The sequence below is a fragment of the Solanum lycopersicum genome, chromosome 11 (genome assembly GCF_036512215.1).
Source record: "Solanum lycopersicum chromosome 11, SLM_r2.1".
NCBI classification, from domain to species: domain Eukaryota; kingdom Viridiplantae; phylum Streptophyta; class Magnoliopsida; order Solanales; family Solanaceae; genus Solanum; species Solanum lycopersicum.
Window position 1 is genome coordinate 7,251,350 of NC_090810.1, and position 72,089 is coordinate 7,323,438.

The following is a 72,089-nucleotide window of genomic DNA, read 5'->3' on the forward strand; positions in this document are numbered from 1 at the left end:
AAAACAACTTTATAAATATGTGTTTTTGAATTTTTTAAAAAAGAATGACTATATTGTTTTCTTTACTTTTATTATTATAATTTATATAAATAGTCCATGCAATTTAATTTTATTTTTATCAAAGTTAAAATATTAATTTATAATTTAAATATCTTAACGTTTATCATTTTCTTACCGTTACTTTTATTATTATAATTTATATACATAGTCTATGCAATTTAATTTAATTTTTATCAAAGTTAAAATATTAATTTATAATTTAATTATCTTAATGTTTATCGAAGAATGACGTTTATTCTAATATCTTGTTAATGTAACATTTTACTACTGTTTTTAGAAAAATATATTTAAAATCAACTTATTTTCCTCAAATTGAAGAAAAAATGATTTATCTTTAAAAAGTAAGGAAAATATTTTTCAAAATAATTTTTTTAACCTCACGACTCTCATTTGTTATCCTAACTTAAGTCTAGGATATTGATTCTCAATACTAATTCAAGATCTGACTCCTAATTTGATATTTGACTTATGACCTCGATTCGAGAACTATCTCTCGGGTCATAAATTGAATCAGGGTCAAATCTCAAGTTAAGATTGGAGGTCGAATCCCGAATTAGATATTGAGGTCGGGTCCCAAATCATGTGTCTGAATAGTGTTTCGAGTTGGGTGTCAAAGTCAAATTTTAGTTTGAGAGTCGAGGTTGGGTTACGTTCTACATTAGGTGACGAGTTTCGATTTCCAAATCAATTGTCAATGTTAGGGTCAGTTCTAATTTTAGAAATTGGGTCCTCAATCAGATGTCAGAGCCAGGTTTTGGATCGATAGTCAAGGTCAGATCCTATATCAGGTGTCGAGCTTGGATCCAGTTCAGATGTCAAGGTCAAGCCGTTGTGATGAATCATATTTGACTTGGTGTACTAAGGTTATTAATCTTTATTGTACATATCAACTAAGGGTATCCAATGATTCAAATCGGTCAGTCGAACAAACAAAGACTATAGTTTGTAATTAGTTATTCACTTTTGTAGTCGTTCGAAATTTCATTTTTATCTATAAAGTTGTTTAATTGATCCATTAATAATAAGATAAAACGGGGGTATAAGTAGGGCTTCTCTGATGCGAAAGGTCATCCTAACAATAAGGTCTTCCCTACCTTAGTCCCATTCTTCAACTTTTTCCTGAAGTCGATGATAGAGTTAGTGTGGTCTTGTATTCGGGAATATATATATGATAGAAGGGTTATGTTATAATCAAATGTAAAGGTGACATAACAGATTGGCTTGGGAATCTTTAGTGCGACCTAAAAACTAGGCGTGAAAAACCTTAAAGTGGCAAGAGGGTCGAATGTTTACTTAGAATAGATAACGAACTCAGGTAGAAAGCTGGATCAAAGTGTACTGGTTATGGTTATTATACCTAGGTTGATAAAAAATGTGGAGAAAAGCTTGGATTGGTGTAACTTTCGTATTGCATGTTTTCTTTTAAATATCTACTTCATATTAAATAGTGGATTTTGGTCGATGAACGATGCCTGTCAGTAAGTGTTGCTTGTGTCGATATTACTCTTGTTACACTACTTGACATACTCTTGTTGCAAGAATCAATGGTGTTCCACAGGTGAAGGCCATGCCGATCTCCGACAGCTTCCACACTCCTCTACTTGTAGTAAAAGTTGTTTATTCCTTATAAAAATTATACTCTTAAAAACTCTTCAATTTGTTTAGACTAGTTTTTTTGGGGAGGAATCTATGTACAATTTCACAAATTGTGTATAGTTCAATATATAGATAGGATAAATAGGGTGTTTAGTTATATTGTGTTCATTTCCACATGTTATGATTAAATTTGGAGTTGCAGGTTTTCCTATTTAGGTGTTAAAGTAGGTACCTACACGGTTCGATAGGTTAGATCTTGACAAGTTTAAAATCGTCTTCTTACAAATTATACATATATTCACGCTCTTATTCTGTGCGAAAGAAGAAGAAAATGTTCTCTATATACTGAAGTGCCACAAAAAAGAAAAGAAATGAACCTCAAAATTATTGAGAGGAAGTTTGAAAGATTTCCCACGTCTTTTCTAATACAAAATGCAAAGACATGTATTTATTATAGGAGAAATTGAAGCAAAAATACCAATTTAATTAGCCTAGATAAATTTTCCTATTTTTTAGAAAATAAATCTACAAAATAGAATTATCTACTAAAAAATTCTCATTCAATCAAGTAATCTCAAAAAACACATATTTTTTTTAAATGAAGACAAAAGAAAAGAAAGTAGTAAGGGACCATTTGGTGAATAAATTTAAAATTGGGTGTGAGATCAAATTTATATTATTTTATTTGATCTTTGATATATATTTATTGTCAAATTTAATTTTGAATATTAGCATTCGCAGAGAGTAAAAATTTATAAGATGTGTGGTCATTAAATGATAACACACGGAAGAAGAAAAGGACAATGCAAATATACCAAAATCAAATGTACAATTCACTTTGCACGAATATAATAAAAAAACTTCGAGAGTCCAAAAGTAAAGCCAACGACAAAAAACTAATTATTATAAAATAGCCACAAAACATTGCCACACGTTACCTTTTATCCTTAAATGCTATTTAATTAATCGTAAATTAAGAAAAATCATTATTAGCAATTAGATCCATAAAATTTATCACTATACATACAATCTTATATATATATATATAGGCCCACCTACATGGCGCCATCACAAATCAGGTTTCCCTTTTAATTTATGTATTTTCAGAATTATTCTCTCTTTTCATGAAAAGTTGTAACTTTTATGAGAAGTTTTGACTTTTATGAAAGGTTGCGACTTTTGTGAAAAGTTGTGGCTTTTATGAGAAGTTGTGACTTTTATGAGAGATTGTGCCTTTCCATAGAGTTATGACCTTTCCGATAAGGCACAACATAGATTTATTCACAACCCTTTGATGTCTATAAATAGAAAGATTTCCTCTCATTTTGAAACAACAAAAATTCTGAACTCCTTTTTTTACATCTCCATAATTAAATATTTGTGTAATCTGCTCTTGTTGAGTGGATCACTAACATCACTGTTTTATATCAATACAATGGTGAATAACATCGTTCTATCCTGAAAGGACATATTCCTTTAAACGTCAGTTAATATAGGGGACTAGTTTTTTTAAGGGGACATTGTGCATTTAATGAGCTCGATTTTTCCTTTTTATTTCATTCTTTTGTTAAAAATCCTTTTATATTTTTACTGTTATTAATTTATGTTTATGTTATTAATTGTTATTTTTCAATACATGTTTTAAATTTTGTTGTTTATGCTTATGCTTTTGATCATTATGCTGATGTAGAAAATGTTAATCAAGAGTTTGATGTAATCATTAGACTATTGGTGTCACATAAATTTAAATTCTTGAAATTAAAAAATAAATGAATTTGATCTTTATAATGTTCTCAGTAACTAAAAAATTCATGGGTTGTCCAAGAAGGGATTTTTGAGTGTTCAGAAGTTAAAGGTAACCACTCCACCATGGATTTTTAGTTATTCAACTTTTATTTTATTAAGACATTCAATCGACTAGTGATATCCAATAAATAAAGGAATGTAGTGAGATGGTTAGTATTGTATTGAACCTTAATTAAAAGCTTGAGGTTCAAATGTTAGATTGAAGTCAATGAATTACCCTTCAAAGTAGGATGGATCCATAATAATCAAATATTAAATAAATAATTATCTCTTTATAAAAATTAGATTAAAAGTTGCAAAAAAAAAATACTCCTTCCTTTTCAAAAAGAATGATCTCATTTCTTTTTTAGTCCGTTTAAAAAAGAATGACTCTTTCTTTTTTTGGTAACAACTTTCCACGTGGCTTTAAGAGAACAAGATTAAAGGACAATTTTATATATTTGACATAACTTAAAACATTTTTTTAAACTTCATGCTAAGTCAAACTAGACAATTTTTTATGAAGGAGTAATGCTTTAATCATATTTATAGAAACATAAACAAAAAATTATGCCTTTTGGCTATCAAAGTAATGTCATACACTTGCAATTAATTTTGAATAAGGAACATGCCAAGACATTCTTTATTCAAATTATTTGAGTGTCATACGTTATTTCATTGAACTTAAAGAGATGTTTTTTAAAATCTAAATTAACTTATCAATTATATAAGATGTATAATATTTTGATTTTTTGTATGTAGATGCCTTGATGAATAAAATGTCAGTCCCATTTTGGGGAAATACAAATGTAGAAAATGAAACAATTACCTATCTTTTCTAAATACTTTGGTGATAAATAACTACAGTAGAATGAAGAATTACTAACAAAATTCATAAACACTCAGAATCAAATCTTTTTGATTTTAACACTAAAAAAATAATTCATTTCATCCTTGGATAAAATATTATTGACAATTTATCGTTGGATTGCAACCACTCGAAAACACTTGTATTATCAAATGTTCAAAAGTAAATTATTGACGTAGTTCTCCACCGTGCGAAGCGCGAAAAATTTACCTAGTATAATATATAAATTGTACTGCATCGTATCTTTAACTAATTTCTCATATTTTTCTTTAACAATATTATCTTTATTCGTCAATTTTGAGCATTCATCAAAGTTCGTCCAAGAAAATTTCTACTATGAATTTATTGAATCAAATCAACACATTGCTATTTTCGCTTTAAATTATCATATTCAAATTTTGTCGTAACCTCCTTTTTTATATGAAATTTCACTTTCTTACACATTTTGTAATTCGAATTGATCTAACTCACATAATCTTTATATTAGAGTCTGTTCCCTAAATGGTCACCCAAGTTAAGGGAATTGCCTTGAAATATCATTTATGTTTTAGGATCATAATATCACCAACTATCATTGTTTTCCTCCAAATATACTTGACACTTCAAAAGCATCACTCTCTCTTAGTTGGCATGACATGTCATAAAAGTATTTTTTTTAATAATAGACTAATTTGATACGTTAAACTCATTTAACTAAAATAATGATCATATTATTTTAATTTTTTTTATTAATTTATTAAGAATAAATTTTCATACTTAATTTTTTTTTATCATAATTAAACTTTTTATTTTTTTTTATGTTATGCAGAATACGTTTTTAAAACGTACTATAATCTCATCAATTTTGAATAGTTATAAACACATACATTTAAAAAAATATTGATATACAAATCACTCAAATGCTAATTTACTTCAATTAATCATAAATTGTATAACGAATCAATAAAATTGAAGGTCGATTAATTATTAAAAAGATATCTATTTGAGTGCCTTGAAATCCATATATACTTACAATATTTTTTTTTAAAAGAAAATAGTAAGTGAATAATATTTATAGAAAATAAAATTTTAATCTTTATTTATCAGTATATTAATCTCATATAATATTTATATTATTGAATTAAATTGGGAAATTCAATTAATTATTTGTTTATGTTTAATTGAATGAAAAGTTATAATATAATATAATATAGAATAAAAGAATAAAAACAATAAAAAAAAAGTTAAATAATAGTTTTCTCTTTCTTACCAATTCTTTTGTCAACCTTACAAATTTATTAATACTTTTATAAAACAAATTGCTTAAATTTTTAAAATAATTTAGTTAGAAATTTTAATGCACACATAGATTTTTTCATTGAATTTTGTTTGTTGACAATATATAAAGTAACTAGACTTTTTAAAATTATTTTTCTTATAATCTTCATAAATTCTCATGAAATTTATATATTTATTTTGTAGAGACATAAGTTTGATAAATTAAATAGGTCTATTATTTTTTAAAATGATGATTTAATGACAAATCATATTAGCTAGAATTTGAGGTATTTAGTATTTCTAATGGACAAAAAATATAATATTATTCACTTTTTTTTTTAAAAAAAATAATATCAGAATCATGAATTGAACAATACACAATTAGTATTATTGTGATATTTAATTGATCTTTAATATTATTAATTTATTATACAACTTATGATTAATTAATATAAATTAGCGTTCATAAATGATTTGTATATCAATATTCTTTTGAATGTATGTGCTTATAAATATCCAAAATTGATAAAATTATAGTACATTTTAAAAATTTATTTTTGATAACATGAAAATATAAAAAGTTTAATTATGATAAAATATTTTAAGTATGAAAATTTATTCTTAATAAACTAATAATTTATTTTTTAAAATAATATGACTTTCATTTTAGTTAAATAGGATTAATGAATTAAATTAATCTATTATTAAAAAAAAACTTAAATGACATGTTATGCCCAACTAGGAGAGATTGACGATTTTTAAGTATCAAGTATATTTGGAGGAAAATAGTGATAGTAGATGATATTTTGATACTAAATGAAACATTAATGATATTTCAAGTCAATTCTCTTAATTTGGATCATCATTTAGAGAATTGACTCTTTTAAATTACCTCACCTATAAATTTAACCGTATATTTTTAAAAGTTTAATAATATTATCTCATTAAAATTATAAATTAATATTATAAGAATTTATCATTTCGTGATAATTTAATTTGCGAACCGACCAATAACAAGGCGGTAAATTAAAGAATCCGATACGAATTCTCATGCAAAAAGGTCAAAAAAAAAAAATTCGTCCTCCTACCCACTATATGCCATTTGCCATGTCTCTTTTTCTTATTTAAAAAATAGCCCCAAACTGTATTTATTATTTATAACTACTTTAAAAACCGAAACTAAAATTAAAAACATCACACTTCTCTCTCTCTAACGTTCATCCGAAAATCCCGATTCTTCCAAAAAAAAAAAAAAAACAAAAACAAATCAAAAAAGAAAAGAAACGGATCCAAAAAACATGCCCCGATAAAAATAACAACAAACCCTAACCCTAGCTTTCCTATTTCGCACGAACGAGGGGACTCTCTTCTCTCATCAACAACATCTTTCTCTGTTTCTATCCTCCATAGGAATTACAAATCTCAGAGCGTTTATCTGTATTGTATAGCTGTAGATTTGTTTAAGGTTTTTCAGGTTGTCGGTGGTGATGTATGTTGCAAGGGTGGTTGTGGAAGTGGATGGTGGCGGCGGCGATGACTGGTGGTGATGGTGGAGGGAGATGTCAGCGGCGGAGGAAGATGATGGTAAGGAATAACGAAGGGGAGGAAAAGAAGCCATGTTCAATATCTCTTGTACCTAGGGTTTCGGAAAACGAAATTACGGAAAAGCCCTCAAAGTTGGAGAAAATTACGGAACTGCCACAACAAATTGGGAATGGGATAGACTTTTATACACAGGCAAGAAAAGCTTTGTCTCTGCGTTGTCCTTTTGATTCTGAGGAGTCTAATTCTCAGTCACAGCCATCTTCTTCCTCTACTCTGCACCTTACTTTACCAAATAACTTAGCTCAGTTGTTAAATAAGAATTCTGATAGTAGAAAACGGCATAAGAAGTCTCATGCAGGGACTGAAACTAAGAAGAAGTCGTCTTCCCGGCAAAAAGGGGGTCGCAATAGTGGATTCTGGGATGATGTGGAGGAATACTTTCGTGTCTTAACTGTGGAAGATATTGATAGATGGTATAAACTTCGGTCTTTTGAGTTTTTGGGTAATGATCAGAAATTATTGTACATTCCTACGTTTGAGAATGTGGGCAGTGCAGTGAATGATAGTGGGGTGACGGCTAAAGAAGAGAAGGAGAATGAGCAATTTATGGACGTCGACAGTGAAGGAGGAAAGAAAATTGAATTGTTTAAAGAAGAAAATGATGGAAATGTGAAGCCCTGTTCGTCCCCCTCTTTGCCTTTCAGTGGGTTGGAATGGCTATTAGGTTCTAGGAATAAGATATATATTGCCTCTGAACGACCTTCAAAGAAAAGGAAGCTTTTGGGTGGAGATGCAGGATTGGAGAAGCTTCTAGTTGCTCGCCCTGTAGAAGGGTCAGATTCATTTTGTCACTATTGTAGTTTAGGTGACCATGGTGATGTGCTGAACAGACTGATTGTTTGTAGTTCTTGTAGTATCACTGTTCATCAGAGATGCTATGGTGTGCAGGACGATGTTGATGGCACTTGGTTGTGTTCTTGGTGCAAGCAAAATAATGAGGCGGTAAGTATTGACAAGCCATGCGTTCTTTGCCCAAAAAGCGGTGGTGCTCTGAAACCTTGTAGGAAAAGAGGTCTGGGAAGTGAAGAATCTTCTGGACTGGAGTTTGTTCACTTGTTTTGTTGTCAGTGGATGCCTGAGGTATTTGTTGAGAATACTAGGATCATGGAACCGATATTGAATGTTGATGGCATAAAGGATACACGGAAGAAGTTAATTTGTTATCTGTGCAAGGTGAAACATGGGGCGTGTGTTCGGTGCAGTAATGGTATGTCTTGCTGCTTCCTTTCTTTACCATTCCTGCATTTCTTCGTTTGATGATTTTCTCGAAGATGTTTGGTTTGGTTAATTGGAAGCTACTATTTGACATAGTTAAAAGTCTTTCTATTTATAGTCAGTGACTTCGTTGTTTGCATATTTGACATTCTTGTATGTACTTATATCAGTTTTCTTGGGCTTTCATCTTATTTTGTCAATCATTTGTAATTCTGCAAGAATTAAGAAGAAATAAATCTTATTTGGTTGCAGTGTTCATTCTTTTTTGATTGCCGTGTTCATTCTCCACTTCATCCACTCTGTTCCTACAACTCATGAAAAAGGTTTTAGATCTTTCCTTATGTTCTCTTCTTGAAACACGGCTTTGGAGTTACAATGTAGGATAGCTGGATAGAGCAACACCAATGTGATTCAGTAATGAACTTGATATACCTGTTATTTTTCTGAAATGTACTTGGGGCTGTTGACTTCCATTGGTTAAGAGAAACTGGAAACTTTCTGCAGATTATATTTTTTTTGTTCCTCTTTCCTCCGTTACCCATTTTCTGTCTGGGGGGAGTTGGGGTGCTTTTCACAAAAATATATTTGGGGCATTAGAATATGAGGAGGTCACTGGATCAGAGACTTTGATCAGTAAATATCTAGGTTACAACCCAAAGTTGAAGCTGTAGTTGCTGATAAACTTCTAAGCAGTCCCTAGAATAGCTTTACTGGTTACATCAGTCTTTGTAGAGAACTTTCTTTTCAGTGATGAGAATTCGTTTGGTGTCGACCACTCAAAGGTTTTCTGCAATTTGAAGGGGATCTGTAGTAGTTTCTTTTTGATGAGATGGTTCAGAGATTATAACAATAACATATTCGGTGTAAACCCACTAAGTAGGGTCTGGGGAGGGTAGAGGAGGGTAGAGTGTATGCAGACCTTACCCATTATGCAGACCTTACCCACTACCCTAGAGGTAGAGATGCTGTAGATGGTTGAAGAGAGGCTATAAGTTTAAGGTCTGCGTACTCTTTGTCCTCCTCAGACATCACTTATGGAATTACGCTGGCTATGTTGGTGTTAGATTACACCCAAAAGTCAAAACCAATAAGCAATTGTATTTAAGCTGTTGGACACACTAATGATTTCTCTTAGAGCATCTCACAATTCTTTCATTCCATGTATTACAACATATAGACACAGGGACGCTGCACGAAATCCTTTTTAATGGTTTTATTAATACCCCTGGAGCTTTAGTAGCTCTTTGACTGTGTTTGGAATACCAATAGTGATCTTGAAACAATATAAGAATAATGTCCAAATTTGTCCGACCACTGAGCAATGCAAAAATATGTGGCTGCCAGTTTCCACTCCTCAAGGATTCTCGTTTAACTCAAGACACTTTATAATTGTGAATTTCTAGTCATTAACTGGAGAAATCTTGTCTATTATCCTTGAACAGTAAGGAGTGTAGATCGTTTAGCTTGAGCTTGGGTGGTTTATGATCATGATCAATTTGTTTTGGATATATATAACTCAATACCCCGTTTGAAAAAACTTCCAAGTTTGTGCTTGAATTAAGTGAAATGTTCCAAGTATGCCCCGTGAATAGTTTGGGCCAGCTTTGCGTATTAAATGGCCTACATATTCCCTTAGATGCAAATGGAGCATTAGTTGGGTCTGATTAGCATCTAATCATTTTGATTTGCAACTTGGACTCCACGATTTCTTCACATGGCAAACTATTAATGCAGGGCATATCTACCACTTTGTAGAATCTAGGGACAACCCTTTTTCCTTTATTTTTTCCCTTCAAGTTTTTATCATTCACTCTTTCAGAAAGGTGAACAATCACCTCATCACTTGTCCAAGAGCTCTTCTCCACCGCAAAACCAACACCTTTAAACAACTCCCTTTTATCACCCATGTCTTAACTCAAGTTCTTTCTCGATTTATCTCCAATCTATGTATTCTTAGATGGTGTTCTTAGCATTGTTATTTTTGTGCCTTTTTTTTGGTGGGTCTGGTTGATGAAGGTTGTTTTTGGTGATGAACGATTCCTTTGGAGGGTTCTATGGTAGTAAGAAGGTAGTTGGCGATTTTTTTTCTCTTTGGGAAAGGCTGCTGATGGGGAATGGTGATGATTTATGGTGCTTGTTGTTCAGCTAGTGGTACTTTTCACGCGAGGGGTGTTGTTTTTGGGTTTGGTCTCTAGTGGAGCTTTTTTCGTGGGTCTCACGTGGCCATTTTCTTAGAAGGGTTCTGCACAGGGGGAAGAAAGGAGAGTGGAATAGGGTTTACTGGTGGATTTTTGGCCCTTTTCGAACCAGATCCAAGCACTTCATATTTTGTTTGGGTGTCCGAAGATTCAATCGGGACCAATGGATGAATGAGGTCATGGAGGATCTGTGGAATGGATGTGAGAGACCAAAGCTTTTGTTACATAATGGCAATGGAGTGAGAAAAGAAAGATGGTGAGAGTTTGCTGCCTTCTCTTTTTCTGCTAGTATTGTTTTTAGAAAGGGGGGGGGGTCGAGGAATTATTTTGTAGTGGTTTTCGCATAGAAGGTGGCTCTATGAGGTGTTTTTTTGAAAGATGAAACAATGAGAAAGGAAATAAGGGGGAAAGGTGTCAGGTTTGCCTTTTAACTTTGCAGATGTTATAGATGTACTCTTTATTAGCCATGTGGACCAGTGTTGTCCAAAGTGAGAAGCGCCAAAAAGCTCTGAGTCCAAATCACAAATAAAATGAGGGCTTCTATGGAAAGAAGGGCAAACAGGAAAAAAATACAAATATATATATTTTTAGTCAAGGATAATATATATAAGTATGATTAACAATCTATAGACAAAGAAATTGATTTATCACAGTAAAATGATATACTAATTGTTTAGCGTCACTGCTGCAGAAAACACTCTTTCACAACGAAAAGTTTTTGTCTTAGAGCCTTACTGACGACACTGAAGTGCACATTTTGCAGATGGCGTTTTACACACCTTTTCTGTAAAATTACTATTATGGTTGCATCCTTAGAAGAGTTTTTCATCAAAGATGTAATGTAGTTTCAAACTACCAAGGCAAACTATTTGCACAGCAATGGAATTTCAGCAACTGAGACATTTAGTATTTTCTATCTGGCTTAGTCAGACACTGAATTGTGTGCAATTGCTGATTTTATTTTTCCAGTTTCATGTGACGTTGCTAAATATTTTGATAGTGAGTCTTGTAGAGGTGGAATATTAAAAAAAAACCCTGCATTATGGGTCTACCTTTGCCCCTCTTTTAAAAAACTCCTATCATGTACCTTGCTTGGAGAGAGAAGGAAAACCAAATAAACTTATAGATTCAGTCTGAAAAATGATTCGTTCTACACTATTTCTGTAGACTTCCAGGGCTTGTTCTTTGTTAATTTCTTTTCTTAATGATTGTAGGAGCTTGTAGGACATCTTTCCATCCTATATGTGCCAGGGAAGCAAGCCACAGAATGGAGATATGGGGCAAACTTGGATGTGATGATGTGAGCTCTTGTTTTCTGTTTTTTAAAATTCTTGTTCTTCCTGTCGTGGTTCTTTTTATCTGTAATATTGAACTGATAATCCTTTTCTGATTTCGGTTTTCGAGTTGATGTTATTTTATACTAAGTGTACTTTGATCCTCCCTTTTGTAAAATCATGTTGATTTAAAGTGTCTTCCTTGTTACTCTTTACCTACTTATTTCCAATGCTTTTAGGTTGAATTACGTGCATTCTGCTCGAAGCATTCAGATTTCCAGATCAGCAGTAGCAGTCAACAAGGTAAAGGATCTGCAGTAGACGTTTCTTGCTCCACAGATAACAATCAGTTGGCTGGGTCAGTCACAGCCAAATCACACAAGTTAAAGCTTGGCTTAAGAAATGGAGACAAAATGGTGTTGCACACGGACAGTTCCAGTTCAGGTTTAGATAAGTTGAATGATGATGGATTACAACAGGAAGGGCTGCTGGAGAAGGGCTTGAATCTTAGACACCAAACAGAATACGGTGTTCCACAGCAGCCTATTAATAGGGACTTGTGTGAAAATAAAGATGGTGATGTGGCTGATCCTGTAGATTTCACCATGATATTGAAAAAGGTATTGTCTCATCTAGGCTAAGTAGCAACCGTACATTCACATGCTCAGAGATCATGTTGGCAAATCTTGAAAACTGCGATGAAATGATATACCGATATATTAGTCTTTGCATCATTGTATGTGTGGTTTTCTTGTATTAACACAATTCAATGAATGCCCATTGAAGTATATACCCCATAAGATTTTGGTATCTGTACTTTTAATCTAGAGAACCTTTTTTTCTTCTTTGATTCTAGTTTTATATGCCATTTAAATTTATAAAATATTGAATATATTCATTCTTTTTGTAGTTAATACAGCAGAAAAAGGTTGATGTAAAAGATGTTGCTGTGGAGATTGGTGTACCTTCAGATTTGTTGGCCTCGATGCTTAATGTAATTTTCTTTGTTCTTGTCTTCTCCTCTATACTTTTCGTGTGTTATGCACATGATAAGAAACTCAAGAATTCTCTCACTTGAAGATGAGTTGATTTCTTTTTGATAATGCACTGATACTTCTTTTGATCTACAACTCTGCTAATTGCAGGATGGTAAAATGGTTCCTGACATACGGTCCAAGGTAGCTAAGTGGTTGAAGAATCATGCTTATATTGGAAGTTTACACAGAACTTTAAAAGTCAAAATTAAATCCACAAAAGCCCCAAAAGTTGGGGCCGGTGTAGTGGATGATTTGGATTCCATTAAAGTAACCGAACCCGAGATTACGGACTCTGTACCCGTGAAATCTGTACCACCTCGAAGAAGAACCAAAAACAATGTCAGGGTTGTGAAAGATGGTGAATCACTTTATTCATCTAAGGAGACGGTACACATTGATGGAGTAGCGGCAGATGATGCTAAAACTAGTGTGGATGGAAGGGAAGATTCAAGTTGTCCAAGAGAGCTTCTGTCTGCTGGCGTACAAAAGGTATGATAAATATTTATGATTTTGTTGTATCTTGATTATTTAATCATATTTTTCATTGAGATCAATTGAATATAATGTGATATGGGATCAATTTTACTGAGTTGGTTATGTGCTACTTTTATTATTTGATTTTCTTAGATGTCTATAATTAAACCAAACATATTGGTTGCTCTAGGCCTCATTTGTTTTCATTAAGATTGAGATGTATGAATTTGGATGCATAGCTGAATATTAAGATGTGTCATTAAGATTTTAGATGTTTGAGCATTAAGATGATGTATTAAGATGCACTACATAATTACGACTATTCGTTTTCTCTACATCTGAATATATGAAACTTGTCTTTATTTAAAGCTTAATGAATATACAATATAAATAAAATATGAAATTAATCTAATACTATATCAATTAAATATTAAAAATTATATCTCAGTTATAATGGTGGTTGTTGGTGCTTATTGTAAATGATGGTGACAACTCACTATGTCACTTTGGTGATTGGGTGGGATTGTGGTTGTGGTGATCGGTGGTGGCGGGGAGTGGTAGTTGACAATGTTGGGCGATGACAATGGTGGTAGTTAGAGGTGAAGATGGATAGAGTAGTGATGAACTACGTGCCATCTTTGTAGAGACCTTTGAACAGACATCATGCATGGACATGATTTAAAATCTGATTGATTTGAGTTTGAAGTTTTGTTTGGACATGCAATTTGGATCTCTTAAGTTGTATTTTTCTCATAAACATGAAAACATCACAAGTTGTGAAAAATATCAACATTATTCCAATTTTTAGAAAATCATACCAAATGAGTAAACCATAGTTCATAAACATAAGATATTAGTATATCTAAGGCGCCATATTTATAAAGTGCATATCTCCACGTTTCTCTTCTAAATATAAATAAATAAATGTTTGGGATTACGAACTTTCAAATATACATTAGTTTATAAAGATCCATTAGTCAGCAATAGTAGTAAATAGGTATTCTTTAATATAAATCCTTTTGACATGGTACAAACAATCTCTTCACGCCAAACATGTTTTTTTGTTGCAAAATATTAACTTCTGGGTCAAGTTTTTACATTTTAAAAAAAATTGAAATTGCAATTTGAAATCTCAAATTCTTTTTTTGGGGGATAATTTAGAATTTGAAATATCGATTCCAAGTCACATGGCCTAACACTGAATCAAACCATGATTCAATTCACATGTCCAAACTCCTACTAAGACTTCGTTTCATGATCTTAATCATTCAGATCTTTTAGACGCATAAAGTGATTGCAAAATTTTAAAAAACAAATAAACATACTTAATGATTAAGATTCAAATGTTCAAAACAAACAAATTTAATGACTGAAATCTTAATGATGAAGATTAATACCTTCATCAAGTGCAACCAAATGAGGCCTTAGTTTGGTTGGGCTGAGGTTGTTGCACTTCTGCCACCTTTTGGCAAAGTAGGCACTAAGCCAATGAGCAATCACCATCCTTTTTTTAGCTTGACAATGAGCAAGCTCTATCCTGTCGCCAACTTGATAGCCATGGGAGGTTGGTAGAGATGATTTACTTTCTTTGGTAAGCATGAACTTAAAAGAAGCTAAAGTTTCATGATTAACTTTGATATGAGCATATAGCCAATGAGCAAGTCATCACATCGTCAGCTCGTCAACAAGCAAGCGAATGAGCAAGGCCAATCTTGTTGTAAGCTCGATGGGGAGTTGGTAGAGATGAATACTTTCTCTGTTAACCATCAAACTAAAAACAAGCCAAACTTTCATGAGAGTGACTTTGACACTACATTCATTTGAGATTGACTATATGTTGTGTGCTAAGGTTAAGTTTTAGGGAACTGCACATTAGTTGCTAAAGTACAGGTTCTTTTTTCTTCCAATTAAGGCTTTGGTATGAATCACATTGATAAGGCATTTCAGATTAAATGAAAATCATTGAATTTGATAACAGAATGAGAGAAAAGACTAAAGGTGCAAAAAGGAGCCAACCTAAGCTGCGAAAAGTTTGTTACATATTGAGCATGATGACATGGCTCAGAAATGCAACACTGTAGAATGATATCCTTATGATTACAGTATTCTGATTTGTATTATGATCTTAGGGCTCAAGTTGTTGGGGGCTGGCTGTTAAGCGTGGACAAGATAATCTGAGTAGGAACCGTTAGTTTCTTTTAGGTTTGATGGTAGCTAGTTATAGATGTAGTTTGTGTCATGCAATTTTCTTTGGAAGGTTATTTTCTCCTTTTGACGTCTCTTCTGGTTGTCTGCACTTCAATAGAAGCACATGTGAGCCGGGGTGTATTGCTTATGTTTGATTTGCCCGCGGGAGAGTCTTTCTCCAATGAGAATAAAGAAAGTTTTTGGGCAAGACAAGAAAGGAACTCGCCCTTTGACACCAAGGGATAAGAGCTGATTGCTGGCGATGACTTGGTGAAGGGAATCTATGAGAGAAGGTTCTCGAACCGGATTTGGAGCTTTTCACAGCTAGAGTCAAAAGGTTTGTTGGTGGCAAGATCGGCATGCCTTCTAGTTGTAGTTGACTTTAAGCGCACCTGAACTACCCATAGTCGTCTATTTACGGGCTTGCACTCAATAGTCAATCAATTCGTTTTTCCGCTTTCTATCGCACGCTTCAACTATTTGTTTATATAGTGTGTGAAGTCTAACTAATGGAAAGTGCCTATGAATGAGTTCCAAGAAAGCGGTCGTTCAAGAGCAATCCCTCACAGGCTAAAGCAGGAACAAGGGGCGCAAGCAGTCTTTAGAAGTCTAAACTAAGAAAGACTTACGAACCACTTAGGAAGGATATGGTGATGAGTGATAGATATCATTGAAGATGTATAGTGATATTATGGTGTTACTCTTGTTCTTATACCTCATTCAGAAAGGATGATGGGCTCTTAAATTCAAGGGTTAGAGCAGGCAATACTTGTTGCGCATTCAGACATTGTGATTCCTCAAGGTTTTTGAAATAATATTTTGGAAACAACTTAAAAAGTACTCTTACCTCACGATATTATAATCTTAAAATGCTTAGGATATGCTTGACAAAATGTTGTAGAAGAGAACCGAAATAATAGATTTGTCATATTATAATGATTTTCTATTTCTAATTCCTCATTGTCAAGAAGAGGTATAATGGAGCTTTGTTCTCCTTTTGATTCTTCACATTGTTCAGATTTCGATTGTTTCTGCCACTGATGTTGTTAATGCTCATGTTGAACATCACAAAGATGAAGAAAACCCACAAGTTGGATGACTGTCTTTTGAAGTAAAAAACAATAGTTCTATCTCTATCCTACCTACAAATTTGCAAATGTGAGGCCAATTTACGATCTCTCACCCTAATCTATGATTATCATCAGTAACCAATTCACCACAACTCTCGCATAATGGATGTACAGTCTACGATCGCTGGGACTCTTATTTTTCTTCATAATTCCTTTCAATGGTCTCACACATCGTATGGATGTTGCCTTCGGAGAAACAGATACACTTTGACTCTTCCTTATTTTTTTCCAAAATAAATGTGTTACAGACATGTTACAACCATTTTCCACAAAGCACCTTCATGATTCTTGTCTAGATTAACTTGATAAGATCAATTTGAGACCTTTGACCTCTGCGGAAATTCTCCTGATGGGTCTACATTCTCAATTTTTGACGTTGTAATTATTTTTTCTTGTTTAGGTATTTGTAATTTGGGTATTTGGCTTTTAAAATACTTGAGAAATAATTCCATTCGAACCTTGGTTAAACAGAAATTGCCCCATTAAAGATCTTCGTTGAATCTTCTGATAATCTTTGATTTCTTTACTTGTTTGGTATGCTCTTTTGATGGTTTGGATTTTCTTAAGGGACACCTAGATTTTGTTACCTGTTGAATGATTTAGTTAGTGATTACATCATTTCTTCTTATTAAGTGGTGTAGCTTTTAAATAGTTTAGAGGTAATATTCTTTCTTATCCGATCTCCCATACAGGTTATGCTCGCGACTATTCCCTCAAAAGCAACTCTAGCAGGCGATCCCAATGTTGATGAAGGTTCGCATTATAAATTATTGATTTTTGTACGCATGTTAAGAATATGTAGTTTAACCTTCATATTTCATAGGGGCATTACTGTTCTTTTTCATATATTTTCTTGCTGAAATATGATATCAATTGTCAAGATTCTTGAGATGAATAAAGGTCTTTATCTACTTACATTTGTGAGCAAATAGAGAATACCTATTGTATAGATAGACGGCAGTTTAAACACCTATGAATGATTATGGTTTCATAAACAACTTGTACATACTTTTGACTCTGGTTTGGTGTTTAGTAATGGAATTTTGAATTAAAAATAACAAAAAATGAATAAATAGTCTGGCTTACAATGAGGTTGGAATCAATATAATGGTTTGAGTCCTCGCAGGGACAAAAAATGTTTGGTGATTTTGTCCCCACCTTGGTGAGTAGAGTTCCAACGTTACATGATAGTTGGCTTAGTGTGATGTGCAGAATGACACCAAGCAATGAATCTTTGAAAATGGTAACGTTAAAAATGTTCAGGTCACATCTGGTCATCTTGTTGGAACTTCTGAAATGACTATTTTAGTTTTTAGATAACAGTAGTATATGGGAACCGGGGAGGACTTACCCTATGTCATGGGGTGTCGATCGACATTGTTTCGTTGAAAAAATTAGTATTATATATCTTAAAAAGAAATATCTCTATAAATAGTGTTAATGACACTTGAACAACTGATCTTTTGGCTCGTTGGTTGCAGTGCGAATGTAATGATCATTCGCCCAGGCACGGCCCGGTTTTGAGCCCCGATGAGGCCGAATTTGGCTTTTATTTTTGAAACATTTTTTTTCAAAGAAAAGTTTAATTTTATAGGGATTCGAACCTCCAACTTCCTATTTATAATCAAATTAGGCTAAAGCACTAGAATATTTAGTACTCGCTCCGTCCCATTTTATGTGGCAACATTTGACCGGGCACGGAGTTTAAGAAATAAATGAAGGCTTTGAAATGTCTACCAAATTGTCCTTCAAAGTAGACTAACTTTTCTTTCTCCTCATAAATGTATTTGAGTACTATTTTAAAATTAAGTGGGACCAACAAGGGTAAAAAAGAAATTATACTTTTAAATACTTACCATATAAGGAAATGTGACATTCTTTTTGGGACTGACAAAAAAGGAAATGGTGCCACATAAAATTGGACGGACGGAGTACTTAGTACTATCTCCATTCTTCAATGAGGCGATTATCAATACATTTCAAATTTGAAAACTCGTCAAGGAAAGTTTAGTAGCTTACTTGACTTGAGTTTTATTGGTACGTTTCAAATAGTTTTTGTTAATATAATGTATATTAATTGCTTATCTATTTTTATATATTTACACCTCTTACTAAAATTCCTGCGCATGCCACTGCACCTCGACTATTTCCACTGGGTACCTGAATTCCTGTTTCAGCCATCACTACATATTTTTTTTTGATGAACTAAAAAATGTTTTCATTGAAGGCATCAAGAAGATGTAAATTACTTGCAAAAGTAGAAGCAAAAGCAGGTGGAACGAAATCACCTAACCTATTTTCCTATGTGGGGATATGAATCCTTGTCTCCTATGGTCTTCTATATAACTTCATCGACTGCTATGCCACATCTTTGTGTGCCTTGATTCTAATATTATATTTCTTTTTAGAGAGACCAATTTTTAATTTATTCTAAGTTTCCTTGATTCGGCATTTTGGCCAATTTTTTAAATTAAAACTAATGACGATTAAATTAATTTTAGTTGGACTAAATCATATATTCATATTTATTTTATTTTAAACTCTGTGTAGCAGCATATCTATCATATAATATTGTTGAAAGAGTGTGTTCTTCCAGAATAAAGATGAAATGTTAAAGAGAAACCAAAATATGGTGTAATAGTTAATAGGTTTAAGATAATAAAATATAAAGGTATCTAGAAGAGACTTTTGTTTATCTATCTTCTCGCGTATACTTCTTGTATATTGGATTTATCTTTTCTTTTTTGGGTATTGGACCATGTAAAATAGGTGGTTACTTGTGAAGCTAATGCATGACCTTGCTAGGTGGGTCCTCAATAAAAAGTTTCAAAGGCTATCATGCTTCCAACTAAATTTACAACATTTGCTTAGGAAACTTCCCGCATTAGATGTTGAGTTGGGATAGTTTAGGTTCATCTTTATTTTCTCGATGGTAGTTTATGAGTTTGGAACCAAATCCACTTATGATAAAATCTGGAAAGGTGACCGTCGTTTCGTTATCTTTAACAATTTCGGTTAATTTATGTTAATGAAGTTGAATGAGCTTTACTTAACCGGAAGGCTAGCTCATGAGGGGAGGATTGCCCAAGGCCAGAGTCCATGTTCTCATCCCAAAGGTGATGTGAGACTCCAACAAGACCATATAAATAGACCACCCAGACTGTCATGAATGAAGAATCCCACATCGATGATAGGTGGGTTTCCTTATTATGTGTTGAATAATCCTCACTCCTTGAGCTAGCTTTGGGGTTGAGTTAGGCCCAAGGTCCATCTCTTTATCATAGTATTAGAGACAAAGCAAGATCCGTCCCAATTCATCGTTTCTAATGTTGGGCCATCCGTCTTTTGTTGATTGTTTTTTTGCTCAAATGTCTAATCTTCAGTGTTTGGTGGTGGTGATGGTGTTTTAATGCCACATCACTTATGGGGATGGGAACATAGACTTTTTATATGGCCTTGGGCAATCCTCCTCTCATGTGCTAGCTTTTGGAGTTGGGTTGGCCCAAGGTTCGTTTCTTTAACAATTTCAATGTCATTGACGAACTATTAAGCACTAACTATGCATGTTTTACTGCTCTTTTGTCATCCTCAAAAAGTTAATATGTGAATAATTTGGCTGCAGTGCCAATCCATTGCCTTGACAATGGTCAAGTGGAGCAGGGTGCTTTATCTGATCAGAATCTTGCGACAGTTGCTGATATGAGTAGCACTGTTTCTTCGGTTTCTTTCAATCACTTACCAGATGTCCTGTGAGCATTCCATTTTATATCTTTTGGCTGACTTGTGGCTACTTTTGGGCTATAAATGTGTTAACTATTGGACTTTACCAGCATTTACATTTTCTTCATGCAGTACGCGGGAAAATTTCCATAGCTCTCACATTCACCCTTTTATTCAAAATAGGTTAAGGCAAATGGAGAGCGGTGTCCCTTTGGATGGTAATGTTTGGGATTTTATGGTAAAAGCTCAAGGATGTAACTTTTATATTTAACATTCATGTTATTTGTTATGATCACAGATTTGAGACAAGGTGAGGTTTCTCAGATTGAAGCGTCTTCCAGTTCAGGAATCTGCTGCAGTCAACATTCAAAACATTCAACTTCTGGCGACCTCTTCAAAATGAATGGTGCTTGCTCTGAACAGTTGGTAAAGGCGAGTGCTATGGGCCTGCTGGAGCTTTCACCAGCAGATGAGGTGGAAGGAGAGCTCGTCTATTACCAGCACAGACTGCTTTGTAATGCTGTTGCAAGGAAACGTTTTAGTGGTCTCTTCTATAATCCCTCTTCCTTAATATCGTGCATGATAACATTATTGCTACCTTCTGTTGTGAGTGTTGTATGAGGACTGCAGACTATTACTTGCACCTATTGTTGTGCTTTTACATGCGCTAGAACTCATGATATTGTTGTTGAATTAATCTATGCTCATTTAATTTCTTTGCAGATAATTTAATTGTTAAGGTTGTGAATAGTCTCCAACAGGAGACTGATGCTTCTAGGCAACGAGAATGGGATGCTGTGTTAGTTAGCCAGTATCTTTATGAGCTTAGAGAAGCCAAAAAGCAAGGAAGGAAAGAAAAACGACATAAGGAGGCACAGACTGTACTGGCTGCTGCAACTGCTGCAGCTGCTGCATCGTCTAGGATTTCATCATTGAGGAAAGATAATATAGAAGAATCCGTGCATCAGGAGGTTGTAAATCTATTCATGTTAGGACTTTGAGTCGCTTAAACAGTATTAACAACTATTTCGTAATTTCAGTCATAGTTTTCATCATACTTAATGTGTTTGTTTTCCCCAATCTGTGCTGGATGTTTTGAAGATGAATGCTGCCAATGAAAGACTTAGGCTTTCTTCCCAACAGAATCCTCGGGTCAAGGAGACGCTTTCAAAGCCGACTGCTATGCGCATATTACCAGAAACTAACTCTGATCTTGTCCAGTTAAGTTCAGATATTTCGAAAGACCATGCCAGAACTTGTGATGTGTGCAGACGGTCCGAGACCATTCTAAATCCTATCTTAGTTTGTACCAGCTGTAAGGTAGGAAGCGCTACTCCTACTGTTTATCCTTTGTTAAATCTTTTCCTAAGTTCAATTTCCCTTGTTCATAGGTTGCTGTTCACTTGGATTGCTATCGAAGTGTGAGAAACTCAACAGGTCCTTGGTACTGTGAACTATGCGAGGATTTATTGTCATCCGGGGGCGCTGGAGCTCAAGGTTCTCATCTTTCGGAGAAGGAGAAACCTTGTTTTGTAGCAGAATGTGAGTTATGTGGCGGTACTGCTGGTGCTTTTAGAAAGTCAAATGATGGTCAATGGGTTCACGCCTTCTGTGCTGAAGTAAATTATGATCTTCATGTTTGAGTTTTTATCATTCGCACTAGCTTTATATATTTATTGCATTGATGATCACTCTAATTTCTGTTTCTTCTGTAGTGGGCCTTTGAATCAACATTCAGAAGAGGACAAGTACATCCAATTGAGGGTCTGGTATGTGTTTTAACAGAATAAAGAATGTCTTTTGCTCATTTTTTGTGTTTAGGTCTGGAAAGCTGGACTAAGATAGTCTCTGTAATAGTTACTGTATTACTTATTGTGATAATGACAGGCAACTGTCCCCAAGGGTAATGATGTCTGCTTTGTTTGCCAGCGGAGAAAAGGTGTATGCACTAAGGTAGAAGATGTGGAAGGGCCTTTTTCCTTTTGATGTTGTGTTAAGCTTAGTCTGCCTATTTAAATTATGCTTTTGTTATTTGCAGTGTAGTTATGGTCACTGTCATAGCACATTCCATCCCTCTTGTGCTAGAAGTGCTGGCTTGTTTTTAAGCATGAGAACTAATGGTGGCAAGCTGCAGCACAAAGCTTATTGCGACAAACATAGTTTGGAACAAAGACTTAAGGTTGGTCTTGTCTTTGTCAGTGGAATGATGCAAGTTTCTTTAATGACTACTACTTGTGTCGTATACTCATTTTGTGTCAAATGTGATCAGTCCGAGACTCAGAGACATGGGGTGGAAGAATTGAAGAGTCTGAAGCAAGTCAGGGTAAGTGATAATATTCACCTGATTATTTATCATGTTTCAATTTGCAGCAGTTGTCTTGCTGTTCAGTTCGTTTCATATAATATATTTTCTTTTTTCTTATTCAGTTATTTCACCTCCATGGCTAATTGATTCTCTGCTAAAACTAAATAGTTTATTTGATGTAGTGCTCGCTCTTAAAGTTGGAGAAATGAGACTTAATATTACCAGTTCAATATTAAATTCCTATATATACTTAGCAATAGGTTACTCTTTAAGAGGGTGGCAAAGTGACCTGGTGATGTTTCTAGAAATTGGGGGCTGTTTGGGTTGTAATAGATGAAAGGATCCCCAGTTCAAAAAAAAAGATAGATGAAAGGATCCCCAATCTTTGACCTTTTGAACTGTAGTCCTCTTTAGTTATTCACTTGCCGTTTTGTCCTTATAACTGTGACTAGCTATTTTTGCTACTACATTTGGTTTCTGCTTAGCATTATCAATAACCTGTTAGCATAGAGTGTATCAAAAGAAGAGATCGTTTGGAAGTGAGACGTGTTTGAAGTCTGTTTAATATACAGATGCATGAGCATAAAAGTTACTAGAAACAAAATTAATACTTTCAAAGTAGAGAATCTATAAAAATTCTGCTGGACTGAAGAAATATGAGACACAAGCAATTAGACACACCATGCCAAAGATGAAATTTTGTGCAACCCTTCTCTTTTTTTTTGTGGATGAATTAAGAGGTTGTATTAAGAAGCATCAAGAAGATGCAAGAATTTACATAGAGAAATAGGTGATAACTCCATGGCAAAAAAATCATTTAGGTTCTGGGAGTTAAAACCTAAAGCAAGAACTCTAGACTGTTAAGCCATTGAGAGGGAACTTATGAAATCTAAAAGGGGAATGATATCATTTACAGGGAAGTTACCTGCAGGTAGCATGCTAGAATTTTGAATTCAATTATCTACTGGATAATATTTGAACCTGAATCAGGTCGTAACCTGCAATTTCCCATTGATGTTTAAGTAGTTGATTGGGTCCTAGAAATTTTTATCATTTTTTGCTGAAAATGAGTGATTTGATCAAAATCCTCTTTGAGACCTGGAAGGTGAATCACCTCTATTCATTATTTCCTGCTGTTGAGCTTGTTTCAGAACATGTGGTTGAAATCAAAGTAAAATGAGTACTAAAAGTTCTCCTGTTGACACCCCACCCCACCCCAAACTCCAACCCCCCTTTTTAGGGAACTTGTAATAACATTGTATTCAGGGTTTGGGTGCCATTCTGAAGTTATATTATGTCTTTGCTTCGTAAATCCTTTGTGGTTATTCTCAGTCTGGGAAGGTCATTTTCATTATATCCTGCATTTATGAGTTACTGTTTGCAATATGATATTGAAGCATTCTATTTCTGTCTATAATCAGCATGAACATACTTTTGATTTTAGAATGGCCAAAGATCCTAATCCTATCAAATCCTCCTGTGCAGGTCGAATTGGAGCGATTACGGCTGTTATGCGAAAGAATTGTCAAGCGAGAGAAGCTGAAGGTAGCCTTTGTTTTATTTTCCACGCTCTTTGCAGATCATATGGCATAAATAGTCCTGAATACTGTTCCTGCATTTTTTCTGGTTGATATCACTATTAGCCGCTGCCTTGTCAAACTCATCACTTTTGTTATATTGCTGGTTAACACTATTTACTTATTCCATTTATTAGATATTGTTAGTATGGTGTCTTGTATTATTGCAATCTTATGACTGCATTGATTTTCGTTTGATGTGAATCAATTGTTTTCTTGGTAAGAAGAAATATTTTATTTGAGAGAAGATAAGTATTATTTATAGGTATTGCACGAAGTGTGCATGAATATTTACAACAGTAATACAGCCTTCACATCAGTGTCCTATCTATCATAGTATGGATTCTGATGTGTTTAATGAGTGGCCCAGAAATACCTTTTACGTATATTTACAATGGTAATACTACCTTAACATCAGTGTTCTATCCGTCACAGTATGGATTTTGATGTGCTTAATCAGTGGGCCAATTATGTATCATTGGTAAGTGCATTAACATGATAAGGTAGTTAAGCGGCAATCAATCTGATTTTCAATATCAAAATAGATGGAATAACTCTCCATTCCTAATCCCGAGTTATTGAGAAGTAAAAACAGATGAGATTATGGAAGTAAAAGTTCTTGCATTTTTTGCTACTACACTAACAAAAGTAAGCTTCACGGAGATATTTTGTGAGTGCCTACATATTCACAAGGAGTAAGGGTAAGGCTGCTACACCCCACCCTCCTAGACTCCTTCTGGGGATTACATTGGGTATGTTGTTGTTTTTGTGCGTACCTATTCAGGAAGGGGCTTATATAGGCATTCACTGTAAAATTATTTATTTAAATATTTTATTTCCTATCAGACTAAGCATAGAAATCCAATCACTAGGATGAAGACTGGCGCCTACTAAAATAAAGGGGAGTAGGTTATGAAGACTAAAAAAATGAATTAAGGTGGATAATACGCCATCATTTTACTTGGTCATTTTACGCAGTTATAAAGTTGAACATTTGTTTTTTCAATTTTAACAGCCCATCAGGCACTACATCATAGGCACATTGAGAGTGGAGATAATTGTACCCATGGATTCTGAATCACTAGCTAATTCTCGTTAGACCAAGAAGAACCATGGTAGGAAGAAACATTATGAGAAATATGTCCATGAGAAATAGCTTCAAAGTGGATTTGCGTCCTCTGTTACAGGGTCCTTTTTTTCCCTTCCTTATATCGTAGTGGGACAATAGCAGGTGAACGTCTATCTGCTATTTGGTGTTTGTGTTACCTGGCAGATAAATGATGATATGCTTGAGAAGGGAGAAGGGTTCAGCTTCTTTTTTTCTTTTATGCTATATGTTCTTCTGGTGTCATAGCTGATAGACGGTTCTTTGATTTGCAGCGTGAAGTAATCCTTTGCTCACATGATATTCTGGCTTCTAGTAGAGACAATGCTGTTTTATCTGCTCTGACCCGACACCCTTACTTCCAACCTGATGTTAGTTCAGATTCAGCTACTACAACTTCCATTAAAGGCTACACTGATGGCTATAAATCAGGCAGTGAAACAATACAAAGATCCGATGACATAACGGTAGACAGTGCTGTAGCAGGAAAACGGCGCATTAAGTTTCCCGTGTCTATGGACAATGATCAGAAGACTGATGATAGTTCTACATCACCCAACCCCGTCACACAAAAAACTGCACGAGCGTCATTTTCTGGGAAGCAAATCCCATATAGAGCTTCTTCGAATTCTACAGATCACGGGGACATGCGATTGAGATACAGAAAGGTAGAGTGATGTTTGATCTGATTTATTTGAATGACATACTTCCTAACAGGAAATATCCACGCTTTTAGTTGGATGTGTTGGTCAGATATTTGATATGCATATTTTTACCTGGAATTTCAATCCTAACCAGTTTGTTGCATAAACAGCATATGGAAACTTTTGAGAAAGAGCTGGTAATGACTTCAGATCAAGCCTCCGTGAAGAACCAGCGATTACCTAAAGGGTATGTGTATGTCCCAATCCGGTGTCTTCCTAAGGAGGAGGAAGCTGCTCCAGACGAGTGTTCTGGAGAACCACTGGATCCTGATGGATAGGTTTAGGCAGAGTAATTGTAGGATTTCGGTACCTGTGTCTGGCAAGTTGCTGCTGGTACACCATTTTTATCTGAACCATCGGGAAGGATGCCCTATTTAAAGACGAGATGATGACAACAAGCGCCCTTCCAGGAGAGCCATCGAGATTAGGTTTGATTGTTGTATATTCAGAGCTTACTGTACAGTGGATCTTCAAGTGGTTTGAATGGCTCTGCCACAGTGGTTGTTTATTGTGAGTTGATTGGTGGCAATAGCTCTGCTTCTTGTAATTGTATACAGTAGTTAGAAGATCTCCCCTACTACTCAAGCTTTGTAAAGTTGTTGTAAATATTCTTACAATATTAATTGATAGCAATTAGCGCAGAGCAATGAGTTTTAAATTTTATCATCAAAGTTTCAGATTCTTTTAGTGTTCTCTTAGGTACCTGCCGTTGTGTGAATCTAGGGAGTGTTTTTCTTTGTTCTCACTAGTGGATTTTGTGCTTCTTTGTTCTCACTAGTGGGTTTTGTGCATTGCCGTGCTTTAGATCATCTCCAATTCAACGCTAAATTTTACATCAAATTCTTATTGGTGTTTTTGAGTTTCAATCCAACACGGAATTTTATACCATTTTGGTGTGAATGGTGTTACACCAAATTTGGTGTAACACTACTCATCACGTCAATTCACTTTATTGAATATTTTAATATTATTTTATTAAATTTCTTATATTTTTACAATATTAATTTTACATATTAAAGTATTTTTTCTTATAAATTAATTTTTCTATATGACATTTTCAAAAAAAAATAAATTATGTTGATTCTACTATAGAATATAATTGAATATAACCACAATTAACCTTCACAAAAATTAAAAATGCAAACATATAAATTATTAAACAAATTATGAAATGTACTTAAAATAATAAATATTCAATAAAATAGTAATTGACATACATCAAAATTGTAATATAAGATACTTTTAATAATTAAAAAAAATTACAACAATAGTTTAAAAATTTGGCGGATTCTTTTCAGATTCACCGATACTATTAAAAAATAGAACATTTATGGGAGCACCTAATGATCTTGAAAGTTGAATATTACTAAAACTTAAAATATTTTTTTTAATTATATACTGTTTATTTAATTGTATTTTATTAATAATTTCACTTTTGCCATTTGACATATTTGGCTTAACATGAATAATAATAATAATAATAATTATCATGATCCCTAAAGTCATTCTAAAAATAGCCTGTTACTTTTAAAAAAAAATGTTGCTAAAAAAAACACAGAAGGTAAAAACGAAACACTAATTTTATATGTACATATCTTTAGCAATAATGACTAATGACAAATGATAAGAATACTATTATTGATTTAGTAAAATATAATATATTTCATCAAAACTAAACAAACAAAAGCAAGTACTAACTCATCGTAATCCTAATGTATCAACAAACTAAAAGATAATACATGTTTAAACTAATACCTAATGTCATTGTAACTATTCTATCGACAGTTAAAAAAAATTCAAAACATAGCCTCCAAACAACTCTTCATAGTATTGAAATCTTCCACAAGTTATTTGAACACCAGATTGTATAACCTGAAAAATGATAAAATAAGTTGTTAAATTTGACAAGATTCAAAAATGGATTAATGAGAAGATATGGTAGTTAGGAGGATAATTCTTCATTATTGGTAGAAAAGTCAAGATAACACTTTTTGTAGGTGAAATTTAGGTGAACCATAGATTGATTTCACAAGGTAAATCTTGACATTTTGACATATTGTGATGTCATGGATGATATCCATAGGAAGAATTCACTCCTTTAAATAGGTAGCTCTTAATTCATTTGTCGTACACCTCTAACTTGTCTTCTCATCTCCTAAGACATTTGTTTTTCTGTTTCTCTTGTAGTATTTCACTTGTACTCTTTTTGAGTGAAATAAATATTGATCGGTTGTGTCCGAGGACTAAGCAAAAGAAAACAAAAATTTGTCGAACCTCGTTAATTCCTGACGTTCTTTTTGTTGTTGTCTCATATACTATTTATTAGCTACATTTAGATATAGCAGTTGTGATTCCATCACTTTCTATATATTCGACTTCCGCGAACATAAGTGTATGTCAAACAGTCGAACCTATGCAACATCTAAGTTTATGTTCACCCACATTTGAAGCACTTTTCATCTCCAAAAAGTAAAAACGTTAAATGGATTTAGTGAAGCAGAATTACCTTGTTATCAGCCAACTAGTTACTAATAGATGAACACTTAGCTTAGCCATCAGAAAAAAAGAATTTCAAGCTTTTTTATCCTTAGAAGAGTAGCCTAAATGTGGTACGAAAGATGAGTTGTTCATAAACGTAAAGCTGTTGGGGATCTAAATGTAAAGCTAAATGATAACTTAGGGTGTGTTTGGTATGGAGGAAAATGTTTTCCAAAATATTTTCCGGAAAACAAGTAGATTTTGGACTTATTTTCTCATGTTTGGTTGGTGAGTAGAAAATATTTTCCGAAAATGATTTTGTGATTGATTTATGAACGAAAAACATTTTTGAGTGACATCTTTTATTTACTTGAGTAAAGAACAATTTATGAAATTGAAAGTATTTTTTAGAAACAAAATTACTATTTTATGGGGTGGTGGTGGGGCTGGGGTGGGGTGGATGGGGGCAGGACTGAAAAAATAAAAAATTGAAGTTGATAGTATTTTTAAATGACAAAATTAATTTTTTCGGGGGTTGGGGAGGGGGGGGGGGGGGGGAGGGGTAGGAGTTTAAAATAAAAATTTGAAGTTGAAAATATTTTTAAAAAAGAAAATTAATTTTTTTTTGGGGCGGGGGGGGGGGGGGGGCTGGCCGGTGGTGGGTGGGTGGAGGGTTAAGGATCGGGTGAATAATTAAATTTTGAAATTGAAAATATGTTTGTAAAATTGACGTCCCCCCCCCTCCCCCCTCCCAAAAAAAAAATGTAATTTGGAATTGGAGGAGAGTTTTGGAAATTGTTTTCCTTAATTTTTGAAGGAAAGTCATTTTTCTTAATTTTGAGGAAAATGAGTTGATTTGAAAAATATTTTTCAAAACTTTTATCCCAACCAAACATTGAAAAATTGGAAAACATTTTCCAGAAAATGTTTTCCTTCATACCAAACACAATCTTAATCCAATGGTTTGTATGATGTATTGGGATTAGTCCTTTGAAAAAAAACAAACATTACTTACTTAAATCACTAGAAGGACATGGATTTGAGATTGATATTCGAAAATTCCCAGTTCCACATTACAAACAAGTCTGTTTGGTTGAACTTCAACAAACAAAATCATAATTTTACTCTCAAAATAAGTTACAACTACATATTGAACCCTAATTCGTACACATAATGCAATTTTAAAATCTTGCACATTCAAATGATCGCCCAAGTTACTATATGAAATTTCTGTATTAACCCCATCTATATACAAATCCACACAATTGAAAAACTATTATAAAGTACTTTAGAATAATAAATCCCTAAAGTTGTAGTCTTTGAAAAAGCAATGAAAAATTTATCAACAAAAAGGAGTCGTCACACTAATACATGTTAAAAAATAAGAGATAAGAAACTTACAATTTAGTGAAATATCTTCAAGGATCTGTTTGGGAAAAACGCGGAAAATTTGATACGCTCAAACTTACTTCTTATTTAAGAAGTAAAGCGATCGTGTCAAGTAAATAACCCAACTAGTGAGATTGGGATCGTTCCCACGAGGAAAGTAGTTTAGACTTAACTTTAACCTATTATTACTATTGTTCGGTCAATTACTTCCTTGGAAACCAAATATAATAAAAGGGGGGTTTCTATTTAAAAACGAATGAAAATAACTAACGAAATTGAAAGAGACACTTAACAGCTTTGAATGTTGAAGTTTAATCAATTAATCAAAGTAACTAGGGTTTACGCGTTCCCCACAGGTTCATAACTTGATAATTCTAACTATAACAATTCTTTCCTAGTATCTTGCATGCAAAGTGATAAGTTATGTATTTCTAAAACCTTGGTCCGGCATCTAGAAAATCTCACTCCGCACCTTGGTCCGGCTACGTGTGTTGCTATCCTAACCCTTATCTTTACCTCATATTAAGCATCGTATTCGATATTTGACTAAGTTATTACCTCGTACCAATCAATACTAGCCTATAAGATAGTATACACTAAATCTATGTTGATAATTCTTTTCCTATTATCTACCTCCTTGGTCCGGCAAGTAGCATTAAGGCGAATTCTAACGTTGGCCATCCGTTAAAAAGACTTCTAAGCGAAAGAATTATTAATACATGCAAGACACTATTCTAGAATTATTATTTTAGTTAGGTTTACCTCATTATTTGCCTATGGTTCCCACAACCCTAGTTATGGAGTTTAGTTACCCATAATCATAATCACAATATTCAAATATATTATATAAGAATTCATGTACTTACTTCAATGAGAAAGAGTAAAATCCGAAAGTTTTCTTGATTAATCACCAAGAATCACCAAGAATCACTTGCAAGAATCTCAAAGTAATCAAGAATTTCACAAAAAGTCTAATGATAATCAAAAGTCTAACACTAATACACAGAGTCTAATAATGATCCAGAGTCTAACCTCAAAAACGAGGTTTTTTGAACTATTTATAGAAAATAACAACCTAATTAAACAAGGACTCTATTTGCTGGAAATCTGTCAAAACGCGGCTGGGTCGACGGACCTTGCGACGGATCATTGTGGTCACGACGGACCGTCATGGACTCCGTCGTCCCATACTTGTGCAATTTCTTCTGCTGCTCTCTTCGTTACCCTCGACGGCAAGTGTGACAGACCGTCACAGGCACAACGGTCCGTCGAGGGTCTTCATTCCAAAACACTTAAACTCTTGGAATATGGATACTGGGATTACTTCTCTGAACTTCATGACGAACCTGCAGGACGGACCGTCATAGACACGACGGACCGTCATGGACTCCGTAACCCCACACTTCGTCAGACTTCCCCATCTTCCTTCAGCAGCTAGACTACGCTGCCACCTACGGGCATGACGGACCGTCACAAGCTCCGTAAGTGGTCTCTTCTGCATTTCTTCGCTCAAAATCTCCGCATTCATCTTTGGACAAATTTCCTTGAAATAAAGAGAAACTTATATAAAAATTAGCACAAAAAGGCTTTTGGACACACTAAACTTTAAGAAAAAAGTATTAATAATACCGTGAAAACACAGTATATCAACACCCTCAACTTAAATTCGTTTTTTATCCTCAAGCGACGCACTATGACTCAATACAAAATCTTTGTACAATAGTATCTATGTTTTATCCTTTGCAATCATTTGACTATCAATCCCGATTAATCTCATCATATCTATGCATGCTATCACTATTAGGCTTGAATTATGTGGGATCAGAACATGACACAGACTCACCATGCACTAACACCTATCATCCTCAATTTCTCACCGAGATGCTAATATTTCCGGTATTGCAACTAGTGTCCTCACTTTTTTAAAACGATAGGACTTTCTTAGCTTGTAACATAGGCTCAGGGTCAGGTAGGGTATATTTAGGTATACTTTAGTGACTTTTTGCCCTGCTTGACATATCGGCTAAACCTACCACTTTCTATCATTTTATCTCACCCAGTTTCTCATATTCTTTCACCTTGCTATTTTCTCTTCTTTCTTCATTTGTGTAAGTGACTCTCTTCTTTTCTTGCTTGTATTTCTTTTATTTTTTTCTTTTTCTTTACTTTTCTTTCAACTAATTCTTGAGTCACTTTACTTTTGTTCTTTCTTTCTCTTTGTTCTTTCAACCCCACTTTCCAGAGCATTTCTCATAATAGCCACCCTCAACTCATGGCTTTGCCATGAGTCAAGGTACACAATACCCAAAGTTGGGTTAGGGCCATAACGAAGGTTGTTTACTGCATTAGCCACCCTCAACTTATGCTTTTGACATAAACTGAGGTGCACATGTCCAAGGAGGGACCAGGGCCAACACATTGTTCCCAGAAAAGATCAGTTGGGGTGAATAAGAAAGGTCTAATTTAAGCTCAGATCATTTGGATCAAAGAAGGATAAATTTCATTTGGTTTTCTTTTATTTAGGCTAAAAATGAGCTATATTGAATAAGGGCCTATGATCCTTTCCTAATTGTCAATTACAGCTTACTTTTAGCAGGACTAACCAGACAAGTTCTAGTTCAGTACAAATAGTGGACTATTCAAATCTTCCTCACACTCACTTGATTTCTCATCACTATACCAGATTATCAGACACCTAGTTCGAACTTTAGACTTAGGGTAATGCAATGGTGTACCTCTATGTCATGCTTAGAGCCATACATTTATCAGTTACTATGCCTAGTCGTGCATCATTTTCCAATATATCAGGATATTATTTTAGCCATCATGCTCCCGAATTAAACTATGTACAAAAGATATAGACATGCCGGTTCAACCGTAAAAGTAATCAGTCTTTTGGGAAAAAAGAACACAGGCAAGAAAACCCCAAAAGAGGATAGTGAATTGGGCTACTCAAACTTCACCGTAGCGCTCACTTTCCATTTACCCCGCCCCAAACAAAAAAACATGCAATTGTCCCCAATGCATAAAAACTTTAAATATTAGAGTGGTAGGTGAAGCAAACCTGTGGCACAAAGCGCCGTTGATCAGCAAGCTGGTGGGTACGTTTCCCCGGAACCCATGTCTTCTGCAACCTGGACACCCTCAGTGGTGTCCTCAGCAAAAACCGCACTATCAGCATTGCCTCCCGCTATCTCCACAGTTTGGGAGCTAGACGCCCCAGCCGCTAACTCTCCTGCTCTCATCTGGTGCGCCTCCTCCTCAGCAAGTGAGGCTCTCCTTACAGCCTCCATCTCACGGCGCTCCTTCTTCCGTGCTCGCGCCTCGTTCTCTGCTCGACCCCTACGCCTCTTGGCATGCTCTCGAGAGGGAGGTGGTGGAATCTTTGAGGTGGCGAATAGGGCTGCCAACACTGTGTCTTCAGCAGGATCGACAGAAGGGGCCTCAGACTCCGGCACCCTAGCCTCTAAGATCGTGTCGATATCTGCGCGAAGACTGTCGATCGGAGCCTGAAGAGTCGACAAATCCACCGGAGGGGCTGGACGGGCTAGCACCCTCAACTCAAAGGCGTCTAAGCGCTGGTGAACCTCAGAGATCTTCCGCTCTGTATACTCGACCATTTTCCGCTCCAGGCGCTCTTCTGCCTCGGTAATAGACCTCTGCATCCACGGCTGGTTATGATGCAGAAGTGTAGCCATTTGCGCCTCTAATTTTTGGACCCTAGCAAGCGGGACCAGCACAGGTAGAGGGGATGTGCGAGAGGAGCTCGGGGCAGTGCTACTACCCGGGATAGACTTGACCGGGGTAGTGTCAGTGGACGCTGCCTGCGTAGCCGTGCGGGCCTGGGCTACCGTATCAGCATGATCGTCAGCAAGTGGGGGCAGCTCTGGACGGGGCCCTCTGCGTGGAGCCAACTCATTGGCCTCATCTCTGATGAGGCCGACATCAATAGTGCCCATAGGGGTCTTGAGCTGATCAACGTGCCATATAGGCACACCTGCGAACCTGCAAAGAGAAAAGATCATGCACGGGAAAGGGTAAGTAGTTGTGACCTTGAAAGCCCTCTCGTGCATGACTGCCTGTAGAAGCCACACGAAATCCACCTCGAACCCGGCTATCATCGCCGCCATCAATACTGCTCGATCCCATGTAACAATATTATCAGCGACTGTGGGGGAAAGGCAGTGGCGGACAATCAGCCACAAGAACTTCGCCGTGAAAGTTAGGTTGGCCTTCTTGATGGCCCCCTTTGGCTCGGTCACCCAGTCGGCACCCTCTCCATCAACTGACAGGTGCAGGGCCATCCACCTCTTGGCGGTCTCGCTCAGCGATGGCTCGCGCAGGAAATGGCCATCTTTAACAAGCTGCCATCGGTAGTCAAACTCGGTAGTGAGAGGGGTCTGAGTAGCATCAACACCCTCGCCGTATAGATACCGGCGGATGGCAGGCAGGGAAATGTCAACCTGAACGCCCCATACTCGGAACTGCTCCAGTGGGGCCTATTTGGCGGGGGCAGCCCGCCTATCAATCTGTGATCAGAGAGTCGCTACGTAGGATGCGTAGAACTCTCAGACCATTTCTTCACTGTAATGTCCCAATGGACGTGCTGTCCACTCCAGGCGATGCCTGGTGAAGAGATTGTGGATCTCAGGCATCGTCGGGAGACTCCCTGTAAGGACCCGCCACTCCAATGTGAGTGTTCGAGTCATAACTCCTTTGTCGTTCAGGAACTTAGCGTCGGAGTAGACTTGACATTGCCCGTCGACACACCACCGATTGGGCTGATCAGTACCCGGGGTGTGGGCATGAGCTGGTGATCCTAGTGTGGATTCCGAACTGTAAGCCTCATCAGACGAGGCCGACGCTGCAGTGGTGGCGGATGCTGGAACCTCAGCAAAGCCGAAGGCTTCCTCCGACCACGAAACTCCTAAGGAGCTAGACGCTCCTTCTTCGTTGGTGGCTGACCCAGAAGGTGTGCCGGTCAGTGTGCGCTCCTCATCAGACTGGGAGATAGTGACTATGCCGGACTCCACCTTTGTGGGGGTGGCTCTGGTGGCACGTGAAGCACGGGAAGGGGTGGAAGTGCATGGGGGCACGTACTCGGAGTCACGCTCATCATCAGAGCCAATGACCATGCGGGCAGACGGGGCGATAGACTTCGATCGCCCGCGTGCATAGATCCAATCTTGCTTGGGTGCCATAGTAGATAGTACCTGTAAAGGATCAATATTAGTACGAGTAGTGTCAAACAAGACAAGCAAAGCCACACAAAAATAATTAAAATAATATGACATTTCTATAGTAATAGTGACACACGACGGGCCTGGTGACGGCTCGTCGTGACTATGACGGACCGTTATAGGGTCCGTCGTGTCTTCCTTAGACTATGTATATATGGAGAACCCTGAAGGAGAGTCTCTGGCAAGTATGACGGTATGTGCAGGACTGACCATCACAGGTACGACGGTCCGTCATAGGTGTCCGTCAGAAGACACTTAAAAAAATAGAGACCCTTAGGAGAAGGGTCTCTGACCATCATAACGGTCATACAGGACAGACTGTCGTGGGTATGACGGTTCGTCGTACTCGTCCGTTTGAGGACATTTAGAAAAATAGAGAGAGACCTTTAGAAACATTGTCTCTGACAACCAGAACGGTTGTGCAGGACGGACCGTCGTGAAGATGACGGTCCGTCACATGTGTCCGTTGGAGGACACTTAGAAAAAAAAATGGGCAGTGGGGTGTTAGGGTTTTTGGAACGGACACTACGACGGTCCGTCATCGGGGTCTCCTTCTATAGATCAGTGACAGAACTGGGGGTACCCCATTCATCCCCGATGACCCAAATCGAATTTGTAGTGTTTTGGACCTACATTTGTCTAACCAAATACCTAGTAAACTAGTAATTGCAAAAGAACCTATGTCTGGGGTTGTAACACGGCAATTTCGAACATTTTTAACCTAGGTTAGACAAAATCTTATATAAAAGAAACGAACATATCACGATCAACTAATTTAATACTAATTAATAAAAAAAATGCAAGATAAATGAGTAGAAATTAGAGACACATACCTGAGAATTGGAGAAAAATAAGATGGAAGAGTACTTGGTGACCGAGAAGACACCCACAACAGCAACTCCGACTAGTTGATGATAACTTTTAGTGCTTTGGAGAATTTTGGGGGAACAATGATCGGTTGATAGAGGGAGAGATTGTGGAAGTTGAAAAAAGAGGGAAATAGGAGGAATAGTTAAGGAATGGGGTGAAATGAGGGGTTGGGGAGTTTAAATGGTGACATTTTATAAAAAAACTCCAATCGGGTCGGGTCGGGTACGTCTCATTAATGACGCGATGATTCCCTAACGACGGTCCGTCTCAGTTGTGACGTTCTGTTGTTGGTTCCGTCATGTGTGCCCTGGTTTGAAAATAACAAAAAGACGTACCTGGCACGACGGATGCATACGACGGTCCGTCGCAGGTGCAACGGTCCGTCGCAGGTGCAACGGTCCGTCGCAGGTGCAACGGTCCGTCGCAGGTGCAACGGTCCGTCGCAGGTGCAACGGTCCGTCGCTGTATCCGTTAGTGACTGCTGCAAAGTAATTTTCTGCAGAATTTCCTGGTGATGTGCCTGCAAATTGAAAAACTCATTAGTAGAAAAATGCTACCATTACTAAAAAGACTATAAGTAGGTTTCCTCCCAACAAGTGCCTGATTTAATGTCGCGGCACGATTGGGGACACTTGATTACTCAAACTTCATCAAGATGGTATGCCTCTATCACTTCATTCCCCGATGCTTTATGCCCAAAATAGAGTTTTATTCCTTTCTCTATTCATCTTAAACCGCACTCCCTCCTTGGCTTTTAACTCAACTGCTCCATGAGGGAGTACTTGGGTAATCAAGTAAGGGCCAGTCCATTTGGACTTGAGCTTGCCCGGAAAACAAGGCGACCCAGAACTGTCTAAAAGCACTAAATCCCCAACCATAAACTCTTGTTTTGCAATTTTTTGTTCATTTTCCTTCTTCATCTTTTCTTTGTGGGATATGGCAGATACAAATTGGACCTCGCCACTCTGCCTCATGGTCTTACAAATGTTGAAGGTCGCTTCTTCATTGTTCAACCAAAATTTCATCTGTCCCTTTTCCATATCAACTAAAGCTTTACCTGTAGCAAGGAATGACCTCCCAAGAATAATAGGCACTTCAAAATCGACTTCAAAATCAAGAATAACAAAATCAGCCGGAAAGATGAATGACTCCACTTTTACTAGCACATCATGGAGTATCCCTATAGGCCTTTTCACTGTCCGATCAGCCATAAGTAGCCGTATCGCAGTGGGTTTTGGATCCCCCAAACCCAACTTCTTGTAGATCGAGAGGGGCATGAGATTTATGCTTGCCCTCAGATCACATAATTCTTTCGCAAAATGTAATGACTCAACTGTACAACGAATAGTGAACGTACCCGGATCTTCTTTCTTTTGTACGAGAGACCTTGTAGCAATAGCACTACAATGCTGCAGTCTATCATCATCCTCAAAAGTGACTGATCTTTTCTTTGTGACCAGATCTTTCATAAACTTGGCATAACCGGCCATTTGTTCTAGAGCTTCTACCAAAGGGACATTGATAGAGAGCTTCTTCAGCATTGTTATAAAATGCCGATATTTACCATCCTCGGTCTTTTTCACTAATATCTGAGGGAAGGGTGTTGGTGGTCTAGGCATGGGAATTACCTTCATAGGGACTTATGCATCTTTTCCATTGCTCTCTTATTCCTCAACACTACCCTTTACCACCTTATCATCATCCTTTCTCACATTTTCCTCATTAGACGGCATAGGTGGGTCAATGGTTTTCTTCCCACCCCGAGTAATGATTGCCATACAGTGCGCATCATTTTTTAGATTTTGGACAGTGTTGCTAGGAAGAGTGCCTGGTTGCCGTGTGTCCACTGTCGCAGATAATTGGGCCATTTGCAATTCGATCTGTTTAATCAATATTGCATGTGTATCAACTTTTTTCCCAATACTATCTAAATCACCCCTTAACTCTTTAATGTGCTCATCACTAGCATCGAACCTCCTCATCATTTTGTGCAACATATCCTCAACTCGCGCCATACTATCTCCACCATCCTTAGGAGTAACTTCACAATTTTGAGGAGGGACATAGGTCCCGTTCCTATCATTTTTGTTACCCATGTTGAAGTTGTTGTCGCGGTTGTAGTTTCCATCTCGGACATAATGACCCTCACGGTTATAGTTACCATAGTTCCAACCTTGGTTTCCTTGACCTTGGCGCCAATTATCCTGATTTAAGCCTTGGGCGCTCGGTCGGAAACCCCCCATTTGTCATTTACCGCATAGGAGTCCTTCGCATAATAACATTCATCATTATATGGTGGTTTCGACAAGTAGTTGGCTGTATTTATCTTTTCTGCACCCCAGTGACATGTTTTAGTACCAACCCAAGCTTAGTTCTCATTTGAGCCATTTCTTCGTGAACCTCATTTGTGGCTGGGTTGTGAGTGGACCGTACTACGAAGTTGTTTCTCCCTGTATCAGACTTCCTAGTACTCCAAGCTTTATTATTCCGGGAGATTTTCTCTAATTTTTCGGCAATCTCAGCATAAGGACATTCCCTATAAGATCCACCTGCTATAGTGTGTAACACCGATTTATTATCATCATCTTGTCCCCGATAGAAGTATTCCTTCAGTGACTCATCATCTATACGGTGATTTGGGACACTTCTTAAGAACGAGGTGAATCTATCTCAAAAACTACTAACTGACTCTCCTGGTAGTGCCACAAAGTTATTCACTCTGTCTTTGTGGTTTAGTTTCTTGGACACCGGATAGTAGCGTGCTAAGAAAATATCCCTTAGTTGGTTCCAAGTGAAGATTGAGTTGTATGGGAGCTCAGTGAACCATATAGCAGCCTCTCCCGTCAATGAGAGAGGAAACACTCTGAGCCCTATTACATCTAAATCCAAATCAGGTCTCCCGACACAGCTTTTACACACTGCCCTTACGTTAGCTATATGGGCATGTGGATCTTCAGAAGGTAGCCCTGAAAACAAACCTCTGGCAGTGAGCATTTGCATCAGGCTACTAGTTACCACAAAGGTGTGGCCTGTGGGTAGAGGAGGTAAGACAAGTAGCCCATCGGAGTCTGCTATGTTATCATAGCCTCTATAGAATGCTTGGGGCCGTGGAACGGGATTTTGTCCCCTCTGTTGGTGTTCACCCGGAGCATCGGGTAACAACTGACCATGAACATCAATCGAAGCTGGGATGTTCTGGTTTGGGTCATCATCATTTATTCCCAAGTTTCGATTCATATTGCGTAGTGTACGCTCTAATTGGTGATCATAGGGAAACAAGGGTTCTCTTCCTCTCCGTGTATTTTGCATAAAAGGAGGTTGGTTCTGCACAAATCAAAAACAATAAAACAAAGTAAAATCAAGAAAATATCAACTAAACTATAGAAATAGGTTTAAGTTAATCTAAAAGCTACTTTCCCCGGCAACGGCGCCAAAAATTGATGCGCTCAAACTTACTTCTTATTTAAGAAGTAAAGCGGTCGTGTCAAGTAAATAACCTAACTAGTGAGGTTGGGATCGTTCGCACGAGGAAAATAGTATAGACTTAACTTTAACCTATTATTACTATTGTTCGGTCAATTACTTCCGTGGAAAGCAAAAACAATAAAAGGGGTGTTTCTATTTCAAAATGAATGAAAATAACTAACGAAATTGAAAGAGACACTTAACAACTTTGAATGTTGGAGTTTAATCAATTAATCAAAGTAACGGTTTACGCGTTCCCCACAGGTTCATAACTTGATAATTCTAACTATAACAATTCTTTCCTAGTATCTTGCATGCAAAGTGATAAGTTATGTATTTCTAAACTTGTAATTATACAAAAACAAATCTATTGCTCAATTCTCTTTTGACTTTCTCTCTTTATACAAACATAAATTATAAATTTCTGATATAATATTAAGAAATGTACTTCCTCTCGGATGAATCGGATAACTAACGTTTTTATGCATCTTCCAAAGTCTCAGTATGTATTGAGGTGCTTATGATAATATATCAATTCTTTCTTTCTTGTTATTCCACAAGAACTTACTAATGGGATTAGCGCTGTCAATATGGGCTAGGCCAATTGTGCCGGCCTGACCTAATCCGAGATTTAATGGGATTGAGATAAAAATTTTAGAGTCAATATAAGAGTAGGGTTTTTTTAACCCAACCTGAACAAGTCTGCTGATTTGTGGGGCTTGAGAAACATCTGCAGGGCTGGCCCATTGACCAATAAAAATTAATTAAAAAATAAAATAAAGCATTAAAATTTAAAATTATAGAGAGTTCAAACTCAAAATAATTAGGTTTATATTTCTATTTAGATATTTCTACTTTTACTTAAAAACAAACTTAGTAATATTATAAAGATAATTTTATTTGTTGATTTGATTAACAAGTAGTTACGTTAACATCATGTAATATTGTTTTGTCAATATTTATGATAATATTTTAAAATTATAACTTATAATTTACTTTAATAAGATACAAATATAATTTTTTAAAAAGTAGATTGACCCGACAAGCCTGAAACCCATGTACTTGTGGGTTAGGCCGACCATCTTTTGGCCCACACCAAAATGCGCTAGCCTTACTTAATTCGTAAAATATCAAAACCTGTATGAATTAGCCCGGATGGGGTGAGCCTATATTGACAGTTATGAATGAGATCATGCTCTCTCTATTCAATTAAGATTGACATCACGACTCTAACATGTTTATTTAGGGAAAATAGCTGGCACATTTTTTTATAATTCTTATTGACTCAAATTAAATTATTAATCTTTGACTTTTCTTTTATTTGATTGAACATTAAAAAAAAGTGTTCTCATTCTCTTTAACTTTTTCTAGACCCTTCTTCCTTCAAGTTCATCTTCTTCAAAATGTATTGCCCCATTTTGATTTTCAAACTCAGGTCACTTTGCCTCCTGCTGCCACCGTTTGGGTGCTATTATTTTCACTTTTATCCATCTATCCACAACCTTTTATAGATTGTAAGTTTGTAATTTTATTTTTTGTAAGATTTTTTTATTTTTATTTCTTGAGTTCTTTTAAATTTCAACAAGTGATGATTGATTTCATATAAGACAAGAGTTTTGATTTTACCTGTTGCTACGACAATTGTGGAGAGAACATTTTTCATCAATGAAGCACATAAAAAATGAAATGCGAAATAATATTGGTAATCAATATTTAAATGATTGTCTCCTGAGTTACATAGAGCGTGATATATTTATAAATGTTAGTAATGATGTCATTATCTAACATTTTCAGAATATGAAAACTCGTCGAGGACAATTTTAAAGAATGAGAATATTTTTAATATTATTGAAAGTTTTAAATTTGTTAACTTCATGCGTTTAGTGTGGAGTGTGGATTTGTAATATCTTATTATTTACTTTATTGATTGATTTATAATATATATCGAAAAGATGAATAATTTAATTAAAAGATGAATAATTTAATTAATTTAATCGATAAGTCTATTTTTTGGCACCCATGAGCTCTAAATCCTAGATCCGCCACTGGCTGCAACCTGCATACGTTTTTAAGAAAAAAAATAGACTTCAACACATTTTTTAGGGAAATAGCTGACACATTTTTTTTATAATTCTTATTGATCAAATTAAATTATTGTCTTTGACTTTTCTTTTATCTCATTAAACATTAAAAAAAAGTGTTCTCTTTTTCTTCAACTTTTTCCTAACCCTTCTTCCTTCAAGTTCAACTTCTTCAAAGTGTATTGCCCACTGCGATTTCCAAACTTAGGTCACTTTGGCCCCCGCCGCCCGCTGTTTTCGTGTTATTATTTTCACTTTTGTCCATCCATTCACAACTTTTTATAGATTGTAAGTTTGCAATTTTATTTTTGTAAGATTTTTTTATTTCTCTTTCTTGAGTTTTTTAAATTTTAATGAGTAATGATTGATATCATATAAGACAAATGTTTTGATTTTACCAATTGTTACAATAATTGTGGAAAGAACATTTTTATCAAATTAGCACATAAAAAATAAAATATGAAATAATATTGGTAATCAATATTTAAATGATTGTCTACTGTGTTACATAGAGTGTGATGCATTTATAAATGTTAGTAATTATGTCATTATTGTTTGTTTTTAGAATATGAAAACTCATCGAGGACAATTGGGAATGAATGATAAATATTTTAAATATTATTGAAAGTTTTAAATTTGTTAACTTCATGCTTTTAGTGTGGAGTAGTGTTGTGAATGGCGAGCGTCATTCTCCAAAGGTGCTATGGCGAGGCGAGGCGAGCCATTCTCGTCATTCTACACTGAGGCGAGGCAAATCCAAATAGGCAACCCGATAGGGACTAAAATGGGGGCGCCATTTTGATAATTTTGTTAAAAAAGATTTAAGTCATTTAACTTAATAATATTGTCAAAATTAGGGTTTTTTTAAAATCTATTTTCAAACTCACAGATGCAATTTCTCTTCTCCACGAGATCACGACTCTGCTCTTCTTCTATCGCTGCTTCTCTTCTTCTCTTCCTTTCTCGAGTTGCTGATCTTCTTAGTCTCTTCCTCTCGAGTTGTTGCTCGCCTGCTCCTCATCGTCTTCCTCTCGAGTTGCTGTCGGTATACGTATACATCTTTTTTTTCTTTTCAGTTCCTCTTCTTCTTCTTGAGTTCCTCTTGAGTTGCTGCTCTTTTTCGTCTCTTTTGTTGGTTTGTAATTTTTTTTGTCCTTTTCCTTATTTTTTCTGTTTTTCCCTGTTCACTGCTCAATGACCAATGCTTATTATCTGCCTTCACTAATTTTAAAAAAAAGTTTAATTCTTCGATAATTATTTACTCGTTTGTCCATAAACAGTGAATTGAGTGAACTAGAGGCGGATACTAGCAAAAAGTGAGATATTGAATGGAATTATTGTACTCAAGGAGAGATTAAAGATTAGGTTAATTGTAATTTATGTGGGTGTACATTTAATGGTGGAATAACTTGACACAAGCAACATTTAGTGGGTGATTTTAACGTGTCTTTTGGAGAAGAAGTAAGGGCTTATAATAAGATCGCTAATAATCTCAAATTTCAAGTGAGGCAGCCGTAAGAATATATTGATATGATGATCTTGATGAAATGTCATATGTGGAAATGATGCCTCCCTCCGCAACTCAAAAGATATTTTCTAGTGGAGGTGCATCATCCACCGCGTGACGAAAGGCCATATGAATTTCTTTTTCTCACAAAAATCAACACAAAAAGGAGGCTTTAAAAAAGGAGGAGGAATTGATGAAACAAAAAAAATTCTAAGAAAGTGTGCCATAAGTGCTTTTACAATTTGAATGTATGATGCAGGTCTCCCTTTTAATTGTGTCAATCACAAATCATTTGATAAATTCTTGAGGCGGTAGGACAACATGTCCCCAGAATGAAGTCTCGTACATTCCATAAGTTAGAGTCACTCACATAAAAAAAGAGGTGGAGAAAGTAGAAAAAATTGTTGATGAGCATAAAGTGCAATAGACAAAGTTTGGATGTTCCATTATGATGGACAAATGGATGGCACGAAATGGTAAAATGATCATTAATATTTTGATGAATTCTCCAATCGGTAGTGTATTTTCTCGGTTATATTGATGCTAGCAATGAATCTACCGATTTCACTAAAATGTACAAGTTATTCGAAAGTACTATTAAAACAATTGGACCGAAAAATGTTGTACAGATTGTCACCGATTATGCTAGTTAGAATGTTAAAGCGGGAAGTATGATGATGAGTGCGTACCCACACATTTATTGGACTCCATGTCCCGCTCATTGCATCAACTTGATATTTGGTGACATATTCAAGGTTAAGTCATATGCTTCCGGTAATATCACTCTCCTATCGACCTATCCTTTAACTTTCTTTATGGTAAATAATTCATTAGCTACTAATTAATATAATATAATCTTTCTATAACAGTTTTTAAGAAGGCCATCAAAATCCATTCTTACATTAGTCAAAGGCTATTGTTATTAAACTTGATGAGAAATTCACCAAGGAAAGAAATTTGGTGAAATCGGACAAGACAAGATTTGCAACGACCTTCTTAACTTTGAGAGCTATGTATATACATAAAAAAACATGATAACTTTAGTCCTCTCAACTGAATGAAATTCAAGTAAATTTGCAAAGAAAACTTCGAGAAAAGAAGTTGTCAATCTTATTGTTTCTATATACTTTTGGAATGATGTTGTTCGAGCACTTACAATTTGTGGCCCTTTGACAAAAGTGCTTCATTTGGTGGATGTGGAGAAAAAACCACCAATGGGTTATATTTATGATGCAATGGGTAGAGCCAAAGAAACTATTGCACGAGGTTTTCGTGGAGTTAACAAGCAATATGAGAAAGGTGTTGAAAATTATTGATGTAAAGTGGTCAGAACAATTCCATCGGCCTTTGCATGTTGTAGGCCATGTTTTGAACCCAGAATTATATTATAAAGCTCAAGAAGAGGGAACTATGACTGAGTATTATACATGTGTTGAGAAGTTGGTCCATGATACAACAATACAAGATTCACTAGTCGTTGAGCTTCCTAGGTACAAAATAGTGGATGGACTATTTGGTTGTGATCCGGCTAAAAGAGCTAGAGACACAAGGTCACCAGGTAAGTGGGTTGATTTAGATTTTACTTAAATTATTTGACTTATTTATACTCATTAACCTTAGAAATAGGAGTGTCTTTGAACACGCAAGTAAAAAATTTATATCCTAATTTATATATTACATTAGTATCAAAATATATTAGTTGATATCAAAAACTTATGCAGAGATTCATTCCAAAAAGAGGAATAGACTTGCACTATCGTGTCTCGATGATCTAGTGTACATTAAGTACAATAGAACATTGAAATGTCGTTATGATGCTCGTGATCTTATTGATCCAAATTGCTTGAATAACATTGATGATTCAAATGAATGGTTAGTTGGATGCCACCAAGATCAAGATGATGAACTAGTATATGAGGATGATGATCTTACTTGGGGTAGTGTTGCTACGACAATTGGAGCGAATGAGAGTATCTATCATCTTAGGGGAATTTCTTCAAGATCAAGAACACTTGACAAGGACAAAGGAGTAGAAAGTACATCTACAAGTTCAACTTTAAGTAGGACTAGACACTAATTGATGAAGAATAAAAAGAGGAAGAAGATGAAGAACAATATAATGATGTAGAGGATGTTGATCTTCAAGAGTTGGATAGTTTTGAAGAAGAATAGACTTTTAAAGTTTTAGTATTCTATTTTGAATTATTTGGTCTTTAATATTTTAGACTTTTTAGTATTTACTATTGATTTTCGAATTCAAATATTTGCTAATATGTGTTATAACTATTAAGATTTTGGATATTTGTATATGCAATTAAATATTTTTAATTTTTGGTATTAATTGGCGCCTTGATTCAAAAAGGCAAGCGCTTCGCCGCGTGGCAAGGCAGACCCTTGTCGCCTTTTGTCGGCTCTCACCGTTTAAAACACTGGTGTGAAGTGTGGATTTGTGATATCTTATTATTTACTTTATTGATTGATTTATGATATATATCAAAAAGACGAATAATTTGATCAAATATAAAATTAATTTAATCGATAAGTATATTTGACACCCATAAACTCTAAATCTTGGATCCACCATTGTCACGACTTGAACACTTGTTCATTACATAGTCTTTAGACCCTTCAACTTTTCATCATCTCCATCAATTATATTCTGAGAAATAGAAAAAGGAAAGATGAAATCTATGTAAGTACCGCATGCTAAGAGACTAGATAAATAAATAAATAAGTAAATACCACTAAAGTTTCACCTTTTTATATAAACTTGTATGGATTTCAATTTAAATCCGTCAGATTATTAGAAATATAGTTTTGTTGCTTCCTCTGCTACTTCTTTATTTGAAGCTGAATTGTGGTAAAATGTTTTTATAAAAGTACGAAAGAGTCTTTTTCATCAATTTGCTTCATTAACTTGACTCTTATAAAACTTTCAGACCTCTCCATTATAGTGCTGATAGTTCTTTTCGAGCATCTTGTATCTCATCGTTAGCAATTTTATTCTTTCTTACTAAAATTTTATGTTGGAAATAACAATTCAAAATTGGAGTAGAAATTCTAAGTTGATTCGGATTTGCTATTTATGATATTTACTTATTTATGATTTAGTTAGGATCTATTAATTAGAGTGGTTTTAATTCTAGTTCAATATGATTTTTACTTTTTTGAATAGCAATTTTACTGGTTATTTTAAATACACATAAAATATTGAATACATAAATATACAAAATATATAAAACTAAAATTTAAGAATATTGAATTTATAAATAAAATATTTCTTTTCAAATTGACATTAGAGCCAGTAATTTCACCACCAAATAACATGTATGACATCAAATATGTTTCCGCTAATTTCTTCTCCTATGTTCAAAAGAGAAAATTATCAATTATGATGAGTGAATATGAAGATATATTTGCAATCTTTGAATCTGTGAGATAGTGTTGAAGAAGATAGTGAACCATCACCATTACCTGCCAACCAATTGTGGCTCAAATAAAAAATCAAAATGAAGAAAAATTAAAAAAATTCAAAGCAATAAATAGTTTATATTTCTCGATATCAGAAAAAATTTTCACCAAAATCATGACATGTGAAACTCTAATAGAAATATGAATTTTCTAAAGGATAAATATTTGAGCAATTAACAGATAAAACAAGTTTTGAACCGTAAAAGACAATTTGAGATTCAAAGGATGAAAGAAACAGAAAGAATTAAAGATGAGAAAATTGTACAAAATAGCAAATATTTAAATCAAAATATGACCACATTTTTATTTATTTGTATTTCAACAAATGTGCAACGAATGTTACACCATTATTGCCATTTAGTTGGGGCCCACACATTAAAAAATGAAAGACTTTCTTTTTTTTTCTTCTCTCCCATTTTCTTTTAATTTCTCTCAAAATCTCTTCTAAATCAATTCTACTCTAATTGGTTAAGGCCCACCCATTTTAAAAAAATAAAAGATTTATTTCTATATAAATTTTTAAATTAAAATTATGTATTAATGGAATTATATATATAATTAAAATTTATATTGGTGAAAACTATATATAATTTTTTTTAAAAAAAACTTATTTGAAGAGAGATTTAAGGAGAAAGTGAAATATATCCAATACAAAGAACATAACATATACTATTATCCAATACAAAATTTTGTTTATACACACGCAAGCGAGCACACTAATACAAAATTGACAAGCCAAACAGAGAATATATACATATACCGTTTACAACTATATACAAAAAATTGACAAATCGAACATAGAACATATACATATGTTGTTTACGACTAATACAAAATTTATTGTATTATGTTTTAAAAAATTGTATACAAATTAAAGGTTAAGAATTCGTAAGCACCAGTAATTTGTAAAAATATAGTTTCTTTTTTATTTTGTATAAATTTTTTTTTTTACATGCCAATGATGAAAAAGACAGAGAAAGAAAGAAATTCTATTACAACATAATGTGTGCGAGTTTAACGATTTTCTTCTTTTTTTGTCAGAGCAATTATCTCATTTTTATTTATTTATCTTAAGATTCAAATCTATACAAAAAACAATTAAACAAAATAACAACTTCATAGAAAATGGAGCGCAATTACACAAACTTAAGTTATAACGTACAAATATGATTTCTATCTTTACTGTACCTAAAATTTGCTCATTAAAGATCATGTTGGCAAACTCACATCAATACCAATAAAATTAAACTGTTTTATAAAAAAATTCGATACTAAAATCATTGAGAAAATTCTTGTAACCTGAAAAGTTTGAGTCCAATATTTCTTTACTTGAAGAATCTATAAATCCCTAAAGAAATTTAGTAAATGATTTGATAAACACTTTGCAAGCACTTAAGCAAATAAGGACAATTAGAGATGAACTGTTGTTGCTTTTGCTGCCAAATTATCAAGTGAATCAATCCAAAAGGATAAATTTCCACCTTACAATATATATAAGAAAAATAATCATGCAGAGGATAATGTTTTATTTAAAAGCACTAGATCCAAGTGTTTTAACTGTAAAAAATTTAATCACCTACAAAAGGATTGCAACTCTAAAGAGATCTAGACAAAAGTGGCACAAGAGAAACAAGAGGAAGAAAATCTTCTCTAATTAAGTGTTGGTGAAAGGTAAAAAAAAAGAAGTTGATGAAAAAGACATCAACGATCGGAGAGAGAGTACTCCAACACTAAAAAAAAACACAAAATGTAAAGGAGTTGATGGAAAGGACATTAACGAGAGTTGGAGAGAGAGTGCTCCAACACCAAAGAAAAAAATTAAAAAGAAAAGGTGTTAGTGGGAAGGACATCAACCATGTAAGTTGGGAGAAATACTCCAATACAACCAAGAAAAAAATATCGTGAGTTGGAGAGAAATTGCTCCAACATTTGGAAGTTGAAGAGAAGGTGTTCGAACACAACCATAAAAAAATAAGAATTAAAGAAAAGTACTCTAACAATTGAAAAATCGAATAGATGTAATCCAACAATTGAAGATTGAAGAGAAATACTTCGATACAACAACAATAATAGGAAAAAAAGAGACAAAAGTATACAACTTTGAATTACGGAGGAATGTTGAAAATAATAATTCAAAGTTGTAGTAGGAATCCTAAATTGATTAGGATTTGTTATATATGATACTTTATTTATGTTTAATTGAGATTGTTAATTAGAGTGGTTCCTAGTTCTAGTTTAATTATAAATAGGGATGTTACTGGTTATTTTCGATACACAGAAAATTATAGAATATAGTAATATACAGAATAAATAGAAGTTTAAGTAAGATTCAAAAACTTTTGAATTTATAAACAAAATATTTTTCTTCAGTTTATTCAGCCCTTTCATAGATTCAATTTCTTCAAGAATCGACTTCAACTCCATCTCTTTGGTTTGTAGATCTTGTTCCATTTCCATGGCCGCTTCTCCCATGATCACTCTTTTTGAAGGTACAATCAGCAAATCTAATGATATATTTTGGGCTGTTTTTTTTTTTTTTGCTTCTAACTCATTTTCTTCTATAAAGTTGTTCGTTTTCTCTTTAAAAAAAAATAAAAAGTATATAAAATGTAATGTAAAATTTGTGTTTTCATGAAGCGAGAGAGAGAAATTTGATATACAAAAATAAATGTTTTAACTCGATTTAATTATATACAAATTATTTTTATATAGATATACAAACACAATATTGATACATATACGTAGTAGTTCATTTATACAGTTATATAACAACTATACAATTGTTATTTTTTATTCAAATCAGATGCTCCATAGAAAACTATGTTTGCTATGGAGCATAAATAACAAAACTGTAGCTATAGAGTGCTAATATAATTTTTTATATTTGTTATTCCTAAAAGTTGCTTGAAATGTCAGTGAGAATGATGTGTAGTCTCTTTTGACAAATCTCTACTAATCTATTTTCTGCTATTGTAATATTTAGTTCTCTGTTGATATGTTAAATCAGTAGCACCAACTTTTCTATTATTGTTTCTTTTGGGAAAAGACATGAATTTCATTTTAAATTTGGGCTGAAAAGTCAGTTACACGCTTATACTATTATGACGATCCATTACACACCTTTACTACTAACAAGTGAATGTAATATCACCTTACGAGGTATAACACCACTCTCGCATTATGTGGTGTATTACACTCGCTGCCACATCAGCGATACGTCAATCAGAAATTATAATTTTTCTTATATCTTTTTTATTTTTTTTCTTTATTAATTAACTTTTTCTATTGTTAGCTATATTTTATATTAATTAGTTTCTAATTAATTAGTAAAATTCTCTAACAATTATATCTTTTTCATTACAAAATTGCACAGAAGAATCTTTGTACAATGGCCGCGAAGAAATTTTTTTGAAATTCGAAATTGATTCGTAAGGTGAAAGAATTTCTTTTGTTCCAAATTGAACCTGAAGAAGACTCCTTTAGTTTCTTTCATTGATTGATCATGTAAATTGAGATTCAATTACAAATATTTTTAGATTCAGACACTTTTTTACTTTTTCTATGTTCTTCATGGAGGTTTCTTAAAAGATAGGAATAATACAAATATAATTTTTTTCCCTTTTCAATTGACCGTTCATCTAGTTTTTTAAAAAATCTCACCATAGTTTCACGACTGAGAACCACCAAACTTTAATTTTACTCTCTGATGACATGAACAAACACAAATCAAAATCCACAAATCTTAAGTCACCGATACTATTTTAATTTCCTGTTAGGGAGGTTTATGAGCAATTTGAAGTAACTTGTTACTACATTGATTTTTGTTACTGATTCATTTAAACTTATTTAGGTGTGAAGAAGATGAGGGTGGGATATGAAGAAGAAAACATGTGGAGAATGAGGTATGAAGAAGAAGAGATGTAGGGGTGAGGTATAAGGAGAATTATGATATTTTAAAACTTTGTTTTTTTACTTTGACGTGCATGATTTATTTTTATTTTATTTTATATTGTCACGTCAATTTTAAAGAGTAAGAAAATTCACTAATAAATAGTATAAGTGTGTAATAGATCATCATGATAGTTTAGATGTGTAACTGACTTTTCGATACAAGTTTAAGCGAAAATCTATGCCTTTTCCCTTGTTTCATTTTCCCTTCTTGTAGACTTGTCTTATCGACACAGATAAAGATCAATGCTTGAATATTAAATTTCTTAATTTATTGCAATTAATTAATTAAAATTTATTTTACTTCATTAGTAATAAATTGTATTAATTCGATATAAATATTTTGTATGAAATTTTTATTCTTATTTGAAGTCTCATAAAAAAAAATTATATTTTTCTATTAAAATGAACGTAATATTCTTAAATAGTCAAATTTTGGTCAAATTTAGGGACACTGTTTAATAAAACATAAATGCAGAACTTCTATTTTTTTGAAAAGAAAATTATGCAAAAATTATTTAATCTTAAATAATTTGTCTGAAAAGTATTAAGAAAAGATATATAATTAATAATTAATACAACAACTGTAAAAGTGACATTGAAGAGCTCACGAATCTGAAGAAATCCCTCTTCTCTAAGAGAATTTCTGATCAATTTACACTTTCTCTATCAGTTTTCTTGTTAATTTAATGGATTTTTCAGAGATATGGGCTATATTTGGACCTGGGGTCGCCGGCGCTGTCTTCGGCGCCGGATGGTGGTTCTGGGTTGACGCCGTTGTTTGTAGCGCCGTCAAAATCTCTTTCCTTCATTATCTTCCAGGTACTTCTCTTTAACTTCCCTCATTTCTTGTGGGTGCGCGTAAATTATTGATTTTTATGGGTTGTTGATATAGGGTTTTACTAAGATGGTTGATTTTTGATATATGGGTTTTGAGTAAGGTTTTTGTTTTCTTCACCTTTTCTGTTATTTGGGATATTGTAGGTATATTTGCGTCTTTGGCTGCTTTGATGTTTAATTGCGTCAGAAAAGAGGATATTGATTACTCACCTTATGATGAAGGAGAGTGGAGGTATGATAATAATGTATTCTATGTGAATGAACTGGTTAGTTGTTGAGAATTGGACTTAAATTTGTTCAAAGATCGACCCCTTTGTTATGGATGTTGATGTTTCATTGGCTTGGATATGATCCTTCTAGCTTCTTGAATAGTAATTTGTATGTCTTGTTCTGATCGTTTCGCCTGAGATAGAGATTACAGAAATTAGTTTGCTATTCAGGATTAATTGTATCACTGTAGTTTAGTTACACTGTAGTGGTCTTATTGACTCAATCAAGTGCAACTTAAAGAAAAGAAGTGCTTTTATTGGTAATTTGAGTATGTTCAATGTATTACAGTTACTTCGACTACACTAGTCCTCCTCGATCTTTTGATTTGCACCTGCAATCAAGTTGAAAGGTTTAGGTGTGAGAGTGGGATGAGAAGGAAGAGAGAGAGAGAGAGAGAGGAGCAACAAAGGTTTCTGAAAATGTCAATTGATCAGCTCTTTTCCCTCCAAGTCTTGATCTAGTGTGCTCCTTTTTTCCTTGTAGTTGGTTACAAACGGCTAGGAATAATCTCTTCCATTTATCACTTCACACACCTTTTGTTAGAGATATCACAAATAACCTCTTGGATTAAAGATTGTCTAATTGGAAAAGAAATTGAGAAAATGATTGGTTGGTGCAATAGAAATTTGACTATCACAACTGCGAGCAAAGGAAATCAAGGTTAATTTGAGTCTTGGAGAAAGTCTTTTAGTCGTGCTGGACTCTTACTGCTCATGCTAGACCATCGGAGGATGATGTAGATGAGCCATTAATTGAGTCCCATCTATAGTAGTTGAACTGTCGAAGAAGATCCTACTAGCTGCGGAAATATAACTTAGAGATTTCACATGATGAGTGGATTCAAAAGATACTATCCAATAGGACAACTGAGGAAGATACTAAAATGGTAACTGCCTCAAAACAGATTAAGCAGGATGTGTTCCCGGCGTTTATTCCTTCACTACTGTATATTGAAGTTGGGGAAAAATATATACTCTGCGAAGGAGTCGATTGCAGAAAATACGTCAAGCTCACCGTGTTCTGATTGGTTTACCATCTTTATTTGTGTCGATAGTTGTGCTAGGAAGTATCTCTTTAATTTTCACATCCTGTGTAATTTTCACAATAGGTGGATCTCCTTAAACTGTTCAACTGTTAAATCCGTGGCTGAAATTTCATAGGACGTCATTATTGGCTCATCAACACCATCTTTCAATGGTCTATCTTGAACTGTAACAGTACTGTGTTTTTCTAGCATGAGTAAGTATGCCAATATAGTATGCAAGCTATCTAAATTATTTTCATTAAAAGCCATTACTTCGTATTTTAAAGCAATGTGAAGTGATCATCATTTTATGAGTGAAGTCATGGGCTTTAAGTAATGATACACTAAGTTGATCTTAATGAGAAGAGACAGTTTTTGAATATCACCTTTGGGGATGGGTTTGTATAGATGTTTATTTTATACTGAATGTTGAATTAGTTACTTTATTTGCGAATTGTACATTTATGTCTCTATTTCCTGTCCCTATAAGTGGTGAAAAGAATAGATGCATTTAGAAGGTACTTCTCGTGGCAATGAGGCACTTATAAGAAGGAAAATCCATCTGGTTAGATTGGAAACTCTCACAGCTAGTAAGAAGAATGGGGGCTTCGATTTTGGCGTTAGGAACTTAAGAATGCAGAATCAAAGGTTACTGAAATGAAAAGACTATGGAGATTTTCAACAGAAGGAGAAGCTATTTGGAAAGATGTAATCAAGGATAACTATGGGATGGAAGGAAGATGAATAACATATGTTGTTCAGAAGTCCTTATGGAGGTAACTGTTTGAAGATTTCCTTCTGCAAAGACAAATGGATAGGCAAAGGTGCCTTGGAAGAACTCTTCCCTAGTATTCATACTTTATGCCGGCAACAAGAAGCAATAGTGGGGGAAGTATGGGCAAACAATGGCTGGAATCTCTTCTACCTTTATAAAAAAAAATAGTGGCTTGAATCTCAGTTTCAGAAGGCAACTCAATGATTTGGTGATTGAAGGACTAAAATAATTTTAAAACACAATTGAGCAATTCAAAGGAGTAACTTTAGGTATACATGCTAAGTTCAAGCTTCATCTACTCCATGAACAAAAGGAAGTAAACAAATGATGCATGCAGCCAGAACTGTGGCGCTAGGTTATTCTCTCATAAAACAAGCATAAAAGCAATTCCAGGTGAATATTACTTCCTTGAAATTTGAAATTCACATGCCCTTAATGCGGAGGAATACAATGTTATCAGTTTCAAAAATAATAATTTGAAATTCACATATATTAGCAGGCAATGGAATTGTAATGCCCACCACCAAAAAGTCCAAATATGCAATAAAGATGGATTCAACTGGAGGGCATATAACTCACATTTTTCTCATGGGCATAATATTTGTTTGGCCCATTGCCTTCATAGTTGCAATGAATAAATAAAAATCAAGTACTGGAACAATGAAACACTAGAACTTCAGTTATCGAAAATTTCTGGTTGAACTTTCCTGTTTCTACGTGTGTGGAGATGTCCCAACACCGAACAGAATTAAATTCAGTTCGGTCAAATTAATGTAAGGCTCATCCTTTTCAAGTTGGACATGCAGCCAAAAAAGCGCCCAGGCCAATTCTTTTCAAGTTTTGCTTATTGTCACTCTCCCGTTATATGTGCAACTGAGTCCTGCCCACTTAAGTGTAGCTTACCCAGCTTTTACGGGTATGGAGTGGTGCTTCAACTTAATCCAGTAAGCTTTCAAGACCCTAACCAGTAACCAATTCATTCCCCCCAACCTGAAGCAACCCGTTCAGAAAATGCTTCACAACAACAAGAGCATGAAGTTGCAGGCTGGAAGAGACAATAACTTTCATTGGGGGCCAGAGTCGCTCTGATCAACAGTGTGCTCAGCGCACTTCTTCCGAAAATATTGGACGGATTGAGACGAAACTTCTCTTACAAAGGCAATAAACAATCTAATTCTTTCTGCCTTGTGAATGGAAAGAAGTCACTCGAGACAAAAGGAAAAGCGGTCTTGGTACTAAAACCTTAAAGAGACATAACGATAGCATGTTGATGAAATGGCATGGGAGATTCAACAAGGAGGTAGATGCACTTTAGAGGAGGGTTTTCGTATAAAAATTACACTTGAGAGTCCCCGGACTACCAAAATCTCAACAATAACTCATGGTACTGGACTGTGGAAGCATATCCGAGGACTGGAGCTACTGGAACAAATTCAAGTCACATCTGGGCTTTATTCTCGGTAATAGGAGGAAAATTAGGTTTTGGGATCACACATGGCTGGTTACGCCCTTCTGAAAGACCAATTCATGGATATGGTCAACTTATCTTCTCATCAAAAGGGAGAAATTGCGATGTTTTGTTCAACACAAGAATGGAATCTTGTTCTAAGAAGAAATATTAATGATTGAGAGCTAGAAAGACTTGGCCAAAAGCGTCAGTTGTTAAGCAGCATAAGACTAGACCACAACAGAGCAGATTCCATCTGTTGAAAAAGCCATCACCTGGGACTCTTTTCAGTATGAGATTATTACCACATGCTAGATTCTAGCATCGATAGGGTCTTTTGTCCCTGGGATAAGATTTGCAGAAATATAGCACCTTTGAAGGTCTCTTGTTTTTCTTGGACAGATGCTATTGAGGCTTGTCTCACACAATCGAACCTTCAAAAGTGGAAGATTCAACTGTGCAGCAGATGTCCACTGTGTGAAGAGCATCGGAAGAAGTTCACTACCCCCTCCTGTGTTGTAGGATCACCATGTTTTTTGTCATTCTAGACATATGCCTAGTTCCATTATTGAGCTATCTCTAGGTTGAAACAGAGAGGGTCTTAGGAAGAAATTTCTGAAAACTTGGAACACCATACGCCAGGTCATTTGGTGGACTATCTAGCTTGAATGAAACTATATAATCTTTGAAGGAAAAAAAAGTAACATGCACAACCTTAAACAGAGTTGTCTTTTTTGGTAGTTTTTTGTTGCAATCTGGTTATCATATATGATGTAGATGGAATGCACAATAGAGAGATTGCACAACCTGTAATTATGCCTATTGAACTGTCTTAGTGCACAAATTTATAGAAGCATTAATTACTTATCTAAAAAAAAAAAACAAGAGCAAGAAGAGAAGGTTTATCAAGGATAGATCTTTAGAAGTCCTATGTCTCCGAGTTTGCTTGATATTCGAAGTTTGTAGACGAACTTATCCGCTGCACACAATAAAATGGAATATCTTCTCAAAGGCCAGGGATGCAAACGTCATATTGATCGAAGAGTTCTATGTCAACATTTGAGGCAGGTGGAGTGGAGCATGGAGGTTGATGTCAATGCAAGCAAGATCAATGAGCACTTCAACTATCCGGCCCTCAACAAAGAAGACTTTGATGAATTTCAAAATGAACTTGATTATGAAGTTGTTCATGCCCCGATATGCAATCTGATGCAAAAGCTTATACGACGCTAACACTTCAAGAGTATAACATGGCACATTAGTAGGACAGTTCATGACATAGAGGACACGAGTTAACTTTGATTGGGTATTTTCTGGACTTATGCCTTGTTTGTATGAGGCTAATGTTCCTTGAGATGAAGTCCTCCCGACTTATGCCATGGACATTCATGTGGAGAAGACCAATCAAGGAGTGAACTATCTAAGGCATAAAAAATAGCTTGTGAGTTATCTAAGGCATCAAAAAGAGCTTTACAATCTTATAAATACAGTTACTTGCACCAAAAATAGAAAAGAACCAGACAATTCATCTTCAACGTTTGTATGGAGCTACGTTTTTCCTTTTTTCTTGAACTTGTAACATAAGAATTTGTATTAGAGCCCGTAGTTAGATAGTACTGAAAAAACCATACTAACAAAAGAAGAAAGAAGCACCAAATACAAATTTGAGATGTTATTTTAAACACACTCTAAAACATCTAGCATTGTTTCAGTGTCTTCTGAATTAGCCTTTGTACACCAAAAGCAGAATAACAACATTCAGTTAAGCTTGATCTTCTGCACATTGCTGCTCCTATCTTTAAAACATCTGGCATTTATCTTTTTTCCAGATGGTCCACTAAATATATGCTGGGATGATTCTCCATCTTTCTCTATTTCTTGCACCAATTCCAGCTTCCTCCTAGCTAAAAAGAGTGTCAACAATCTATCTAGGGATTGTCCATGAGATGCATTTGAGATTGATAAAAATCTTCCACGGCTGGTCAATGACTATGTAGTACAGGAAAAGATGACTAATTGTCTCAGCTTCTATTACACTAATAGCATCTTGAGTATAGTGATATTCCCATCTTTGATAGAGATTTCCATGCTAACCAGCCTCATTAGCTAAAGGCCAAGTGAAACAGGTCACTTTTAAATGCACTTTAACTTTTCAAATGTGCTTCCATGGTTATGTGATGATCCATGGCTAAGCTTAATTTGGACTCTTGTACCCCTCCCTCACCTTGTAAATACCTTTGCTACGTCCATTCCACCCTAAGCAGTTAACTCCACTTTGTGGCCCTTGAAAAGTTCCCAAAAACTTGTAAAAATTAGATAACCTTGGGATCTCCCAATCATTCACATGTCTTTCGAGGATCAAATTCCATCCTTGATGGGTCCATGCCTCAACTACTGTCTTGTGTTGATGTTGGGCCACAGGAAACAATGCAAAAAATAACTTATGTAGTAAGCCCTTGTCTGTCCAAAAAAGAGTCTTGTTGCTGTTGTGAACCTTGACTTGACTTTTAAGAAAAGGCCAGTATGACCTAATAGATCCCGATATGGTTACACCATAATGTGTAGTAACTTTTTTAGAAACCCAATTATCCAGCTCCCCATACTTTGTCTAGATAACACTACTCCAAAAGGCATGGGGCTCGTAAGAGTATCTCCATAACTATTTCGCCTTAATAGCTTTGCTCTGGTTCTTACGGTTCTTGACGCCATCCTACCTTGACTTATACTTCTGATAAGATATTTCCATTTTGACTAAATGAAAACCTCTTCTCTTCTTTCTCCTTATTACCTAGCCCAAGAAAAAAAACTCTTGATTTTTACATCCTGTGCACAATAGCCTGGGGATATGAAAAAGGGACATCATATATTTTGATAGAGCATCTAAGAAAGAAGTTGTTAGGGTCAGTCTACTTCCCAATGAAAAATATTTTGACCTCATCCAGAGAGCTACATTTGTCCACCAAATACAAGCTGGGACAATCCGCCATCTCTATTTCTTATAGGATAATATATCCTCATTGTTCCAACTAGCCCAGACTTCAACTATTCTTCTTGGCCACCTTATTATCCTCTAGTTTATAAAAAAATTTCCATATCTGACCAGCCATTGTCTTTACCCTACTCCCCACTAGGTAACATCTTGGGTGCATATGATAGCCTCTCTTGCTGAGGTTATTGATTGTTAAATACAGCCTTTTTTGTAACAATCATGTGAAGCATGCATCTTTATATGGGATTTTGGCTGTCCATATCATTTTCCATGGCCGGCACCCAATCTGGTAATTTGAGGTGTTAAATTTACCATTAGCTGACTTCATAGAAAGTGGGCCCTGCTTATTTCCTGTCCACTTCATATTATCTTCATTTGTACATGAGCATGAGTCATGATTTTGGGTATAAACGCTTTTCGTTAGGTTTTGTTGCTTCTTTTGAGCAATTATATTATGGTTGCCTGGTCGTATCATCTAAATGGTTTGTTGTCAAGCTCTAATTAGTTATTGTTCTCTTGGAATGAACAGAACGATGCTTGATCACCATAATCTGCATTTCTTATCACTTGTCAAAAAGCTATGAAATTCTTTCATGTTTTTTCTTCCCCGTCCGAGGCATAATGATAGTTATTACTGGTCACATATTGTTGTTATCCGTCCTTGCACATGTTATATCTTTTAATAGATGGATGCTTCAAGGGGTTATCAAAAAATTATAGATTGCTGATTCTATTTGCTTTTTTCCTTGTCATGTTGAATTGCTCAACTGTTTTAATGTTGACAATGCAGGTTGAAGCTGTGGCTATTTATTGCATATGTTGTATCGTTTGTGTCTTTGGCTGCATCAGTTGGTCTATTGATTCAAGATGCGCTGGAAAAATCTGGTCCTTCAGCTTGGACAGGAGTTGCAGGTGTTCTGCAATGTGTGTGTGTCTTAATCAGGTAATTTGCTTAATATTTATTAGGTTTTTCTGCCTTATAGATCATGCGGGTAAGGGTGATTGTTGCATAAAGGTTTTTTACTTCCTAAAAGGTAATTTTTATGCACTATTTTCTGGTTGAGCTTTGTTGTTCATCTACCTGTCTTCTCTGCCTTCTCCTTTTTTCCCCCCTGGCTGTTAACATTTATTTTCGGCCATATTGGTGCTGGAATAGAAGGCAATGGTTTTGAACCTGTCTTACCAAGAATATCTGAGTCAAGTAGGTTTACTAGGTGCTCTCAGTGTAGTGAACCTCTCTTCTCCAGTGTTGCTAGCAAAGTGGAATGTTCAAATTAGAATTCTAAGTAGCTCTCTACTTCTTTTCTTGTCCCATTTAAGAATAAAAAACAATACATCACACATCCTCCGCTTTGTACATTAAAAAGAATACATCACATCTATGTTGTGTCCTGTAGCTCTGCTGGTAAGCCTGCATCTTTTGCAGACATTATGAGAAAAAAGAGATGATGCTTCTGTTCCTTGTTAGCTAACTGTGGGGTTTACTTTTTGACATATTTCAGCGGGCTGGTCTATTGGACATCACACTCAGAATCTTGAGAGGACACTGGATGCCGTCTTACTCGATCCATTCTGTCAAGAAAGAGTTACAGTTTACTTGTATAAATGTGTGTTGGTTGTGCAGTGAGGCTAAGCACCAAATATAAAAACGCTCATCGCTTCTTTCTTATGATAATTATTTAACTTGAAAATTTCATTGGAAAGCTCAAGGAAATATGTCTTGAAGTGGTTTGTTTCAAAAGACTTCAATTAGTATGTCTTCTACTTAAAGCATGTCATGCATTGTATCTTCCATTCACGTTCAAACGTCTTTCAAGATATCCAAATGGTTTTTTCGTCCTCTCCAGAAGTAAAAGATTTAGCTTCAATGGAATTTCAATATTCAGTTGAAGTATTATTAATGAAGAAAAAGGTGTACAAAATATGATATAAATAGTGCAATATTCTTCATTATCCCATTACTAGACTTGATGAATCATTCTTGTAGTTATTATTGTATTTAACTTCTACATTTAATTAAAACAATTGTAATTACCAAACAAGCATTAAGTAATTAGCCTGGGAGCTAGGCTAAAATGCAAGTTATTTTATCATATATACATTGTTTCGATAACAATTTCCAGTGTCAGTCTAGACCACAACATAGCAAGAAGTAGTTTAGTCGTTCAACATTTGAAGTTTAAAACATTTGAGTTTAGCGAATTCAAAATCAGAATCAGTGTTTTTTGGACGATTGAAGTGTACCAAAAACGCTCAATTGAATTCGATGGTGTAATAGGGATGCCATCAAGAATACTTTTATGCCATCTTTACATGTCAAAACATATATGACTACATTATTAAGATTTAATTCACTTTGAACGTTTCAAAAGCAAAACAATTTGAATATTTGCAATGAAATAACAAGATATATTGATATTTACGGAAAAAAAAATTACTTCGAAATCAAATCTTAGAGAAATCTTTCTACTTTCATAATGTCTTTTATTTATTACATATTGCGTTACCTCCTTCCCAGAAATACTATTTGCAATATTTTCCCAAGGCCAAAAACACATTCTCCCTTTACACTCATAAAAAAAGTATCTTAAAAAGTAAAACTTTTAATATCGGATAATGCAAAACATTAATCATACGATGGTAAAATAGTTGTAAAATTTATTGATTAATTAGTTACCAAAAATAAACATCAAGTAATCTGAATATAAATAAAATAAGAACTATTAGTTACCATAAAATAAACATTTAGTAATCTGAATAAATAAAATAAGAAGTATTAGTTACCAAAAATAAACATCAAGTAATCTGAATAAATAAAATAAGAAGTATTAGTTACCATAAAAAGTGAAAAAACACGGTTTCCCCAAATATTTCTTACATTGCATTAAAAAAGGAAGCTTTCTTCCTTATATATACACTTATAATACTACTATTCTTCTTCATTTATCAAATTAACACACATTTTTTTCAGCAATGGCAAGAAATTGCAGTGAAGATGAAAAAATCATCAAATTGTTTGGTTTTGATATCACTACTGCAACAACAACAATTACGATGACAACAACTAGTTCTGCTGCTACAGTAATATCTGAAAAAGATTTCATGGGAAAGAAAATGATCAAGAAAGGAAATCGATGGACAGAGGACGAACAGAGAGCATTCTTGAAAGGATTGGATTTTCACGGAAAAGGAAATTGGACGAACATTGCTAAGGATTTCGTGCCTAGTAGAACGCCGACACAGGTTGCTAGTCATGCTCAGAAGTACTTTGTGAGATTATCGGATGCTAATTCCAATTCGAATGAGAGAAAAAAAAAGCGCAAGAAATCAAGTGTTTTTGATCTTCGTATTGAAAAAACAGAGGATACAGATCAAGCTATGGTTCCATTGGGAAATAATCAAGCAACTCATAATGTGGCAAATTACATGATGAAAAGTGTTCCAACAGTAATGCCTCTTACTTGGGTTTACATATATCCGAATAGTTATCATCATGCCTCTACGTCAATCAGTACTACGACACTCGACAAGCCAATTTCTGGGATTTCTTCTTCTTCTTCTTCTGAGGATGATATTTTGGAGTTGAAGTTGTAGTTAAGAAAATATACACAAGAGTACTTATGCTTTGATGTTTTTTCTTTTTGATTTTTATGGATATATGAAATGAAACCATAGTTAGTTCTTGATTTTTTCAACGTCTTGTTGTATTTCACACCGATATTAAGTGACTATAAATCCATTATAGGAGTGATGACAACTTATCGACTTTTTTTACTTCTAGGTTCGGGACTTAAACGTGAGCCTTTGACATCAGTGACGAGTCTTTTGCTAGAACAATATAAACAGAAAGCAATCTGGAGTATTGAAAAGCAAAAAATATGAAATACAGGTTGTGACCGGAAGTACAAATTATAGGACCACTATGTACCACCTACCTCCAAAATATCTCCGCCAATGTCAACGAGAATCCAAAAGCACGACGATCTTGCACCTTCACACGATCCATAAGAAGCTTGACAATCTGTTCTAAAACGCCAATAGGCTATTGTACATGCTGCAAATGTCATGTCACTTTCTGCTGAAAACGGTGGCAATGCTTTTGGTGAAATGACATTAAGCTGTAGAAGTGATAGGCTAAAAATCAAATATGCTTAGTTGTAAATTTATATAACTCTATAGGAAAAATTGTTCCACAAGAAAGAAGGACCAGTTTTGAGCTCATTAATTAAATTGTTCCACGTTTCCATGCTTCAGAAGGATCTACCAGATGAGTCTCATGTGATTTCACTTTATTTTATAGTATAGCTATCATAGATAGGCAGGTTCAAGGTCATGCAGTGAAAACACCGTTCGATCAGGAGACAACTTGGGAGACAGAATCAAATATGTGTGCCCGATAACCTCAGCTTTTCAAAGCTTCAGACACTTTTTTTTTTTTTTTACATTATGTTCGAGGACAAACCTTGAAGGTCATTTTTTTTAATCTTTTTTTGAAAATCACCGTTTTACCCCTCGAGATAGTTGCCCATGTTATATTTGATCAGTTTACAAAGTTGGTTTTGAAATTTGATTAAAAAGTCGTGAGTTTTGGAAGTTTTGGAGTTTTGAAGACTTAAAGTTATTGAAAGTGGTTTTTGGTCAAAATCGTAGCTACGAGCATGAGAATGGAATTCAGTCAGTTCCATCAACTTTGGAATGCAGAATTTGGTTTAGGAGTGTTGTCGTTTTTCAGTTTCAGAGTTGTTATGTGGATTTGAGCCCTTGAGTTGCAAGCGTAATTAAGCCAAAAGTTGACTTTGGTCAACATTCAGAATTGAGACGCTTGGATTGAATTTTCATCAATTCCATTGGATTTGTGGAATGATTTTAGGCCTATGCGAGGTTCTAGTTGAATTTTCAGAGGTCCCAAGGGTAGTTTGGTATCTTGAGTTAAATCTTGACAATGAAGGTTGGATGTCATGTCCCGAGCCTACACCCTGGGCAGTACTAGCACTCGAAGACCATTGTTGATCCCAAGCGAATCCTTGGCCCGACTTACTTACTCAGCAGAAGACTTAATTAAAACATCAATACAAGGATTAAAATGCGCTTATTCAATTGTTTAAAAGATAACTTTAGAACGTTTTTAACAATAAAAATTCAACTTAGCCAAAACAACTCAAGTCTTAATACATAATAAATGACAATGTAAAGACAACTGCTAATTGTATATCTATGAAGCCTCTAATAACTGAGATGGATGTCGGGACAAGATCCCCGTTCATCCTAACAATTGAAAACTACTGAAGTAAATAGAAAAGGAGCTCTTTGGAAAGTAGGGAGGCTCACCAACTGACTCTGAGTGCTCAACCTGATCAACGTTGTACTGAACGCTGATCTTGGTTACCTGCGTCTGCATCAAAATATGATGCAGGCCAAGTGACATCAATACATTGAATGTATGAGCATGCAATTTGGAATGCTAAAGATAACTTAAGCTTACAAAGAATATGAGAGAAATATTTAACTGGATCAACTCAACTCAACATAACTGAACTGATTTCAATATAAAGCAGCGTAAATAAATAAAATATAACAAAACGCTTTAAAAAATGGTTTTAAACTTTGTGTATTTAGAAATACAATAGTAACTCTGTATGTATGCAAACATACAATATGAACTCTGTTCGTTTATGAAAATACAAATATTTCTGATGTATATAAAAATATAAAACACTGTTTGGGAATTTTTTTAACCTACAACCATCACGTAAGAGTTATTGTCATAATACAATGATTTCCCTCATGTTGCCAGAACATCCTATACCTTGCCAAGGGTATAGAACCTGAACTACTAAGTGGATCTACTAGTCTATGCTAAAAAACACTAAAGGAATTATCTAAAAGATGACCCTTTTCTACCCATGATGGCTACATGGTTTATGAGTGCTGTGAGTTGTTTGAACTCTCTCACATATCGGTGCTCAATACTACTCTTAGAATATGATAGTAGCTCTTGTGTATAAAAACATAACTTCCTTATTTGGTTTGAGATAATTGCTCAAAAACTTAGCTTAAAGGTTGTCTTGGAAATCTCAGTTTCCGCTCTTGCTTAAATATGAAAGTATTTACTATTAACTGAAAAGCTAGCTCAATGACTCTTTTGGAAATCAAAATTTCCTCTTTACTAAAAAACTAGCTCAAAGGCTCTTTAGGAAACAAAGTTTCCTCTTTACTGATAAACTAGCTCAAAGGCTCTTTTTGAAATAAAAGTTTCCTTTCTTCATTAAATGTGAAAACATTTTTAAACTCTGGGGAATGCGTAGTCCCCATATAATCTTTTGAAGACATGAACTTTAAACCTTGCTTTTTTACTCTTTACTCAACTTAAAACTCAAGTCTTATAAAAAAGTCAAAATATTTGTAATAGATTTTTGAAAACTTGATGAAGTTTTCTTGACTTGACTCTTAACTTCTTTTGACTTGACTTGACTCCTAACTGATCCTTGAATTGAATTATGGACTTAAGGATTGAGATTTGTGATAGGAAAGATCCTGTGATGTCTAGGAATGATTTTAGATAGCTAAACATGAGAAAAGATAAAAATCTCATTGTTTGAGGGTGGGTCTGCGATGCAGAGAAGCATTTAAAGTTTGATTTTTAAAATAAATTTTGAGGCAGAACGGTTCATGAATTCCGCGACGTGAAACATTTTCCCCCAAAACTAGGGACTAGCTTTGCGACTCGGAGACACTGCCAAAATTTTGATCGACGAAATTTCTTCTTCGTTTTCCAGCTCTAAACCCTCTAAACTCCATGAGTTCTTTTCCAAACACTTAAAATTGATTATATATTCAAAGTACATCAGATTCTACTTATATTCAAACCTAAAATCATGGAGTCGGATCAAACAACTCCTCAACAATTTTAACAAATCAAAAACTTAATAGAACTTTAACAAATGAAACCCATCAAGAACTCAATTTCTAAGTTTTTTCAAGAACTTAAATTCGCTGAAATATATCATGATTGACGTGTGGGTGAACTAATCCAACGCTGTGTGAATTCACATACCTTGTAGGGACCCCCCCGATGAAATCCACAAGATAATCTCGATGAATCTTGAACGTTCTTTTCCTTTCTCCAAGCCCTAGTGTGACATTCACTTTTCTAAAACTGACTAAAATATGAATTTACCACAATTAAACTCCTAAAACCGAATAAGGATAAATAGGTTAGGAAAAAACTAAATTACCCTTCAAAAATTCGGATTTAGACTTTCCTTAATCCAACAATCCCACTTCCAAAGGGCATATCTTACTCATACAAGTTCAGAATCGCGTAAACTTGGCCGTTTGGGAAGATGATTCCAAAAATTGTCCAACATATGTGGAAGTTCTCCTAGCTCATCTTGAACTAGAAGTGATGACCGTTTGAAGTTGACCAAAAATCATTATTTTTAACTTAAGTAATTTTCTAAATTTTTAATTATTTCCATAAATGACTATTTTCAGTTCCTAGCTATTTCGAATTGCAAGATGTTACCGTCACGACCCAAAACGAGCCGCGAGTGGCACCCACACTCACCCTCCTATGTGAGCGAACCAACCAATATAAAACCCCAACATTTCAACCATAATATAACCAATAAATAACTTCTAAGATTTAATACTTATTATTCCCCAAAATCTGGAAGTCATCATCACAAGAACATCTATCCTCAAATTACTAAATCTAAGAGTATCTAAGAAGCTAAAATAAGTAAACAGATGGTCGATGTCCGAACTTCAAGGACATAAAGACATGAATGAGAGAGAATCTAGTCCAAGCTAGGAACAATAGCTCACGCTGAAATCTGATATGCTGAAGACTGGCTAGAGTTGCGGACGAGTCGAAGTCGATAGCACGTTTGCTGCACTCCACAAATAACAAAGAAGAAAATTACAAGTAGGGGTCAGTACAAGGCACAAGTACTGAGTAGGTATCATCGGCCAACTCAAAATAATATATATCAGCTAATAACATAAAATCAACTACAATACTCAACAGATAACAACAACAAGTACCATAACAATTTGGCCACAACCCAAGCACATCTATGAGGACTCACGCCTCCATACCATACTCGTTTGGGAATAGGTTCTTTAAATTTGAGTATATTAACATAATTCAAGATTCATTCTTTTTCCTATCCTGGTGTCGGAACGTGACACTCCGATCCTCTACTACTATCCTGGTGTCGGAATGTGACACCCGATCCTCTACTATCCTGGTGTCGGAACGTGACACCCGATCCACTACTACTATCCTGGTGTCGGAACGTGACACCCGATCCAATACTACTATCCTGGTGTCGGAACGTGACACCCGATCCTTTACTATCCTCGTGTCGGAACGTGACACCCGATCCACTACTACTATCCTAGTGTCGGAACGTGACACCCGATCCACTACTACTATCCTGGTGTCGGAACGTGACACCCGATCTACTACTACTATCCTGGTGTCGAAACGTGACACCCGATCCACTACTACTATCCTGGTGTTGGAACGTGACACCCGATCCATTAACCTCATTCTTTTAGTTCATCAAGCCTTCTTTTATACCAAGGCATCATCATTAACAGAGAGGGTTTTAGGTCTAAGCTTCACAACCTCATCTTTCCAACCCATTACAATTACATAATCACATCATGCAAGCACACAATTAAGCATATAGAAGACTTTACAATACTACCCAATACATATCATTCGCTCTTAAGAGTTTACTATGAAATAACATAAACCATAACCTACTTCCACCGAAGAATTGTGATCAAGAAAGCTATTCCTCAAAGCCTCTGCTTTCCTCTTCGCTTCTCTCTGTTTCTCGCTCGTTATCCCTCTCTTTCTGTCTCTTTCTGATTTTTTCCATATTCAAACTCTTTTTCTTTTACCCTAATTATCATATAATTAAGTATAAAAGATGGTAAAAGTAACCCACTGTTTATTTCAAGGTTATCACCTTTAACCCCCAAGTAATTGAATTATTAACATTAACCCACTAACTTTATAATTATAAGCAGGAATAGTCTAAAAATCCCCTTAAAAATTTTAACAGAAATCCGACCCATTCAGGGTTACGCAGTCTGTGACGGGCCGTCGTGCCTGCGACGGTCTGTCCTGCTGAGTCGTCACAGAGTTCAGAGACTGAATTTTACTAAAGGGCCTGTGACGGTCCGTCGTGCCCATGACGGTCCGTCCTGCCATGTCATCGCAAAGTTCAGAGAGTTGTTCTCAGCACCTAATTTTTCAGAATTCTAAGTTTTTTGGAATGACACACCCTAGACGGTCCGTCGTGCCCATGACGATCCGTCGTGGGATCCGTCGACCCAGACATTTTTTACCAAAAATACTCTACTGCTCTAAACGACTAAACAGGTCGTTACAGTTACATTGAAGCTGTGGCAATTTATTACATATGTTGTATCCTTTAGTGTCTTTGGCTGCATTACTTGATCTGTTACTTGATCTGTTGATACAAGATGCACTGGGAAATATGTCTTTAAGTGGTTTGTTTCAAAAGACTTTGACTATTATAGTTTTTACTTAAAGCATATCATGCACCGTGTCATTAATGATGCATGCATAACCAATTATTGGATCGGATTTCACATTTTGATAGGATAACAGTTTGAGTGGGTTCCATGAGAGGGCCATTGACTTGTATTATATGTATAAAGGATTGTATATTTGATAATGTGGAATTGGGCATGTTTCCTAAATGGATTAGTGGATTGTACTTATGTTCTTATACGTGGGACTTGCAATGTTGTAAGTTAATTGGAGATACCTGGTTAGGTAATGAACTATGGATGGTAGAGTCTCAATTTGGATGTAGTATGGTAAGGAGTAATTAAGGGGCATGGTGCTAGCTTTGTTATTGAGAATGAGATTATGGGTATTATTCTCGAGGTAAGGGGATGGTCTCATGAAGGGGATAGTAGTCCTTGATAGGTGTAATACAGGCTTATAAGTGAGTGTAGATGGGAATGGAGTGTAGGATTATTTCGTGAGTGGTTGGTCAGGTTGGTAATGTCAATTATCCAGAATAGGTAAGGGTAGGATAAATATAAAGGCCGAGAAGCGAATAGTCTTATCACATGTTTTTCACTGGCTGATTTCTTGTATTATGCGGTGGGTATCGGGTTGACCGATGATGCCTACAAGTACGTATGTTTTGTACTGATACTACTTTTGCTGTGTCTTTTGACACAGTCTGTATGCAGGATCAATGATGTCTCATAGGTAAAGACGAATATAATCTCCAATTGCTCTCGTATTTCCTTCCTTGTGGTGTGACTTGTGTCTTTTACTTTTGTTATACCCTATACTGTCAGTAGCTCTTGTACCTGTTTATACTAGATACCTCGGAATATTATTGTTTTTACAAACTCTTACTGATAAATCAACTTAAATTCTTTCTATTTTTAGTTTTCCAAAATCTTTCGCATGTTTTAAATGGTTGGAAATTAATTCTCCTACAATGGTGTTAGTATGTAGGTGCCCGCACCGCCTGGTGAGTTGGATCGTGACAAATAATGATTAATATTTTTTCATATTTACTTTATGTTCATTTGACCAAGAGTCAAAAATCGACAGTTAATATCTTTCTATATTTACTTTATTTTCATTTGAATGAATCAAAATTTTAAAAAAAAAATGATACCTCTCTAAATTTACTTTAATTTTCATTTGACCATTATCAAAAATCAAATAATAATTAATATTTTTCTATATTTACTTTATTTTCATTTGACTAGGAGTCAAAAACAGAATAATAATTAATATCTTTTTATATTTACTTTATTTTCATTTGAATACGAGTCAAAAATAAAAAGTAATTAATATCTTTTTACATTTACTTTATTTTTCATTTGACGATGATTTAAAATAAAATAATAATTAGTGTATTTCTATATTTACTTTATTTTCCTTTCACCATGAGTCAAAAGTCGAATAATAATTAATATCTTTCTGTATTTACTTTATTTTCAAATGACTATAAGTCAAAAATCAAAAGGTAAATTAATTTCTTTCTATATTTACTTTAATTTTATTTGACAATGAGTCAAAACCCAAATAATAATTAATATCCTTCCAGATTTACTTTATTTTCATTTTACCATGAGTCAAAAGCAGAATAATAATTAATATCTTCCTATATTTACAACCCATTTCTTGCCCAATTTTGTCACCCGATTCTTATCTATAGGCCTATAAATTCTAGCCCCAACACATATTACAGTAAGTGGCTAGTCTTGTTTGTTCATCTCCAAATTATTAGTTATACTTAGAATAACTTCGTGAGATTATTGGATACTCATTCCAATAATTTGTCAACACTAAAAAAAAGTTGTTGTAGAAGAAGAAGAATCTGGAGAAAGCTATGGACAAATTGAGAGAAGAAATTGTTAAAATGTCCAACAGTGAACCAAATGCGTCATTGTCAGAGTCACATAATTCAATTCTTCGACAACACCTTGATATTATTATGTCTGGTCTTCAGACTACCCCCGATCATCCTCCTTACGCTTGGATGATTGAACAAGCATTGCAGGAATTGGACGAAGAAGAGGGCTCTGATGAAGACTCGATATCTGAGTTTATCATAAAAAATAATGACAGTTTGCCAAGGGCTCATAAGATAATGCTGAAACATCTTCTGGAGAAGATGTGTGAAAGGGGGGAAATTGTTATGATTGATGAAGGATGGTTTTTCCTTCCTGGTGAAAGCAAACACTTGAATTCAAAGAGTAAAGGAAAGAGCAAGAGAAGGGAGAGTTCGTCAAATACACAAAAGAAGTAGCAGCAAAAGGAAAAAGAGGAGGATTTGGAGCAACCAAAAAAACAGGGTCGTGGGAAGCTTGCTAAGAAAAAGGAAGGTGGGGCCAAAAAAGGTGATGGTACAACTTCAGCATTTTCAACAAAGGAGACAGACGATCAGCATGAGAGGGATCTCAAGGGATCAGCATGGGGTTGATCCTAGTGATGTACTTCTGAAGGACTTGAGATTGTCTAGAAAAACGATCAAGGACTAGGAAGGTGTTGGAAGGCACAATAAAGTGTTGGCAAATACATCTTTGTTGTTTGTATTTCTCTATATACAATATTGTAATTCGAACTAGTAGTGTTAGTTATTAAAAAGAAGCTATAGTATTATTTACTAGTCGATTTTAGTTTTCTTTTCTGTAAGTTATATATGCTCTATAGCATAAAAATTGTGTACTCTCTACATGCTTTGCTTATTTATCATATGTTGTAGTCTAAAAAAAAAAGGGATACTCATTCCAATTCAAATGAGAGAAAAAACACAATAAATGAAGTGTTTTCTATATTCATCTTGGTTTTTTATCCCTTTTTCGCTCATTATAATTAGAATTAAAATTTAATAATCTCACGAAGATTTTCTTGGTATGACTAGCAACTTTCATTGATGTTTTACAAGGCAAGAATTTTTTTGTAATCTTAGTCCAATTACTTTTTCCATGATAATTCAATCCTTTGAAGAATGATTTGTGTTCATTCTCTAGCCATGGATTTCCATTCTTCAATTGTGTCATTATGCCTACATTGCTATTTTTCTCTCTCTTAATTTGAGATTACAAGAATAATAGTGTCATTTTCACTTTTCCAAATATTTAAGGGATAATGTACAAGTATTCCTCAACCTTATACTATAATAAGGTTCTATTGCCCCCCTGAACTCATTTTATTAATAATTTTATACTCTTTTTTGGCCTACGTGGGTCCAATGCTGGTTGACTTTTTGTATTTCACGTAAAAACTAATTTATATTTATTATAGTTCAGTATAAATAAGGGAAAATATCTTTGGGATAAGGGAAGATATTTCAAATTATTTATGGCAAGAAGGTAAAGGATTATGACTATACTAACTATAATTTACCTTTTTTCTACTTTGTTATAATATCCCAAAATATTATATGATAAATACTGAAAATGGTGAAAATATTATTTGAGAAATTTCACAAAACTTCCTGAAAAAATATTTTTTTGGAGGGAAATGCACACATCTCGTATTTCCATTAGTATTTTCTCGTTACGAATTGTCAGATAACTTATTTTAATATGGACAGGAGATCTCAGAGAGGAGTTCTTATGTTTGATCGTCTTGACACAAGGAAAAAATTTTGGCCAAAGATTTTGCTACAAAGTGTTGGTACGGGGAGAGTGAACGATTAACACAAAGCTTAATCGAGCTTGCCCATACTCATGCTCGAACTACAATTTTCATCAATGAGATTGATTCTCTTAGTAGTGCCAGAGGGTAAGTGAATAGAATTGTCAAGATATCAATCTCATCAATGAAAATTGTTGTTGGAGCATTAGTACGGGCAAACTCAAATAAGCATTGTGTTAATCGTTTACTCTATCCCTGCAATTTTCCATACAACAAACTACAAGAAATATTCATAAATATTGTCCCACACTCTGTAGCAATATCTTTGGCCAATTGTGTTTTTCCTATGCCAGGAGATCCAAGTAGAAGAATTCCTCTCCAATGATCTCCTATCACTGTAAATAATTGATATTCAATGTTACAACATGTTACATGACAGTTTGTTATGAGGAAAAATTAAAGGGAATATGAGGTCTGTATGGCATTTCCCTCCAAGAAAAATATTTTTAGAAGAATGCATAATAATGTGAAAAAGTGTCTGTTGGAGAGAGTGATATGCAGTTCAAATTTAAGATAATTATATAAATAAAATGACACCATTTTCTTCCTTGTGGGTTAATGATGAAAACTATGTTGTTGAAATATAATTTCCATGGACCAAACATGCATGCACTCATCATTCATTAGTATGCTATTATTTCAGAATCAACTTTCTGGATTTAGAAGATCCTCTTTCCCACACTAAGTAGTTAGAAAATATCATCCCATTAAGCCCCTGGATTTGTGTCCATAATATCCTTTTTAAGCTGAGTAAACCAATTCAGGAAGAGGTTGTCACAATCCAAAATTAGACATGATGACACTTTTTTATGTCCACCAAGACAAGTAAGCCTCAACCCAACGAAAAGAAAAAAAAAAGAAAGATAAAGAAAGAACAAAATAAAAGCGAAAAACTTATTCATTCTATTCACACCCCAAAATCTAGTTGTCACATGTACAAGCCACTAATACATAAAGTGTGGAATAAAGAAATAAG

The 72,089-nt window shown here is 34.9% G+C and overlaps 3 protein-coding genes across 3 annotated transcripts; all 3 read left to right on the forward strand.

Annotated features, from left to right (window-relative positions):
- Window positions 1–6,686: 6,686 nt before the first annotated feature.
- Window positions 6,687–26,738, forward strand: LOC101257427 (uncharacterized). The gene is made up of 19 exons (XM_004250305.5): window positions 6,687–8,378; window positions 11,799–11,884; window positions 12,098–12,478; window positions 12,769–12,852; window positions 13,004–13,384; window positions 17,379–17,439; window positions 20,309–20,435; window positions 20,539–20,624; window positions 20,705–20,950; window positions 21,130–21,377; window positions 21,508–21,726; window positions 21,798–22,025; window positions 22,122–22,175; window positions 22,294–22,359; window positions 22,445–22,585; window positions 22,676–22,729; window positions 24,197–24,256; window positions 25,669–26,061; window positions 26,208–26,738. Exons 1-19 carry the CDS (start codon window positions 7,058–7,060, stop codon window positions 26,373–26,375), a joined length of 4,404 nt encoding a protein of 1,467 aa, XP_004250353.2. The 5' UTR covers window positions 6,687–7,057; the 3' UTR covers window positions 26,376–26,738.
- Window positions 26,739–50,976: 24,238 nt separating this feature from the next.
- LOC101257724 (uncharacterized) lies at window positions 50,977–59,640 on the forward strand. The gene is made up of 4 exons (XM_004250306.5): window positions 50,977–51,368; window positions 51,531–51,618; window positions 58,682–58,834; window positions 59,394–59,640. The coding sequence occupies exons 1-4, from the start codon at window positions 51,236–51,238 to the stop codon at window positions 59,428–59,430; spliced, it is 411 nt and encodes a 136-aa protein (XP_004250354.1). The 5' UTR covers window positions 50,977–51,235; the 3' UTR covers window positions 59,431–59,640.
- A 1,224-nt stretch (window positions 59,641–60,864) lies between these two features.
- On the forward strand, window positions 60,865–61,485 carry LOC104644545 (transcription factor SRM1-like). Its single transcript, XM_010314609.1, has one exon. The coding sequence runs from the start codon at window positions 60,865–60,867 to the stop codon at window positions 61,483–61,485; it is 621 nt and encodes a 206-aa protein (XP_010312911.1).
- Window positions 61,486–72,089: the final 10,604 nt, after the last annotated feature.

What these genes read in the sequence shown, in the direction of transcription:
- LOC101257427 (XM_004250305.5), top strand. Translation starts at nt 7,058, where the DNA reads ATGTTGCAAGGGTGGTTGTGGAAGTGGATGGTGGCGGCGGCGATGACT. An exon ending in GCAAACTTGGATGTGATGAT is followed by an intron (nt 11,885 to 12,097) that starts GTGAGCTCTTGT and finishes CAATGCTTTTAG; the next exon opens with GTTGAATTACGTGCATTCTG. An exon ending in AATCACTTACCAGATGTCCT is followed by an intron (nt 20,436 to 20,538) that starts GTGAGCATTCCA and finishes TTCTTCATGCAG; the next exon opens with TACGCGGGAAAATTTCCATA.
- LOC101257724 (XM_004250306.5), top strand. Translation starts at nt 51,236, where the DNA reads ATGGATTTTTCAGAGATATGGGCTATATTTGGACCTGGGGTCGCCGGC. An exon ending in TTTCCTTCATTATCTTCCAG is followed by an intron (nt 51,369 to 51,530) that starts GTACTTCTCTTT and finishes GGGATATTGTAG; the next exon opens with GTATATTTGCGTCTTTGGCT. An exon ending in TATGATGAAGGAGAGTGGAG is followed by an intron (nt 51,619 to 58,681) that starts GTATGATAATAA and finishes TTGACAATGCAG; the next exon opens with GTTGAAGCTGTGGCTATTTA.
- LOC104644545 (XM_010314609.1), top strand. Translation starts at nt 60,865, where the DNA reads ATGGCAAGAAATTGCAGTGAAGATGAAAAAATCATCAAATTGTTTGGT.